General features: G+C 41.7%; 2 protein-coding genes and 1 pseudogene across 6 annotated transcripts; all 3 read right to left on the bottom strand.

The window, feature by feature from the left end:
- Positions 1–25224: 25224 nt before the first annotated feature.
- Positions 25225–33301, bottom strand: LOC120061059 (probable Bax inhibitor 1). Of its 3 annotated transcripts, none has more exons than XM_039010567.1 (10): positions 33072–33301; positions 29425–29498; positions 29226–29334; positions 28973–29093; positions 28781–28829; positions 28587–28684; positions 26756–26835; positions 26514–26614; positions 26313–26388; positions 25225–26200 (listed from the first exon to the last, which is right to left on the bottom strand). In XM_039010567.1, the coding sequence occupies exons 2-10, from the start codon at positions 29478–29480 to the stop codon at positions 26177–26179; spliced, it is 714 nt and encodes a 237-aa protein (XP_038866495.1). In that variant the 5' UTR covers positions 29481–29498; positions 33072–33301; the 3' UTR covers positions 25225–26176. The 3 variants fall into 3 exon arrangements, with proteins under 3 accessions (XP_038866495.1, XP_038866494.1, XP_038866497.1); XM_039010566.1 differs by lacking the exon at positions 33072–33301 and adding an exon at positions 31714–32798; XM_039010569.1 differs by lacking the exons at positions 29425–29498; positions 33072–33301 and adding an exon at positions 31714–32949.
- A 220-nt stretch (positions 33302–33521) lies between these two features.
- LOC120061058 lies at positions 33522–48570 on the bottom strand (annotated as a pseudogene).
- A 1817-nt stretch (positions 48571–50387) lies between these two features.
- LOC120061056 (natural resistance-associated macrophage protein 2-like) lies at positions 50388–60932 on the bottom strand. Of its 3 annotated transcripts, none has more exons than XM_039010564.1 (15): positions 60732–60932; positions 60103–60186; positions 57902–58047; positions 57550–57672; positions 56812–56931; positions 56506–56612; positions 56275–56413; positions 55924–56079; positions 55527–55685; positions 55304–55390; positions 54221–54340; positions 53784–53933; positions 53283–53356; positions 52991–53144; positions 50388–52272 (listed from the first exon to the last, which is right to left on the bottom strand). In XM_039010564.1, the coding sequence occupies exons 1-15, from the start codon at positions 60775–60777 to the stop codon at positions 52165–52167; spliced, it is 1773 nt and encodes a 590-aa protein (XP_038866492.1). In that variant the 5' UTR covers positions 60778–60932; the 3' UTR covers positions 50388–52164. The 3 variants fall into 3 exon arrangements, 2 of the variants coding, with proteins under 2 accessions (XP_038866492.1, XP_038866493.1); XM_039010565.1 differs by having other exon boundaries at positions 57902–58044; XR_005478297.1 differs by lacking the exon at positions 50388–52272 and having other exon boundaries at positions 53030–53144; positions 53752–53933.
- Between the last annotated feature and the right edge of the window lie 7134 nt (positions 60933–68066).

Below are 68066 nucleotides of genomic sequence, written 5' to 3'. Positions count from 1 at the left end.
AATCAAATGTATTTATAAAGCCCTTCTTACATCAGCTGATATCACAAAGTGCTGTACAGAAATCCAGCCTAAAACCCCAAACAGCAAGCAATGTAGCTGTAGAAGCACGGTGGCTAGGAACAGGTCAGCACCTCAGGAGTAAATGTCAGTTGGCTTTTCATAGCCGATCATTCAGAGTATCTCTACGGCTCCTGCTGTCTCTAAAGAGTTGAAAACAGCAGGTCTGGGACAGGTAGCACGTCCGCTGAACAGGTCAGGGTTCCATAGCCGCAGGCAGAACGGTTGAAACTGGGGCAGCAGCATGGCCAGGTGGACTGGGGACAGCCAGGAGTCAATCAAGCCAGGTTGTCCTGAGGCATGGTCCTAGGGCCATGTCTCAACGCAAGGGTATAGATGACTTACTGTATGTTGGTGGTTACATAGTACATTCATGTTTTGTGTGTAAAAGTGAGAAGATTGTAACATTATGAACCTCCTTGTGTTCCAGATGAGAACGATGTCTGATGAGACAGAACCGAGGATGTGTGATGAAGACCTGGAGTCAGACGAGGGGGACGTTGAGGACTACCTGGAGGAAGAAGAGAACAGCGGAGAACTAATGGACCGACTCAGAGAACTGGAGGTGAGTCAACCCCAATCATAATGAACTGATCATCTCAAATTATATAATTTTTTTAATATAGTTTCACCACATATTCATTGCTTTCATTTCAATTTTCACATTTATGAAAGTTATTTTCATACTAAACATTTACAGATGTGAATAATCTATTGGCTTCTTTTAACAGGCAGAGAATTCAGCTCTTGTGTTGGCTAATGAGAGTCAAAGAGAGGCATATGAGAGATGTCTGGACGAGGTGGCCAACCATGTGGTCCAAGCTCTACTCAACCAAAAGGCAAACTGACAAGTCATCCTCAACAATCCATCATTTCTTTTGAAAGCCCATTTTGAATCACAACCGGTAAGACATGGGTTGTGGTTTTAATGATACGTTTTTGTGTATACATATATGCAGGATCTGCGAGAGGAGTGCATCAAGCTGAAGATGCATGTGTTTGACCTGGAGAGACAGAACAGAGTGCTCTGTGAGCTCTTCCAACAGAAACTACCCAACCATTCAAGCCCTTACGACCAGGTATAAAGTAACATCACAATCTGCCCTGAGACATGGCTGTAAACTCCTATGGCAACATTACACCAATGGAGTCTACAGCCATGTTACACACTCTTAGGGGAAAAAGGTGCTCTCTAGAACCTTAAAGGGTTCTCTGGGCTAACCCCATAGGAGAACCCTTTAAAGAACCCTTTCTGGTTCCAGGTACAACCCTTTTGGGTTCCATGTAGAACCCTTTCTGGAACCCAAAAGGGTTCTATCTGGAACCAGAAATAGGTTTTCTTATGAGGACAGCACGAAGAACACTTTTGTGTGCACCATAGGAGAATACAGCCATGTATCAGGGCAACGTCATAATCTGTCATAATCTGCTGTGTAGTGATCTCCTGCTGCTGTGTGTTGTAATGTAGCCTATAGTATAGAGTCCTATAACAATGTTTTGCTTAAAGTGGTGTACATGATATCCTAATTGCATTGAATTTACTGTTACAGGTGCAGCCAGGACCCCTCCCAGTGTACAATACACAGCTGCTGCACAATGTCTCTGACAAACAGGTGGAGTCACAGTCACAGAGTCAAGCACAAGCCAAGGTGAGGACAAAGCACGGTCAACACTTAATCCTGAGACATGGCTGTAGACTCCTATGGGGATAAACACTGTCTGGGTTACGGCAGCACTCATGACATATACTGTTGGGTCTATGGTTTCTCATATGAAATGAATTTCCTTTCTATTTCATTATTGTATTCAAGAGACCTGGTCTTTCTCTGTTAAACTGATTTCCTTCACTTATGCCAACAGTGTTTTGTTCTATCGATATTTCATATACAGTATAAGGCTGCAGTTTGGTTGAAGTGTTATTGAAAGAAATGATTTGAATCTTGTTTATAACCTTTGTTTAACCAGTTAGTTATTGAGAACACGTTCACTTCTATAATAACAACCTGACAATATTTCTCTCAACAGGGAAATGGGTTCCACCGCACACTGCCACAGGCCCCAGCAACTCCCCCCCGAGGCCCAGCCGCATCCATGGAGGCCCTGTCCCCATTCTTCAAGAAGAAAGCACACATCCTGGAGGTCCTCCGCAAGATGGAGGAGACCGACCCCCTCAAGTTCCACCCCTCGGCAGGCAGCATTTCCTTCTGTGACTACAGCCAGGTCCTGATGTCCACAGAGGCTGTCCTGGCTGCTGGAGACCTGTGTAAGAAGCACCAGACACGCTGCCGCTGCTCCTGCTCAGACTCGGACAACACGCAACACCAGCAGCACGTCGATGGTGAAGAGCAGTTATGTCCTACTCACTGCAAGAGGAGCACAGACAGTCCGGTCAAATGTAACCATATTTGCACTCCAAAGCCTAATTCAACTCCGAACCACGTCAAAGGCACACCCACCACAGCTGCTATTAGTGAATTCCACATCAAGAGCACATCAGTGGAGAAACACCAGACAATGAATGACCACCAGCAACCAGCAGGTCCCAACTCTTACTTGTCAATCAAAAGTGTAGATCAGACTAGACCAGCCAATCAGTGCCCAGAGGCAGGGATAAAGACAGGGCAGGTCGAGGGCACAGATGAAGAGGACTATCTTAAAGGAAAATCTGAAGACAGCAGTAGTTTGTTTACCTCCCAGCTGCCTGTACCTGGAGTGAAGGACAACCCTCATATTGCATACTGTGAGCTGGAAACCAATGGGTTTCTCCTTTCCTCCAATGACAGTGATAATGTTTTGAGTGATGTAGTTATTCCAGAGAAAGACAGTGGCCCAGCAGAGGAGGGAGCTCTCTCAGGGAGAGCCAACGTGGCCATCAGCCCCATCCCCTCCTCCTGCCTCATTGACGTCAAAGCTGCTGCGATCAACTCCCCGTCCAGGATCCTAAAGTTTATAAAGATCCCCACGATGGCAGAGAGGACCCAGGCAGCGGCCAGTCCTGTCCGTCTGAGCCCACAGCTCACCCGCACCTCCAAGATCCCCTGTCGTACCAATAACTATGAGGTGTACCACTCCCCCGTCCCCTCACGCAGAGCCACCACCACAGAGAGGACCAGGCACCCTCCTCCACCCGCCAGGTCAGAGTCCTACCCAGCCACCACACACTCAGCCTCAGCCCCCACCTCCCCGCCACAGCCTGAGGATGCCTGCTCCCCTCCAGCCAAGGAACTTTGCTACAGCAGCCTCTCGGTCCCCAAGGCAAGCCGTGGTGTCCCCAAGCCACTGGCCCCTGGCACATCGCAGACACCCAGGGCCTCTTCTCAGAAGGTCCCGTATTATGAGAATGTTTTGGAACTCTCCACCTCGGCTCAGCTGGAAGAATCCAAGGTCCCAGAGAACGTAAACATATCATCTTCCTCTCATACCAACACAGATAGTGACAGGAAGCTAGTGAATCCACTACTACAGAAAGAGAATGTCCGGAGTCTCCAGCTGCAGCATTTCTCCCCTGCCTCGGACTCTTCCTCCTCCTCATCTTCCTCATCCTCTTCATCCTCGTCCGATCAGGATGTGAACACAGAGAGCCCAGTCTGGCACGGCCACCACAGTCTGCCCAACCCCTCTGCCCTCAGAGCAGCTCAGTTTCAGGGGAGCCCTGCTCACTACGCCAGCATGAAAGACAGAGGATCGCAGGACCAGGACACTAGAGAAACCACCATGCAGAACTCTGATCCCTCCCAGTCCCAGCCTCCAGCTCTCCCAGCCAAGAGACATGATCCCTCGTCCATTCCCAAGAGGCCTTCTCGGGTAGCAGGGCCAGGGAGGCAGCCAGCCGAGTCTAGTCACACATTCAAAGACAGGCTGGCTGCACTTGGCAAGCTGAGGAGCTCTGAGGATTTACAAGTCAATGTGCTGCTGCCAGTAGACAAGCCAGACCCTCATAGTGATGAGAGTATAGTCACTTTTAACGATGACAGGAGTAAGACAGCGGAGATTCCTGTGGATCATAATTTAGAGGAGCAGAGGCACTCAAAATATACAGACTCTTTGGATGGTAAGCCTAAAGGTATTCTTGGTGGTGTTGCTTTGATGTTCCCTGTTGCTTGTCAGTCCTATGATCCAGCAGCTAAGTCTCTTCTCTCTGGCTCTTCAGTCGCTAAGGCAGAGCTGGAGACGCTCTCATCCAGAGTGGGTGTGACTAATACAGACAGCTCCAAAGGTAAACTGGGCCTACCATCCCCAAACACTGACACTCCCATAGTTCTACACAACGTGAAATGCCCAGCTTCTCTGAACCTGTCTTACCATGGTAAACAACCTGCACCCAGCATCCCTCAGAGCAGCAACAGCCCCAACAAAGTCCTGCCTAAGTCCCCGTCTAAACCCTGCCAGGCCCTGGCTCCCTCACCCTCAGCTGTCAGTAGAGGTGGAACTGGGAAACCCACCCTGGATGCCCCGGCACTGACGCCACGCTACTCATCCAAGTCAGAGGACAGGAGCAAGCTCAACGCAAACAAGAAGAGAAACACCACAGCGCACGGAGACAGCTTTCCTCCCCCAAGGCCAACGTCAGGCACACAGCAGGAGGAGGAGAGGCACCTTGTCCCTATTGTTCCCAGCCCCACCCCCGGCCCTACGTCAGCCATGGAAGAGAAGGTGATGAAGGGTATTGAGGAGAACATGCTGAAACTGGCAGAGCAGGACCGAGACAGAGGACAGGTATTGATGGTTGTTTTCTCTAACTGTGGTATAGTGTTGTGTTTTAATGTGTTATTAACAAGTATTTCAGAGTGTTCGCTGTCAGCAATTTGATAAATAAAAGCGTTTAACAGGTCACCGAGGTGAAACAGAAAGGCTCCAATGGCATCGCTAGCTGGTTCGGCCTGAAGAAGAGCAAGCTCCCAGCTCTGAGCCGCAAACCAGACACGCCTCCTAAAGTCAAAGACGAGAAGAAGGGTGGAGAGTGGAGGCTGAACATCCCTTCCAAGATGGCGGGGTCTAAGTCTAAAGGAGAAGGGGTGGGGGTGGAGAGCCTGAATATCTCTATGCTGATGGAGAAGGCGGAGGGTCTGAGGAGAGCTCTGGAGGAGGAGAGAGCCTACATGAACGGGGTCGAGGGGGTTGGGATGGACCGCTCTGGGAGGGGTCACTCCTGTGAGGTGGTGATGGACCAATCACAGGGCCAACTGGCTGTTATGTACAGGGGAGCGCGCTCAGACAATTTCATGCAGCAGTTACTGAACAGGTGAGGAAATTATAGAAGCAAGCACTGTTGGATTCTATGTATAAGCCCGTTAAGATTGATCTGATTGTAAAAAGTGAATTTGTGCTTAGGTGAAAATATCAGTTGTTTTGTGTTGCATTTCCTTTTATAAACCAATTCCTTCAACTGTTGTGACTATAGGGTGGATGGGAAGGACTTCAGTGGCATCAGTGTGGCTCAGAGACGCCTCTCCTTTGACTGTAAGACCTCCAGACCGTTCAGCAGCCACCATACTGACAGCATCATCAGCCACACCACCATCAGAGAGGACATGCTGAAGGTAGGCTACAGCTGAGTTACAATGAGTATTCATTAGGGGTTCACAGCAAAGTTATTGTTATTGTCTGAATTCTTATTTTGTCCTTGACATGGTCAAATAACTCAAGTGTAAAAAAATATACACTGCTCAAAAAAATAAAGGCAACACTAAAATAACACATCCTAGATCTGAATGAATGAAATATTCTTATTAAATACTTTTTTCTTTACATAGTTGAATGTGCTGACAACAAAATGACACAAAAATGATCAATGGAAATCAAATTTATCAACCCATGGAGGTCTGGATTTGGAGTCACACTCAAAATTAAAGTGGAAAACCACACTACAGGCTGATCCAACTTTGATGTAATGTCCTTAAAACAAGTCAAAATGAGGCTCAGTAGTGTGTGTGGCCTCCACGTGCCTATATGACCTCCCTACAACGCCTGGGCATGCTCCTGATGAGGTGGCGGATGGTCTCCTGAGGGATCTCCTCCCAGACCTGGACAAAAGCATCCCCCAACTCCTGGACAGTCTGTGGTGCAACGTGGCGTTGGTGGATGGAGCGAGACATGATGTCCCAGATGTGCTCAATTGGATTCAGGTCTGGGGAACGGGCGGGCCAGTCCATAGCATCAATGCCTTCCTCTTGCAGGAACTGCTGACACACTCCAGCCACATGAGGTCTAGCATTGTCTTGCATTAGGAGGAACCCAGGGCCAACCACACCAGCATATGGTCTCACAAGGGGTCTGAGGATCTCATCTCGGTACCTAATGGCAGTCAGGCTACCTCTGGCGAGCACATGGAGGGCTGTGCGGCCCCCCAAAGAAATGCCACCCCACACCATGACTGACCCACCGCCAAACCGGTCATGCTGGAGGATGTTGCAGGCAGCAGAACGTTCTCCACGGCGTCTCCAGACTCTGTCACGTCTGTCACGTGCTCAGTGTGAACCTGCTTTCATCTGTGAAGAGCACAGGGCGCCAGTGTCGAATTTGCTAATCTTGGTGTTCTCTGGCAAATGCCAAACGTCCTGCACGGTGTTGGGCTGTAAGCACAACCCCCACCTGTGGACGTCGGGCCCTCATACCACCCTCATGGAGTCTGTTTCTGACCGTTTGAGCAGACACATGCACATTTGTGGCCTGCTGGAGGTCATTTTGCAGGGCTCTGGCAGTGCTCCTCCTTGCACAAAGGCAGAGGTAGCGGTCCTGCTGCTGGGTTGTTGCCCTCCTACGGCCTCCTCCACGTCTCCTGATGTACTGGCCTGTCTCCTGGTAGCGCCTCCATGCTCTGGACACTACGCTGACAGACACAGCAAACCTTCTTGCCACAGCTCGCATTGATGTGCCATCCTGGATGAGCTGCACTACCTGAGCCACTTGTGTGGGTTGTAGACTCCGTCTCATGCTACCACTAGAGTGAAAGCACTGCCAGCATTCAAAAGTGACCAAAACATCGGCCAGGAAGCATAGGAACTGAGAAGTGGTCTGTGGTCACCACCTGCAGAACCACTCCTTTATTGGGGGTGTCTTGCTAATTGCCTATAATTTCCACCTGTTGTCTATTCCATTTGCACAACAGCGTGTGAAATTTATTGTCAATCAGTGTTGCTTCCTAAGTGGACAGTTTGATTTCACAGAAGTGTGATTGACTTGGAGTTACATTGTGTTGTTTAAGTGTTCCCTTTATTTTTTTGAGCGGTGTATATAATTTGGTACACAGAAGCTAGAGCCCACTTTGTGTGTAGGCATCTTTCTTCATGCTGAACAACTTTGCTTCAAGGACCTGTAAGGTCCATCATTTTGGAAATTGGGAAAAACTTTGAAAAACATATTCCCATTCCCATGAACCATAATAACACGATGTGTAGGCCCATGGTACAGCTCTTAACTTAGTTTGAGAAAAGCGAAGGGATTGGTTAAGAGATGGCTGAGTTATTGATAATTCAATAGTTTTAAAAATAGCTTCTATTTGACCAAAATTCCATGACGTACATTAAGGCAGATGTGTGAATTCAGTTCAAGCATGAATAACTGATTAATTTAGTAACAAGCTGAATATGAACACCCGCTGAATACGAACACCTGCTGAATATGAACAAAAATATAAATGCAACATAACATGCAAACATTTCAAAGATTTTACTGAGTTACAGTTGATATAAAGGAAATCACTCCATTGAAATAAATCCATTAGATCCTAATCTATGGATTTCACATGACTGGGAATACAGATATGCATCTGGTGGGACCACCATTTGGCTCATGCAGCGCAACATATGTCTTTCGCATAGAGTTGATCAGGCTGTTGATTGTGGCCTGTGGAATATTGTCCCACTCCTGTTCAATGGCTGTACGAAGTTGCTGGATATTGGCGGGACCTGGAACATGCTGTCGTACACTTAGATCCAGAGCATCCCAAACATGCTCAATGTAGGGCTGGGCGATATGGCCTAAAAATGATATCTACATTTTTTTCAAACTTATGGCCGATTCACAATGTACAGTGCATTCGGAAAGTATTCAGACCCCTTGACTTTTTCCACATTTGGTTACTTTACAGCCTTATTCTAAAATTGATAAAATATTTTTTCCCCTCATCAATCTACACACAATACCCCATAATGACAAGTTTTTCGATTTTTTTTGCAAATTCAATTGATTGGACATGATTTGGAAAGGCACACACCTGTCTATATAAGGCCCACAGTTGACAGTGCATGTCAGAGCAGAAAGGAGGAATTGTCCGTAGACCTCCGAGACAGGATTGTGTCAAGGCACAGATCTGGGGAAGAGTACAAACAGATTCTGCAGCATTGAAGGACCCCAAGAAAACAGTGGCCTCCATCATTCTTAAATGGAAGAAGTTTGAAACCACCAATACTCTTCCTATAGCTGGCCACCCAGCCAAACTGTGCAATTGGGGGAGAAGGGCCTTAGTCAAGGAGGTGACCAAGAACCCGATGGTAACTCTGACAGAGCTCCAGGGTTCCTCTGTGGAGATGGGAGAACCTTCCAGAAGGACAACCAACTCTGCAGGACTCCACTCCACCAATCAGGCCTTAATGGTAGAGTGGCCAGACGGAAGCCACTCCTCAGTAAAAGGCACATGACAGCCCCTTTGGAGTTTGCCAAAAGGCACCTAAAGGACTCTCAGACCATGAGAAACAAGATTCTCTGTTCTGATAAAACCAAGATTGAACACTTTGGCCTTGAATGCCAAGTGTCAAGTCTGGAGGAAACCTGGCACCATCCCTACGGTGAAGCATGGTGGTGGCAGCATCATTCTGGGGGGATGTTTTTCAGAGGCAGGGACTGGGAAACTAGTCAGGATCGAGGGAAAGATGAACGGAGCAAAGTACAGAGGTCAAATACATTTTTATTTGTCACATGCGCCGAATACAGCAGTTATAGACCTTACAGTGACATGCTTACTTACAAGCCCTTAACCAACAATGCAGTGTTAAGAAAAATAAGTGTTTTGTAAAAATAGATAAGTTAAAAAAAATGCAAATAGTGCAAACAATGCAAATAGTCTGGGTAGCCATTTGATTAGCTGTTCAGGAGTCTTATGGCTTGGGGGTAGAAGCTGTTAAGAAGCCTTTTCGGCCTAGACTTGTCGCTCCGGTACCGATTGCTGTGCGGTAGCAGAGAGAACAGTCTATGACTAGGGTGGCTGGAGTCTTTGACAATTTTTAGGGCCTTCCTCTGACACCGCCTGGTATAGAAGTCCTGGATGGCAGGAAGCTTGGCCGCAGTGATGTACTGGCCAGTTCTTTCTCCTGCGAATGACGGGGATTTTACCGTTGTCGGGTGTCTGAAGTCAATCCTTCGCGTCCGACTCGTTAAAGAAAAAATCATCGTCCAGTACGAGATGAGTAAATGCTGTCCTGATATCCAGAAGCTTTTTCGGTCATAAGAGACGGTAGCAGAAACATTATGTACAAAATAAGTTAGAAATAACGTGAAAAAACACATGCAATAGCACAATTTTTTAAGAGCCCCTATACGGCAGCCGGCGCCATTCAGTATCCTTGATGAAAACCTGCTCCAGAGCGATCAGGACCTCAGACTAGGGCCAAGGTTCACCTTCCAACAGGACAACAACCCTAAGCACACAGCCAAGAAAACGCAGGAGTGCCTTCGGGACAAGTCTCTGAATGTCCTTGAGTAGCCCAGACAGAGCCCGGACTTGAACCCAATCGAACATTTCTGGAGAGACCTGAAAATAGCTGTGCAGTGATGCTCCCCATCCAACTTGACAGAGCTTGAGAGGATCTGCAGAGAAGAATGGGAGAAACTCCCTAAATACAGTTGGTCCAAGCTTGTAACGGCTTACCAAGAAGACTGGAGGCTGTAATCGCTGCCAAAGGTGCTTCAATAAAGTCCTGAGTAAAGGGTCTGAATACTTATGTAAATGTGATATTTAAGATGTTTTTACATTTGAAAACATTTCTTTAAAAAAACGTTTTTGTCATTATGGGGTATTGTGTGTAGATTGATGAGGGGAAAAAACTATTGAATCCATTTTAGAATAAGGCTGTAACGTAACAAAATGTGGAAAAAGTCAAGGGCTCTGAATACTTTCTGAATGTACCTTATATCGCTATTTAAAAAAAAAAAAAAAAACGTTTTTAATGAGTGTTGTTGTTCAAATAAAGATCAAATACACTGCATTTCAAACAGTCAGAAATAATCTAATGGATTCAGGACTTGTGAAGTTATACCTAGGCCATATATAAGACCCCCTAATAATTTAATTAATCTATCAAAATAATAATAATAAATGATCTGGCTTTCAAGTCTGTCTCTAAAAATGCCCTTTTTTGCAAGTGATTAGCTGGCTAATCGTTATATTTACAATTTAGCCAACTTGGATCGACAGTATTTGCTAGCTAACAAGGTTGAACCGTTCAATTGTTATGAACACATCCTTCTGTCTGTCTCCAACTGTTTGAAAAGCATATTAGCCTGTCCACTTTGTTCAGATGTTGAAATCAAGTGGGCTACCTTATTTCTCAGAATGAGTTGCCAGTTCCTTATATAATTGTGTTTTAAGCTTATTGCACATTTATCAAACACAGACTAGACAGCTAGTATAACAATGAATTAGGTGGTACCCCAATGCTGTGCACGACAAACTGAGCATTAATTTTCCAGAATCAATGTCCATTGACACTCTCAGTAGTTTCTACTCGGCGTGCAATTTGAGTAGTTGAGACATAAAAAGAGTATCGTTAGAAAAGTGAACTTATCCTCTAGTACAGTAAAATGATGTCTCAATGTGTTTGTGTCCATATGACCGATTCTGTTGGGCCAAATCTTAAATACAAATAGCGAGTTGACACTGAATTGTTGGAGAGGAAGATGTGATCTATCATCTTTGTTGGCGTGAGAGGCAGGATGGTCAGTAATACAGGGCAGCGTCAATCAGGGACAGAACGTCAAGAAACAGGAGATAAAGGGCTGTGAGACAGAGGTTTAATCCTAGACACATGAAAGTTGGGATGTATACGGAGGGTGCGGGGCAACAGAAGATAAACAGCAGAGAGGCTAAGAATTTTTGAGATGGGGAAAGGGCCAATAAAACGGGGGGAAGGTTTACGGGGCTCCACCCGAAGGGGTAGATCCCAAGTGGGCAGCCATACCCTCTGCCCAAGACGATAGCGGGTAGCAGGGGTCCGGTGGCGGTCCGCCTGTTGCCGATACTTGGAGGTGGTCTTGAGAAGAGTGGGCCGGGCTCTCTTCCAGGTACGGCGACAGCGGTGGACGAACATCTTGGCCAAGGGTATGCTGACCTCTTCCTCAGGGAAGAGCGGGGGCTGATATCCCAGGGAACACTCGGAAGGCGAGAGACCAGTGGCCGAGCAGGGAAAGGTGTTGCGGGCGTATTCCACCCACACTAGTTGCTGGATCCAGAGGGTGGGGTGGGCAGAGACGAGGCAACAAAGAGCCGTCTCCAGGTCCTCGCTCCGACTGGCCGTTAGACTGGGGGTGAAAACCGGAGGGCAGGCTGACCAACGACCCAATGAGGCTGCAGAACGCCTTCCAGAAACTGAGGACCACGATCGGAGACAATGTCCACCGGAAGTCCATGGATCCGGAAGACGTGCTGCACCATGAGCTGGGCCGTCTCCTTGGCTGAGGGTAACTTGGGAAGGGGAATGAAATGGGAAGCTTTGGAAAACCTATCCACCACTGTAAGAATCGTGGTGTTGCCATCTGATGGAAGGAGACCAGTGACGAAGTCCAGGAATATATTAGACGAGGTAGGGAGGATGGTCTCGGGGTCCGACGGTGTAGCAGCGGGGCTATAGAAGCGTGAGACTGCATCACATTCTTGGACCCCGGGCGGTAGGAAATGGTAAAGTTGAACTGAGTGAAAAGCAGAGCCCATCGAGCTTACCTAGAGTTGAGGCGGTGCGGAGATATTCCAGGTTCTTGTTTTCAGTTCACACCAAGAATGGATGTTCCGCACCCTCTAACCAGTGCCTCCACTCCTCCAACACCATCTTGACCGCGAGTAGTTCTCGATTTCCCACGTCGTAGTTCCTCTCAGCGGGGTTAAGACGATGGGAAAGGAAAGCGCAGGGATGCAACTTTTGGTCCTTGGCAAAACGCTGGGACAGAACAGCCCCCACTCCGACGTCTGAGGCAAACTGATGGGACGGGTCCGGATGGGTTAACATGGGAGCTGTAATAAACCAATGCTTGAGTTCCGAGAACGCCCGGTCAGCTGCTGGAGACCACGTGAACGGAACCTTGGGAGAGGTGAGTGCTGAGAGGGGGGAAGCCAGGGTGCTGTAACCCCGGATGAAGCAGCGGTAGAAATGAGCAAACCACAGGAAACGTTGCAGCTGTACTCTGGATGTGAGTTGAGGCCAATCCACCTTGTCACCTCACCTTGTCAGAGTCCAGCTGAATATTTCCAGCAGCAATGACGTACCCTAGGAAGGAGATGGTGGAGCGATGGAATTCACATTTTTCTGATTTAACAAAAAGCTCTCGTCGGCCCCAGAGTCAAGGAGCACCCGGAGAGATTTGGACTGGTCACCCCACAACAGGATAGCATGGAGAGGGGTGCGAGTAATGGAAGAAGGGAAACTTCCCGTGCGGCTCACCAGCGTACTCGTACCTGCTTGATGACCCTGGTCTTTTAATGGACAGGTAGATATGTAATGTTCTGCAGTTCCACAATACAGACAGCTCTCGGTGCTCAGTCTACGTAAGTGTTCAGCAGGAGACAATCTGGCCCTGCTGAGTTGCATGGGCTCCCTACATTCCCGTAGCCAACCATCAATCCGTATAGTCAAGGCTATGAGAGAGTCGAGGTCCATGGGAAGCTCCCGGGCTGCGAGCTCGTCTTTGACCACCTCTGATAATCCATTCAGGAACGTGTCGAAAAGAGCTTCCGGGTTCCAGGCGTTCTCAGCGGCCAAAGTGTGAAAATCTACTGCATAGTCTGCCACACTACGGGAGTCTTGGCGCAGTTGCAGATGCTTACGAGCAGCCTCTCTCCCGGACAACAGAGAATCAAACGCCTTTCTAACCTCCGACACAAACTCCTCCAGACTGAGGCAAATGGTGGATTGTTGCTCCCACACTGCCGTAGCCCAGGCGAGAGCCCTCCCAGACATCAACGTTATCAAGTACGCTATTCTCGAGCGATCCGAGGGAAACGAAAAGGGCTGCAGCTCAAATATGAGAGAAACGCCAGGGAGGATCCTGGATCTCCAGCGTAGCGCTCCGGAGGAGATAAGCGGGGTTCTCTGGAAGCCGGGGTAGATTGGGGAGTAGCGCCACTGATAGCGGGGGGTTACTGTAGTGGCTTGCTGCTTAGTAGATAACCCGCAGAATTGCTCCAGCACTGAGTTGAAACCCTGGTCATGGCATTCCGCCAAGGTATGGCGTCCTTCCATAAGGTTCTGAAGTAGCTCCTTGTGTCTTCCAATGGTTGCTACTTGCAGGCAGACAGCGTTGCGGAGCTGGTCCGATTCTGCTGGGTAAGTCATGGCCAGTTTGTACTTTCACGACTCAGGATATGACCCAGATGCAGTTCTCAGATAATTTATTATAACACGGGGAGCAGGCAAAGGGCAGGTCAAGGACAGGAAGAGGTTCGTAACCAGATCAGAGTCCGACAGGTACAGGATGGCAGGCTCAGGGTCAGGGCAGGCAGAATGGTCAGAACGGGGAGGACTAGAAAACAGAAACTACAGACACTGGATAACTGTAAAAAGCACTGGTAAAACTTGGCAAGACAAGATGAACTGGCAACAGACAAACAGAAAACGCAGGTATAAATACACAGGGGATAATGAGGAAAATTGGAGACACCTGGTGGAGGGTGGAGACAAGCACAAGACAGATGAAAAAGATCAGGGTGAGACAGCTTGTCGCAGCCTTCCCGCATTTGGGACAATGACTCCCATTGTTAGGGCGGAGACGTGCATCTCGTCATTATATCGAGATCTCTGGTGTAAATAGGAAGGTGCACACAGAGGAGCGAAGGAGACAAGACCAAAAATACAACATGAGAATAAGCGGACACAAAACCTAAATTCTTGCGATACAGGCATTTGGAATATTGCGCAAAAAAAAAACAGACATTTGAATTAATCTGATATATCGCTCAGCCCTAGCTCAATGGGTGGTGACATGTCTGTGACATTTTCAGCTTCCAGGAATTGTGTACAGATCCTTGCGACATTATTATCGTGCTGAAACATGAGGTGATGGTGGGGGATTAATGGCACGACAATGGGCCTCAGGATCTCGTCACAGTATTTCAGGGCATTCAAATTGCCATCGATAAAATGCAATTGTGTTTGTGGTCCGTAGCTTATGCCTGCCCATATAACCCCACCGTCACCATGGGGCACTCTGTTCACAACGTTGACATCAGCAAATAGCTCGCCCACACAACGCCATACACGCTCTGCCATCTGCCCGGTTGAAACCGGGATTTGTCTGTGAAGAGCGCACTCTGAATCAGGTGAACTAGTTCAGGGCTAAAACAAAATTGTGAAACATTTGGCGTTCCCCGAGGAGAGGTTTGAGGACCACTGGGCTAACCTAACCAGGTAAAACTCCGGGCCCAAGTTGGAGGGTATGACAAAGTAATAAATCAGCTGTAAAACGGTTTTATCTGGGAAAAGATCAATAATAATAATAATAATAGTTATAGATAACAACTGCGATTGAACAACAGAACTAAGAGGGCTGAGTTTGCTTTATTCAGGGTTGCATCGTGTAGGCCTTTGCGTCTGTAATTACAAAGTTACTCGCACAGTATGTGCGCAGCGGTCTAAGGCACTGCATCTCAGTGCTAGAGGCGTCACTACCAACCCTGGTTTGATTCCAGGCTGTATCACAACCGGCCGTGATTGGAAGTCCCATAGGGCGACGCACAGTTGGCCCAGCGTCATCTGGGTAGGGTTTGGCCGGGGTAGGCTGTCATTGTAAATAAGAATTTGTTCTTAACTGACTTGCCTAGTTAAATAAATAAATAAAAATGTCATCACTATTGTGTTGATTGGTTCATTCCAGGTAATAATTTTGAATTGATAAGGTCTAGGTAGCCTAGCCACCTGAAGTTTGAATACAAACCAAATTTGATCACATTCACATTTTCTCTTAACACAAATGTCTATAAATACATTACATAGCTTAGGCTAGAAGTACATGACGTTACCTCTTCTTTTCCCTTGGTCAGAGGGGATCAGCGCGCATAGGCGTCTCTAGGCTACCTGCAACTGTGGTTGTTATCAGTAAGCTACAGTTGATCAGACTGAAGCACAGATGAATTGTGCACAAGTTGACAAATCATGAGGAAAATCAGTCTAAACAATAGTACTTTTCCCTCTTTTCAACGCTTTTGTGTCAATATTTTTTTTTTTAACTGAATCAAAAGTGTTGGGGAAAATTCCAGCTCGCCACACATTTGCCGGTGGACATGCTGTACATCTATCCACTCTGCAATGTGGATAGATGGAAATTGCCACATAATGCTACAAATGAAGAAACATATCCTATGTATGTTCTACTATTTTCAAAATTCGAGTTAGTATGTCAAAATTTGGAGTTAGTATCTTGAAATTCTGACATAGCATGTCGAAATTTAGAGATAGTATTATGTTGAAAATTTGACTTAGTATTTTGGCATTTTTAGATAGTATTGGCATTAAAAAATGGTGGTGGGAATTGGCTTCCATAGGTGTCAGTAAACATCAGCAAAAAAGTTATTTAATTGTTGCCAGCAGCACAGTTAGTCACTAATCCTCCAGATAACATGTACAGCTTAACCAGCTCTGCTAGGGTGAGTGAAATGGTCAGTGAGGTGTTCTCTAATTTGTTTCTGGAAGTAACTAGCAAGCTAGCCAGCTTTAGTCAGTCAGCTTGGGTACTTGACTGCCGTTGTGAGGAAAGCTCGGATCAACCCTACTCCTTGGCCAGAGCGTCCAGTGTCCAGCAAGACTCTCTGAATTTATGAACAGACAATCTGACAACGCTCTGAGTTTACGAACAACCCAGAGCGCACTCTGACACACTGGAGGCAATTTACAAACGCACCCTTAATTGTCAATCAAATGTATTTGGCATCGATCAAATGAGCAGGCAGGCAGGCAAGTTCCCATTCAGTTGTCAAAATGTGGTTTGGGACCAATGATGTGTATAAACCCTGGATGACTGACAGGGGGTGCTGTATTGAAATCTTGGCACTCCTGAAATGTAAAAAATATTTTGGAAGCTATGGAAATGCATTTATTAATGTCGACATCTGTTCTTGACACATTCAGTCTATTACAGACACCGTAATGCATACTTTTAAATTATATTATGTGAGCTAAACATAAAAAATAAATAATATTTTAAAACATTTTCCTGAAAGAATTTGTTTAGAGAGTATGAATGTTACTGTCCCCCTACAACAAAATGGAATTGTGTAATTCCATTCATTCCTGTGGAGGACTGATCCTACTAGGGAGTGCCAATATGGCCGACCAGTGTCTTCAAAGACTCTAAGTGGCCAATAAATAGCATCCGCAATCCAAAGTTCATGTAAATTATTGGTTAGGATTTTTTATTCTTTAAAAAAAAATATTTAACCTTTATTTAACCAGGTAGGCCAGTTGAGAACCTACCTGGTACCTCTTATTTACAACTGCGACCTGGTCAAGATAAAGCAAAGCAGTACGACACAAACAACACAGAGTTACACATGGAATAAACAAACGTACAGTCAATAACACAATAGAAAAGTCTATATACAGTGTGTGCAAATGAAGTAAGATTAGGGAGGTAAGGCAATAAATAGGCCATAGTGGCGAAATAATCACAATTTAGCAATTAAACACTGGATCAATGAGTTAAATATACACTAGATGACCAGTAGGGGGTGTTGTGTTGAAGCCACTGTGCCTCCATCTTGGCACTCTCCCACTATTGTAAAAAGTATTTTGGAAGATATAGAAATGCATGTATTAATGTCTACATTTGTTTTTGCCACATGTATTCTATTGCAGACACCTTAATGCATACTTTATATTATTATGTGAGCTAAACATACAAACATATTTTTTTATATATTTTTTTAAAATACTTAAAGTAATAATTCATTGAGATGACTAATGTTACCGTCCCCATTACAACATCAAGAATACTTAAATACATGTAATTTTGTCCTTGAAACATTTATACTGAACAAAAATATAAACGCAACATGCAACAATTTCAAAGATTTTGCTGAGTTACAGTTCATATAAAGAAATCAGTCAATTGAAACGAATTCATTAAGCCCTAATCTATGGATTTCACATGACTGGGCAGGGGTTCAGCCATGGATGGCTGAAAGACATAAATTATCCTCTTTTATTTCAGCTAATGAAACATGGGACCAGCACCTTACATGTTGTGTTTATATTTTTGTTCAGTGTAATGTAAATACTGTTGAATTCCATTCATTCCTATGGATGACTGTGCCTACTGGAGAGTGCCAATATGGCCGACAGGTAGTTTCAAAGCCTCTCAATGGCCAATACATAGCATTCGCAATCCAGGGTTTATATACATCATTGGTTGGGACAAGCAAGCATTGGCAGGCAATCTGCAGAAGGACGAGTAGGCTACTATTCTCCATCGTTTATCAGTGCAATTTTGACGGCCAACTAGCTGAAAAAAGTTTGAGAGGGTTTATCTAATATTCCCTTGTTTAATTTAAGATCATCTCACTCTGGCTGGCATTAGTTGTGGATATTGTTGTTGTTGATGTGCATAACTGAGGGAGAGAGCCTATCTTTTCATGGTTGTTTGATCAATAGGACTGTAAAATTCCCAAATGTAAGAGGACTCCCTTGGTATTTACTGTACATATTTTCAGAAATCCATTCAGGTGTATTTTTTGGCTTTTGACGAATGTGTTCTAATGATCTAAAGCTGCGCTGTTGAAAATGGCTTATTTGCATGAAGGCTTACTGTAGCTCTGATTGGCTATAACGCACCGGTCTGCGTAGAGTCCTGTCCTGGACGACAGATGTAGGTTTACCATGTTGAGAAATAAGGTGATGAAAGAAATCAGACAGGCCAAAGCAAACTTTTTTATTAACATAATTGGTGAAGCAAAGGGAAATTCTAAATTGATCTGGGAGAATCTAAAGAAGTTTACAGGGAAAGACCATAGTAACACTGCAAAAAGACTAGAAATCATGGTGAATAACAATCTAACACAGGATGCAGTCGAAATAGCAATAACCTTCAATTCCTACTTTATTGACTCTGTCAGGGTACTGACACAGAACCCCTCCACTGGTTTCTTGGGCTCATTGCTAGTAAATGACACTCAACCTGTCTTCATCATAAGGTAGGTTTCTGAGTCAAAGGTGAACAAGGTGATTAGCTCACTAAAGAACTCTAAAGCCAAAGATGTGTTTGGGCTGGACTCTACCTTTCTTAAAAACTACAAAGAGTCGCTCATTGGCCCCATTACTAAGGTCACCAACACATCTATTGGTCTTGGGGTGTTTCCAAGGGTATGGAAGTCGGCCATAATAACGGCCATCTATAAATCGGGCAACCCTGCTGACGTGAGTAACTACAGGCCCATTAGTATACTACCTGTGGTGTCAAAGGTTGTTGAAAAGTGTGTAGCAGAACAACTGATTGCCCACCTCAACAACAGCCCCTTCACATTACACTCTATGCAGTTTGGCTTCAGAGCGAAACACTCCACAGAAACGGCCAACTGCTTTCTTCTGGAAAATGTGAAGTCCAAGATGGACAAAGGGGGCGTTGTTGGGGCTGTGTTTCTGGACCTAAGGAAGGCTTTTGATACTGTTAACCATGAGATTCTCATTTCAAAATTGTCCAAGTTCAACTTTTCCCCCGATGCCTTGAGATGGATGAAATCATACCTTGAAGGCAGAACTCAGTGTGTCAGAGTGAGCAATGAGCTGTCGCCCACTCTTAGCTATGATGTGGGCGTGCCCCAAGGGTCAATACTGGGGCCCCTCCTGTACAGCCTGTACATTAATGATCTGCCTTCTGTCTGTACTGGGTCTGAAGTTCAAATGTATGCAGATGATACAGTGATATATGTGCATGCAAAGAGCAAACAACAAGCTGCACAAGAACTCACTACTGTAATGGTCCAGGTTACAAAGTGACTCAGTGACTCGTGTTTGCATCTCAATGTGAAAAAACTGTTTGCATGTTCTTCATCTGGCTCAGTATGCTACTGAGCCAGATGTCTATGTGTCAGGGGAGAAGCTCCAGGTGGTATCTGATTTTAAGTACCTTGGCATCATACTTGATTCCAACCTCCCTTTTAAAAAGCATGTGAAAAAGGTAATTCAGATAACCAAATTCAACCTAGCTAATTTCCGATTTATACGAAATTGTTTGACTACAGAGGTAGCAAAACTGTACTTCAAATCTATGATACTCCCCCACTTAACATACTGCTTGACTAGTTGGGCCCAAGCTTGCTGTACAATATTAAAACCTATTCAGTCTGTCTACAAACAGGCTCTCAAAGTGCTTGATAGGAAGCCCAATAGCCATCATCACTGTTACATCCTCAGGAAGCATGAGCTCCTGAGTTGGGAAAATCTTGTGCAATACACCGACGTATGTCTTGTATTCAAGATCCTAAATGGCCTGGCTCCCCCTCCACTCAGTATTTTTCTAAACAGAAAACCCAAACATATGGCAGCAGATCCACAAGGCCTGCCATGAGAGGTGACTGTATAGTTCCCTTAAGGAAAAGCACCTTTAGTAAATCCGCTTTCTCTGTGAGAGCTTCCCATGTCGGGAATACACTGCCATCAGACACACATAACTGCACCACATATCACACTTTCACAAAATGCATGAAGACATGGCTAAAGGTCAATCAGATTTGTGAACATAATTCCTAGCTGTGTATTGCCGCTTTCCATGTTGCCTGTTGTCTGTAGCTTGTGATGTGTGGAAACATTTTGTTGCTTTTATGAATTTTGTCTTACTGCTTTTTGTTCTATGTTGCTCTGTCTGTATGCTACGTCTTGCTTGTCCTATGTTGCTTTGTCTGTATGCTATGTCTTGCTTGTCCTATGTTGCTCTGCGTGTGCTCACTGTTCAATGATTGTTTATATTGTAATTGTTTTTAATAACCTGCCCAGGGACTGCGATTGAAAATTAGCCGGCTGGCTAAAACCGGAACTTTACTGAAACGTTGATTAATGTGCACTGTCCCTGTAAAAATACAATAAACTCAAACTCAGATGTTTTTATTAGGTTTTATTTGCTGCAGTGTCTATTAATTGTCCAAGTGACACGGCCACTTTCCCACTCTATATTGCTACAGAATTTTCACAAATACCTTACTCTACCTCTTTCCCAAACATTCTATGAATTTATGAAAATGTGAAAATTACAATATCTAAGTGCTCACTTGTCAGAAAATGTTTTTTTTAAATAAATAATTAAAAGATGTCATTCTTCCTGGGGGTGTATATGAACAGGTTTTAATAAGATTTAATGTTGCTAAAATGCTGTCAGTTCCACTTTAACTTAGTTTGAGAAAAGCTAAGGGATTGGTCAAAAGTTGACAAATCCAAAATCTGATTTTACATGTCCATTTAAACCACTGTTAATCCACTCCACAGTTGCCTATCAACTTGGAACTTGGCATCACTATCATGGTCTTCCCTAAGATGAACCACACTGAATTTGGTATTGATATCTCAAACAACAAGGAAACTATTAACAACTCATTCTTGCTAATGCTCAAAAAACTGATCTTGATCCTGTGAACCCCATTCATTGCTGCTCAAGGCTGTATTTTTCACTTTATTATGTGTGACTATTATGTTATTATTGTTGTGTGTAATATGTATGTTTTTTGGCTGTTATTTCACTTAATTAATGTGCGTATTGAGAACTCTGTTTCTGTTTTTTCTTTACTCAGGGTTCAGAACATCTGATAAGCAACGTCCCCTCAGATGAGAATTTAGCTGACCCAGTTCACTACCCGCCCTTTGCAGGTAGGAAAATGGTCTGCTCACAGTCCTTGTTTATGGAGGCATCCAGTCTTGCTCGTATTTAGTTCATCCTTACACTTTACATAATCAAAACAGAGAATGTTTTACATTTCATAATTGCCTTTGGTACATACAGTTGAAGTCGGAAGTTTACATACACGTAGGTTGGAGTCATTAAAACTTGTCATTAAAACTTTTCAACCGCTCCACATATTTCTTGTTAATTAACAAACTATAGTTTTGGCAAGTCGGTTAGGACATCTACTTTGTGCATGACACAAGTCATTTTTCCAACAATTGTTTACAGACAGATTATTTCACTTATAATTCACTGTATCACAATTCCAGTGGGTCAGAAGTTTACATACACTAAGTTGACTGTGCCTTTAAACAGCTTGGAAAATTCCAGAAATTATGTCATGACTTTAGAAGCTTCTGATAGGCTAATTGACATTATTTGAGTAAATTGGAGGTGTACCTGTGGATGTATTTCAAGGCCTACCTTCAAACTCAGTGCCTCTTTGCTTGACATCATGGGAAAATCAAAAGAAATCAGCCAAGACCTCAGAAAAATAATTGTAGACCTCCACAAGTCTGGTTCATCGTTGAGATCAATTTCCAAACGCCTGAAGGTACCACATTCATCTGTACAAACAATAGTACGCATGTATAAACACCATCGGACCACGCAGCCGTCATACCGCTCAGGAAGGAGACGCGTTCTGTCTCCTAGAGATGAACGTACTTTAGTGCGAAAAGTGCAAATCAATCCCAGAATATCACCAAAGGACCTTGTGAAGATGCTGGAGGAAACAGGTACAAAAGTATCTATATCCACAGTAAAACGAGTCCTATATCGACATAACCTGAAAAGCCGCTCAGCAAGGAAGAAGCCACTGCTCCAAAACCGCTATAAAAAAGCCAGACTACGATTTGCAACTGCACATGGGGACAAAGATCGTACTTTTTGGAGAAATGTCCTCTGGTCTGATGAAACAAAAATAGATCTGTTTGGCCATTGTTATGTTTGGAGGAAAAAGGGGGAGGCTTGCAAGCCAAAGAACACCACCCCAACCGTGAAGCACGGGGGTGGCAGCATCATGTTGTGGGGGTGCTTTGCTGCAGGAGGGACTGGTGCACTTCACAAAATAGATGGCATCATGAGGGAGGGAAATTATGTGGATATATTGAAGAAACATCTCAAGATATCAGTCAGGAAGTTAAATCTTGGTTGCAAATGGGTCTTCCAAATGGACAATGACCCCAAGCATACTTCCAAAGTTGTGGCAAAATGGCTTAAGGACAACAAAGTCAAGGTATTGGAGTGGCCATCACAAAGCCCTGACCTCAATCCCATAGAAAATTTGTGGGCAGAACTGAAAAAACGTGTGCGAGCAAAGAGGCCTACAAACCTGACTGTTACCCCAGCTCTGTCAGGAGGAATGGGCCAAAATTCACCCAATTTATTTTGGGAAGCTTGTGGAAGGCTACCCGAAACGTTTGACCCAAGTTAAACTATTTAAAGGCAATGTTACCAAATACTAATTGAGTGTATGTAAACTTCTGACCCACTGGGAATGGGATGAAAGAAATAAAAGCTGAAATAAATCATTCTCTCTACTATTATTCTGACATTTCACATTCTTAAAATAAAGTGGTGATCCTAACTGACCTAAGACAGGGAATTTTTACTAGGATTAAATGTCAGGAATTGTTAAACATTTTGTTTAAATGTATTTGGCTAAGGTGCATGTAAACTACCGACTTCAACTGTAGGAGCTATTATCCGAAAATGACAACATGGACATTTATCAAAATGTAACAAGTACAATTCCTCTCCTCTCTCTCTCTCTCTCTCTACTTCTCCCCTCTCCTACTAGCTTCTGGAGCCTCCACTTACACACTAGACAGTGGCATTGGAACTTTCCCTCTGCCTGACTACAGTAGTGGGGCAGCAGGAAGAAGCCTATCTAAGATGAGGGGGGCTGGAGCTGAGCATGGCTCCTCTGGTTCCCCAGGGAGGGTAGGAAGGAGGGCTAGGACCCTGGACAGAGAACCCTCATCCCTGGAGCAGGGCTATCAACCTCACAGAGAGATGACCACACCGGTACTGTACGGGTCTGTACTGGAGGGGAAAAGCATGAACAGACAGACAGCTGGGGTCATTCATGAAGGTACAGTACTGAGAAATATACATCACAATTCATAATATCAAATACATTATGAAATACGAAATATATCACAATACACTATATCAAATATTCAATATTCAAAAACAAACATATAGGGTATAGCAATCTGATGATTTGGTATAGGAAAAATGTTAATGAGTTTTATACAATAACAATGTACTTTATGTATGGCCTGTTTCATTTAAGAATAAAATGTATTTTGTAACCTTTGCAGACAAAGAAGCCTATGGAGCTCACATGCTGTCCCCCCACTCAAAGACCTGGACGTTCCCCAACCCGAAGACCGTTGCAGGGCCCACTGAGGTGTACCTGGCCATGGAGGAAGAGGTGGAGACTGCCCCCTATGGATCCCCATTCAGAGGGGTGGGTTGAAAACATGACAATAATGTCAGACTAACTATTTTCCATTTGAAATATGTGAATTCTTTACAATAATGTGTTCATGAATCATTTAGAATTGGATTATTAAAATTAATTATGGATTTGTGACATTTGTGAACTTTTTACAAATGACTCTCTTCCCTCCCTCCTTCTCAACCCCCACCTCTCTCTCTCCTCTCTCCACTCCTCTTCCGCCTCCTCCTTATAGAAGGCCTGTGGTCCCTCTGTTTCTCGTAACATGGACCCCAGCAGTCTGCCGGTGCCGGCCCAGACAGGGTTGAGCCGACGTGGGAAGATCCGCAGTACGCCCAGTGCGCCAGAGATGGGCCTTGGCCGGGAGACGGGCCTAGAGCTGGTGAGGGAGAGGCCTGAGGAAGCCCTCTCCCCCAGCCGACCCCAGGTCCTAGAGACCCCTGAGTCTCTCAGTGACTCTCTCTACGACAGCCTCTCTTCCTGTGGTAGCCAGGGATGACAGGGGAGGGCAAAGACAGGTGCTTTGCAGATCTTACTGTGGTGCTGACTGAGGCACCTTAATAGAACATGGGATATGGACTGTGCTAAGATATACCCTTTTCACACTATCGTGTCAACCCGAATCATATTGGACTGGCTCGAATATTTTCTTTTCACATTGTCCTTTCCAGAATGGTTTCAGCTTCTATGGTGGATGCGTAACCAGGCCAGCCGGATACAGCTTGGTTCAACCCAGCTTGGTTTGGCTCAGTATTGTGAAAAGGGTACAAGTGGCACTGACCACCTTTAGAAGAATATGGATAAGGACTGTAATAAGATGGTACCCTTAGGACTTACATGTATGCTTTCTCACCAGCTATGTTGCAAGGTTAACTGGAAAGAAAAACCTCTCCTCAGGATAACTACAACCCAAAGGATATAGACTATTCAGAATAACACTGTTTTATGACGGGAGGTAATTGGAAACACACTCCGCTAACCAAAATAGTTATTTAAATCATTTTAGGATTATGAAATATCAAACATTCTCTTTGTTGGAATTGAATATGCCTTGTTCAATCTTACTCTGACCCTCACCAAAAGATCTTACTATATTTATTACAGACTACAGAGAGCTGAACACCCTGACCATGCAAGTACTTACTACCAATATGTTCTTCTCTTTTCTTTATCAGTTCACACAATGTACTGATTCCGTTATCTTGAGCTCTTAAAAAATGAATGTTAATGTTTGTGATTTTTCGCTATTGAATAAATACATTACAATTTTTAAGTATACAATTATTTGTTGATGGTGTTGTTCAGATTTTGTCTCTGTAACTGACAAGAAAGCTTGTCAGAATGTTTTTAGTTTAGCTCACCATTCTTTGAAGGTAATAGATGCCAGCAATAATATTGTGAAAAAGAGATGTGGCTACATTATTGTCCAATTAATATGTATTTGTATTATTTATGTTAAATCAACTCCACATAATTTGGGTAATTGTCAATTTTTTTGTAATATTGTGTAAATGCAGTCACCTGGCTAAAATAGATTATTGTTTAACGCTGGATGTCAATCTTGAACAGCCAAGATGTCAACATACTTTAAAAAATGTTTTTATGATTATTTCTTGTGTTCTCACTGAAGCACAAATAAATACAAGAAAATTACACCATATAACTTGCAATTGAAATGTGTATCAGCATGTTTGCATGCATGTCCTGCAATGAAAAAAAGGCATTTAGTTAAGCATTTTTAAATGTATCAAATTAGATTATCATTATTACACTTATAAAAAGGTGTTTTTCACAGAATACAGATGATCAAAACATAAAAGAAAATACAAATTGGCAAAAGTCTTGCGAGAGAATGCATCGGCAGTTGGTCCATCTATTCTACAGCCTTGACCAGTCCTTTTTGTGCCACAAAAGCTCACCAGTCTGACCATAAAGTGCACTAAATCTTCATGAAAGGTCATCTGAATTACCAAAACGGTACCAAGAGATTGTTTATAAGGTTATTCTTCAAGGTAACATACATAAGTGGAGCAGTAGACAATAATAGAAAAAGCTATCACAGGTCATGATGTCCTGTGACCGTTCATGATGTCAGTCACATACTTTCTAGAAACTAAACAAAACAAAAAAGATTGCGGGAATAGCACTGACAACGAACCAAAATATTACGACTTAAATAAAACAATGATTAATCTCCAAAAGCTCATAACAGCCTGCCGAAAAATCTTGTATTTGTTTTTTTAATGGCAAAAAAACCAACTGTTCAGACAGCTCTGCGAATGTAGGCCTTCATAGAACAACTACTCCGTCTACAGGACAAGCATCATCACTGCAGCAGTAGCTTAAAATACAGCCTTTAACCTCCTTTTGCAAGCTCAAAACAAAGCAAAAAAAAACAATATACCATAAGTTAACAAAGAAGGACGAATAGTAAAAGGACCAACAGCATTGCAGACAGAGGCTTTGTTGCTGGTTCTGTTCCTTGTCACAGATCATTTTTTATTTGAAACTTCAATTGGATTTCTTCATTTACTTCTTTTCTTTCTTCTTGTCCTGAAAATATAAAATATTATCACAATTTGCATATTGTGAAATGTGCTTATATGAGGAAAAAGTTAATTATATGATACATATTTTGTCTGTAAAAAATAAATACAAAAATTACCTTCTCATTCATGGCAAGAAGAATCATGAGTTTTCTGAAAATGGTCACAAAGTCGAGGAACAGGTCCACGCAATGCCTTTCAAAAGACAGAAAAACAATTACTTCATTGCAATTACTTGATATATTATTTTTCCATTCTACTACATCAGTAAGTAAAAAGCTTTACGACTGCTTATTTGGTGAAATGTTGAAAAGACTCACCAGACGTAGTCCTTGTCTCCGTTCTCAGCTTTCTCAATGATGAGCTGAGTGTCGAACAGAACAAAGCCACACATAATGACCAGTCCCATGTACATGTGAGCCTGTTAGTGAAGAGAAGAGCCATGTTACACCTGGGTCACCTTGCTGAGACCTCACAATTATACTACACACTTCCAATGTATGAGTGGAATCACTTCACATCCAAGTCCCGAGAGAGATAGATCTATAAATATTTAGGCTACCTTGAAGAGTATTGCTGATCCAAAGAACATGTTCAACACAGACACAAGGAACAAGATGGACAATCCAGACATCAGAGTCCCTGAGACGACAACAAAGAACACATCAAAGTAGTAAATCACATGGTCATTTTTTTTTATATACAGTGTATATATAGTGCATTCTGAAAGTATTCAGACCCCTTGAATTTTTACACATTTTGTTACGTTACAGCCTTATTCTAAAATTGATTAAATTGTTTTTTCCCCCTCATCAATCTACACAAAATACCCCATAATGACAAAACAAAAACAGGTTTAAACATTTTAGCTAATTTATTTTAAAAAACTGAAATATCACATTTACATAAGTATTAAGACCCTTTACTCAATACTTTGTTGAAGCACCTTTGGCACCAATTACAGCCTCAAGTCTTCTTGGGTATGATACTACAAGCTTAGGACACCTGTATTTGGAGAGTTTATCCCATTTCTCCTCGAGCTCTGTCACGTTGTATGGGGAGCCTCACAGCATAGCTATTTTCAGGTCTCTCCAGAGATTTTCGATCAGGGCTCTGGCTGGGCCACTCAAGCACATTCAGAGACTTGTCCCGAAGCCATTCCTGCCTTATCTTGGCTGTGTGCTTAGGGTCGTTGTCCTGTTGAAACCTTGGCCCCCAGTCTGACGTCCTGAGCGCTCTGGAGCAAGTTTTCATCAAGGACCTCTCTGCACTTTGCTCCGTTCATCTTTACCTCAATCCTGACTAGTCTCCCAGTCCGTGCCTCTGAAAAACATCCCCACAGCATGATGTTGCCACCACCATACTTATACCATAAGGATGGTGCCAGGTTTCCTTCAGACGTGACACTTGGCTTTCGGGCCAAAGAGTTCAATCTTGGTTTCATCAGACCAGAGAATCTTGTTTATCATGGTCTGAGAGTGCTTTAGGTGCCTTTTGGCAAACTCCAAGTGGGCTGTCATGTGCCTTTCACTGAGGAGTGGCTTCCGTCTGGCCACTCTACCATAAAGGCCTGATTGCTGGAGTGCTGCAGAGATGGTTGTCCTTCTGGAAGGTTCTCCCATCTCCACAGAGGAACTCTGAAGCTCTGTCAGAGTGACCATCAGGTTCTTGGTCACCTCCCTGACCAAGGCCCTTCTCCCCCAATTGCTCAGTTTGGCTGGGCGGCCAGCTCTAGGAAGAGTCTTGGTGGTTCCAATCTTCTTCCATTTAAGAATGATGGAGGCTACTGTGTTCTTGGGGACCTTCAATGCTGCAGACATTTTTTGGTACCCTTCCCCAGATCTGTGCCTTGACATTATCCTGTCTCGGAGCTCTACGGACAATTCCTTCGACCTCATGGCTTGGTTTTTTGCTCTGACATGCACTGTCAACTGGACCTTATATAGACAGGTGTGTGTGCGCCTTTCCAAATCATGTCCAATCATTTGAATTTACCACAGGTGGACTCCAATCAAGTTGTAGAAACATCAAGGATGATGAAAATAGGATGAATCAGAGCTCAATTTCGAGTCTCATAGCAAAGGGTCTTATTATGTAAATAAGGTATTTTTTTAATATTTTTTTTCAACATTTCTAAAAACCTGTTTTCTTTTGTCATTATGGGGTATTGTGTGTAGATTAATGAGGAAAAAAATCTATCAATTTTAGAATAAGACTAATGTAACAAAATGTGGAAAAAGGTGTCTGAATACTTTCCGAATGAACTGTATATATCTTGACTAAATTAACATGAATTCTGTGAAATAGGTGAATGACTTATGCTCCTGAAGAGCAAAAGGGTTTAAGTTAAGTGAGTTAACTAGGCTATTGAATAGTGTAGAACATCTTTGTACCTCCCAGGTAGAGGTAGCTCCTACGCTTGGCGTACAGAGCACTGAGAGTGAAGCAAATGAAGATGATGGAGGTTCCAAGGAAGGCTGTCACAATGACGCTAGAGAGACCAGATAGGCAAAGACACGTTCTCTTGACTCTTCAATTGAAAAACAAACAGACTTAATAAATGATTTCCAACTATATTCAATAGCACCTTGGGTTAATGGTAATGACAAAGTCCATTGCCGGTCCAAGACCAACACCTGGTGAGAAAGAAAAAGTAAATTTGACTGACTAGGCATATTGGCCATAGTGTTCTTCATCAATATTGAGTTTTTGTTCTAATGATACTGAGATATTACAGTCAAGAATAGTCAAAGATTGCTGTCTAGAGCCCTGAGTTTACCTGTGAAGAAAGCAAACCCTGCAAGGATAGCCAGTCTATTCTTCTCTGTCTCTGAGTTGTGTGGCATCATGGACAACCAAACCATCATGCCCAGGGAACACAGAAGTGACAGCAAACCACCCTAAAGGAATATGATAAAGCCAGTAGTATTTTGATTAGATATCGCTTCACCATTGACTAACATCTATCTGTTAGTTACTATCTGTTAGCCAATGTTTGTCTATTATTATGGGGTGGTGTGCTTACTGTTTACCTGAAAGAGCCGTGTGACAACATGGACATAGGAGCCTGCTGCAGCCACGAACATGCACACTGCCAAGCTGGAGTAGACATTCTTCAGGTGTAACTGGGTAGAGTGGGAACTGGGGAAAACAACATTGAGTTAACCATGTCAGTAACTTATAAACAGAGCATTATTATTTGCTTTGGAAACTTGATTTAGGTCTGCTTACATTTGGGAGAACTTGAAGAGAGCATGAAATTTGATGCTGTGGTCAAATATGTTCATATTGAGATCTTGACAGATCTAAAAACAAGTCAAAGTTATTGTGTTGATGGTGGAAATGACAAAGATTGATGTAGCTAACGTTACCAACGATTCTTGACTATAGCCATCTGTGCTGTAGCCGGGCAATTCCATAGTAACGGAATTACACTGAAACTCCGATTTTTTCACTTTCAAATGTATGCCAAACAAAAACAATTGATTTCAAAAAGTTTACCAAACCATATGCACAATGACTACTTTGAACAATTTACACAGTAAACAGAGCAGCCAACTCTCCCACATCACCCTCACACGCCACACCTCATATCAAACGCATTGAAAAGTACTGCATTTATTTTCTTAATTAGTCCATTGAATACGTTTCAACTGTGCTCCAAATCGTTTTGAAATCGTAGCATCTGCGCCTGCAATTTAACATCGTGAGCGGAACCTCTATCATTGTCCTGTTTTACCACAGCACTGTTAACCGTTGCACAATGAAGCATATGATTGGTCTAGTTATGTAAGGGATCAAGGGGATTGGGTGCGCGTTTTAAAGAAACGTCCCTCAACATTAGTAGAGTGGCGCTGAATGGAGAGAGAGAGAACGGTATCGGGTGACTTTATAAAACTGTAAATAAAATAGCGCTACTGTGCTGCTCTATGTTGACAACACAATTAGGTTGCTGTTACTCCCGTCCATATTGCAGAATGCAGCCTTTTGACAGCATGTACTAAAATCGATTTAATACACACATGCATTAATCCGGGCTGTGACAACAAAAAGGCAGCAGACAGTATGTTTTAGCAGGGAAGTTTGGTAGGGTGACCTGAACTATGAAAATAATTTAGTCAAACAGATTGTGAACCCAAAAGTGTAAATTTGATTCTAGAGGGGAGAAAATAAATAGAAAAATAATTTGGTTAGGTGTTTATGTAATCTTGTTTTCATGAGTTTTTATTATCTATTTACTTTATTTAGTCTGATCAGTGGAACAATTCTCCTGCTTAACAATGGGCTAAAATATAGGGTCAGCAAAACACTACTGTTATTCCCCACACTTGTTTTATTATTCCACTTCTTCATTATTTTTCCAGTGTAATCACATATTTGAAATCTGATATGCCTACTTGTCTTTAAAAATTAATTATATCAGGCTATGTATTTTTGCAGCCCTTCATGGACATTTTTTAATAAGTCATACAAATACTGAATGCTCCAGGCCTAAAATATTTTTTTCATTTTCAAACACTCAGCACTTGGGAAACATAGATCAAGAGTGGCCAACCCTCCTGAAGTGCATGCAGGGTTTACCCAAATTACAAAATGTTTGTGTCCTTACCTTGAAAACAATATATGGAGAAGGAAACTGCAATATATGATTTGGTTACCCACTGCCATCAAGTATTAACATGAGTATTTCCTGAGCAGAGCCTTTGGGTAGTGGTAACACTCCCCAGCATGTGCCCCATACAACTTTCCACAACAGGAATCAATCCCTGCTTCCAAGCTTCCCACTGTTTCTCCCATTTGCCAGTCTCTCCATCAAATGTTATTACTGTCTGAATAGTGTCAAACCACTTCAATTTTTTTTTTAATGAAATTATACTTTCAATTTCATCCCCCAAAAATGTCAAAGTAACAAAGTTGTCAAATGTTCAAAGCATCCTGAATACACCTGACCTGTGGTTTTTATTAGCCATCCTGGTCATAGGCCTAAATCATGTCAAAATAAATATAATTGCACGAAATTAGCTTTAAAACAATATCATTTTCCTGGGGGAGAACCCCCATTCTCCCCATCTAGGGGTTGTGCCAGGGGCAATTAAATTCATATAGCAAATCTCAAGACAAGCTTTCTTCAAAAGTTAGCAGCCCCGAATAAATAATAATAATAAAAACATTTACAGGAAAAAACTGTGCAGATGCTAAATTTACCGTAATTATGTTGCCAATCCCCGTCAGTTTAATTATGTAACCATACTTTGTATCTGTACAGTTATTCCTGTAAATGTGTTTTTGTAAAATTTTCGGAGGAATTTGATAAAAGTAGGCTTTTGTGTATAGAGTTGTATGGTTTGTTAAAAACTTTGAAATCAATGGTTTTTGTTTGTAATTTTTTAAGTGAAAAATCTGAGTCCGTTAACGTTACCATGGAATTGTCCAGCTACGTCGTTAATTTAATGTTAACTAGCTAGCTAGAACTTACACTCAAATACATAATGAAAACGTTATAACGAAGAAAATACATACCTAGCTAGCTTTATTTCTTGTATTTTATTTATCTCTACTTTTAATTTTCTTCCTTGTTCAGTAATTGTAGCTACGTGTCAATCGATTTGAGCGTCTCAACGTAGCGACATCATCACGTAGCAACAATTCTTCAATAGTGCACGCCGCCACCAACTGTACGGGTAATGAACCGAATAAAAAAACTAAAATAATAATAATCATGATCATCATACAAAAGACGAAAACGTCGCTAGTCCGTCGTTATTTGTCCCCTGATTGCCAAGCTCATGGTTCCTACTACTAACGCTACACTCATTTTAAAAAACACTACCCCATTCCACTACTTTGACCATGCCACAGGCCTGGGAGGACAGGACACCACAACTCAACACACCCTGTAACACTTCTGAAGTCAAATATCGTATACCCAATTACTTCTCTGCACCACAACATCTATTTTCTCTGATTTACATTCAATTTATGCGGTACAGTTGATAACCATAGCTATGAACGCTAAGAAGCCAACCTTACTGATGCATATATCACTCGTTGACCTATCCCTCTGTGCTGGCACAGATACACTAAACACAGGCATCCTCTCAGGACCCCTCACCCTTGAACCATCCTCCTCTACTTTCTTCACTGCCTCAGCATACGACACCTGCACTACTCTGACTCTGGCCACCTCCACCTGTCTCTCTCGCACCGGACAGACACTTCCTCAACCCTACAGTTGACACACAACTTTATCCACCGAAACTACACAATCCTCTGTCCCATGTACTTCTCACATCTTGAAAATGTCCTCCTACATACTGCTGTGACGATCATAAACGGTGCACCTGAAACAGCGCCGTGGATTTAACACAAAAGCCCTAACAGGATAACTGATAACCTAAGATTACTTTGTCGAGTAAAGACTCAAAACTCAAAAGGACTGACAGTGACTCCTGTTTCACCACCGGAACTGCGTCGCACCAAATACGGCGGGCGTCACAAACACCAGAAATCTTCGACTTCAATTGCTCCACCTCCACACTTAACGCTACCCCAGAAAACACTAATTGCAATGGTGCCATGTTCCTAAAATCAAAGCGAGATAACAGATATTGACCCAAGTTGCGTGACACGGAGAGCCCACTCCCTCTGGTCAGAAGAAACACAAACAAATATCACAAGTCTACTACAGGTTGCCTTCGCTGATTCAACTGCACCCAACTCATTTCCCACCACAAATGGATCCGCCAAAAGGCAAGGATCCACTATCTCAAAAAATGTCCTTCCTACTGGACCCGATACTTCTTTATCATACTCGGGCTCCGAGCTCTTCATCACACCTTCCACTTCACTTAACTCGCACTCATTCACTTCCATTTCACCTCCAGAACTCGGTCTGGCGCACGGCTCACTGTTTGCACTTGACACCAATCTTCTTCAACACTCCATCTCCATTTTTGACGCCATCTTCCTCAAATTCAACTCCGACCTCTTCTTCATCTTCTTCCCCCTTCCATTCCTCCTAAGAAATCGACTTTTCTGTGTCCGTCCCAATATTCCACTCATCCCAACATTGCTTGCGGCCCACACTCATCTCGACACCAGCCTTGAAGCTGTCCGCTCTCTCTCTCTCTCCCTCGGTGTCCAGAGCTATAGCAATAGCAAGCGTATATGCTTGTTTTCTCTCGCTGTCACCCAAAGGCTTTGCTTATTTCGTAGCAAAAAATAATGTACATTTCTGTATATTATATGCCTCAAATCCAATGGGATGGACATATGTTTTAAATTTGTAATACAAAACATTTCACAATCTCTACAAAAAAACACAAATAGACAAGGAAACATAATCCAACTTTATTTTGGCAATTTTTGCCCAGTTTGCGTCCAATATACACTTATTTCTTGCCAAAAGCTATCCTGTAGGCCTAACATTTGTTTTTATCCAGAGTGATTTACAGGAGCAATTCCGGGTTAAGTGCCTTGCTCAAGGGCACATCGACAGATTTTTCACCTAGTCGGCTCAGTGATTCAAACCAGCAACCTTTCGGTTACTAACCCAACGTTCTTCGCCGCTAGACTACCTGGCGCCCTATTGGAAGTGTGACCCATCTTACACTAAACAACAATGTACAGGCCTAAATGTGTGTTCATGATTTACAATTTACATGTTGCTTTATTTTGTTTAATTATAACAATGTCAATGTGAACAACTAAATCTACACAATATCAACAACCAGATATCTTTGGTTATTCATTAGGATTGGTAAACATTCATTCAAATGTCTTAAGTGATCAATGTACACAATAAAAAAACAAAAAACATTATAAAAACAACTTGATTGTACCCACATAAAATAATCCTGGTTTCCATCATTGTTTGTGGAATGGCAATATACTACAGTAATGGTATAACAAACATCTACCCCCTGGATTTGGTTATTGTTTTTTGATAACACAATGTCGTTGGTATCATCTACAATGATTCGAGGAGCAATGTTTGAAAGGCACAGTTTGGAGGAAAATATGTGATTAACTTTACACAATCCAAAAATACTAGCCACAAATTATAATTTGGCAGAGGTTTTGAATATTGTTGTTTTGATAACCTCATTTGCAGTGGGCAAATAATGACACAAATGAACACAAACTGTAAAAAATAAAATAATTCAGCATTAGGAGTACCACAATTACATATAGTTTTGTTAATACAGTATTTGACCACATTCAGCATGGCATAAGGGTGCATATATCTCTGACTGAATTAGAAATGCAGTTGTCACTTCTTTTAGCAGTCTTACTTATCAAAACAAATAGTGCACCTTCTGTCATTTAGTATTACAAGAAAAACAGAAAAATAAATGTGTTAAGACTGGACCAAATATTCCAAGAGCGACACTATACTGTACTTCTGCTGAGCAGCCTACAACCATGCCATCCGTTGTGTTGGCATTCAAGTGACCAGATTAAAGAAGTTCGTTCCAAATGATAAACTCAAAGAGCTTTATAAAACTTTATACCACCATTGTATTTTAATCATAAAAAAATATATAATGTTGCTAATATTTTAAGCTCTTCAAAATGATTTACTTACAATGTATTCAGTACTTATTGGAGAGGCATTTTGCTTTGTTGGCCATTTTACAGTAAATAATACAAATATTTACATACTTAAACACCCGTTAACCGTATAGTACATGAGCATATGCTGACTGGTCATATATCCAGGAAAATGTAAAGAATACATTCCGTTGGCATTCTGGATATGATTGTGACCCACCCGTATAACAAGTAGCACTGTAGTCCACCATGATTACAGAAGAGGATTGCATAGTGAGATTGGAAGAAAAAAAATCATTAAAGCAGTTTAAGCTGCTTGGTTTTTGTGTTTGTTAAGAGAGAAAAAAAGGCACAATGATACAAGTGTCCTGAGTTAGATCAGGCCATTCAGGCCTCTGGTCTGGCAGAAAATAACCACTTTATTCATATTCATTTGGAGTGATTGCAGTACTCTACGGTATTTTGAGTTGTCAGACAGTGATTGACAGACAGACAGATGCTCAGAGTCTCAGAGAAAAGGCCTTAGAATGTCATGAAGTGCTCGTCTGAACCAAATACACTGCATGTGTCTCTGGCTGTTGAGCATACAAATACAATGTTATATGAATAGAAAGTTATTTTTCTATTTCTATGGTGGTGCGTATGTTCTGGGCCAGGTGCTGGCTAGTCTGGCAGTGAGAGCAGGGTCCTCTCCCGCCTCCATCATGGCACTCTTAGCTCCCCCAGTCTGACGTAGACGTCTTCAGCCTGACTCAGGTCTTCAAACACCGGCAGCAGGTGGAGCAGCTCAGAATCCTCCACATCATCAAACCAGGACACCACAGGAACCTGAGGGAGCAACAGAGAAACCATTCACTCATTTACTAATGCTTTGTTTGCAGTGTTAGGATATTAACAAACTGTATATTCTTGTTGTATATATCAAAATGTATATATCTGTGCTAAATCTTAAGTTCATATTCTGTTAACTCAAACCAAAATAATAATGTTGTTGACTCATCCTATACTCATACAGCGCATTCGGAAAGTATTCAGACCCCTTGACTTTCTCCACATTTTGTTACGTTACAGCCTTATTCAAAAATTGATTAAATAGTTTTTTCCCCCCTCATTAATCTACACACAATACCCCATAATGACAAAGCAAAAACTGTTTATTTTTATTTTTGCAAATGTATTTAAAAAAAACATGCGCTAAATTCAATTCAGACCCTTTACTCAGTACTTTGTTGAAGCACCTTATTCAAGGTGCTTTTACAGCCTCAAGTCTTCTTGGGTATGACCCTACAAGCTTGGCACACCTGTATTTGGGGAGTTTCTCTCATTCTTCTCTGTAGCTCCTCTCAAGCTCTGTCAGGTTGGATGGGGAGTGTCGCTGCACAGCTATTGTCAGGTCTCTTCAGAGATGTTCGATCTCGTTCAAGTCCGGGCTCTGGCTGGGCCACTCAAGGACATTCAGAGACTTGTCCTGAAGCCACTCCTGTGTTGTCTTGGCTGTGTGCTTAGGGTCGTTGTCCTGTTGGAAGGTTAACCTTCGCCTCAGCCTGAGCGCTTTAGAGCAGGGTTTCATCAAGGATCTTTCTGTACTTTGCACAATTCATCTTTACCTCGAATCTGACTAGTCTCCCAGTCCCTGGCATTGAAAAACATCCCCACAGCATGATGTTGCCACCACCATGCTTCACTATAGGGATGGTGCCAGGTTTCCTCCAGACATGGAGCTTAGCATTCAGGCCAAAGAGTTCAGTCTTGGTTTCATCAGACCAGACAAACTTGTTTCTCATGGTCTGAGAGTCTTTAGGTGCCTTTTGGCAAACTCTATGTGGGCTGTCATGTGCCTTTTACTGAGGAGTGGCTGCCGTCTGGCCACTCTACCATAAAGGCCTGATTGGTAGAGTGCTGCAGAGATGGTTGTCCTTTTGGAAGGTTCTCCCATCTCCACAGAGGACTTCTGAAGCTCTGTCAGAGCGACCATCAGGTTCTTCTCCCCTCGATTGCCTAGTTTGGCTGGGCGGCCAGCCCTAGGAAGAGTCTTCGTGGTTCCAAACTTTTTCCACTTAAGAATGACGGAGGTCACTGTGTTTTTGGGGACCTCCAATGCTGCAGAAATGTTTTGGTACCCTTCCCCAGATCTGTGCCTCGACACAATCCTGTCTCGAAGCTCTACGGAAAATTCCTTAGATCTCATGGCTTGGTTTTTGCTCTGACAACTGTGGGACCTTATATAGACAGGTGTGTGCCTTTCCAAATCATGTCCAATCAATTGAATTTACCACCGGTGCATTCCAATCAAGTTGTAGAAACATCTCAAGGACGATAAATGGAAACAGGATGTACCTGAGCTCAATTTCGAGTCTCATAGCAAAGGTTCTGAATACTTATGTAAATAAGGCATTTCTGTTTTTTTTGTGTTTTTTTTTGTAATAAATTTGCAAACATTTCTAAAAACCTGTTTTCGCTTTGTCATTATGGGTATTGTGTGTAGATTGATGAGCAAAAAAAATAATGTAATCCATTTGAGAATAAGGCTGTAACGTAACAAAATGTGGAAAAGGGAAGGGGTCTGAATTCTTTCCGAATGCTCTGTATGTGGCCAAAGCATAAATGGAAGTGAAAACACTAACATCTCAAAACAGACCGTTTAAAAAAATGCTTGCTATTTCCTCATAGAGGATGATGTCATCCTACTAGCCTGAATATTTTTTATGACGGGTATACGCCCACACCAATCTGTTGTTGAGGTAGGCCCACACCATTCCACAGAAAAGCTGCTTTTTAACATACTTAATTACAATTATTTTTAAGAAAAACTATTTCACTCATATTGTAATTAATTATAGGTCATATTACATGGAAATCTGGGAACACTGGACAGTTATTTTAAGTGTAATATAAGGTTAAACCTTTAAAAAGTGAATAGAATAGAATGCAGTAAAATGTGAATAATATCATGTTAATTATCAGTTTGAATCCTGAAAGAGGTCACAGTTGAGTTGAAAGAAGTTGAATGAAACCCAAACTCACAGCATTCTCAGGGTGGAAGATGTATGAAGCAGGAGAGTTGTCCAAGATGAGGGTCTTATGGAGCTCTCTGCCCAGTAGGCTGAGGTCTTTGACATAGAAACCCTGATGGAACACACAGGACTCCCGGAACAGCCGCGCCCGGAACACCCCACACTGATCCAACAGGTCAGTCACTGGGTCTGCATACTAGGGGAGGGTAAGGAAAAGGGGGAGAGGGGGGTCAGGGAATGCAGGAAAGGGCAAGACCAGAAGCGGGGAATGGAGAGTAGGGGGTAAGGTGTCACCAAGGTTGACCCAAGCTACTAATAATGTACAGTTGCGGTCAAATATTCTGGCACCCTTGCACTTTAAAATGGGGCTGAATGTTCCATTTTTTCTTTTCAAAACTGGTTGAATGGCTATTTTTACCCTGTATGCACCCTTAACTTTTGGGCTCCCGAGTGGCGCAGCGGTCTAAGGCACTGCATCTCAGTGCAGAGTCGTCACTACAGACCGTGGTTCGATTCCAGGCTGTATCACAACCGGCGTGATTGGGAGTCCCATAGGGCGGCGCACAATTGGCCCAGTGTCATCTGGGTAAGAGTTTGGCCGGGGTAGGCCGTCATTGTAAATAAGAATTTGTTCTTAACTGACTTGCCTAGTAAGATAAAGGTTAAATAAATAAAAAAATGTGTAACTTCCCACAGGTGAGATAAATAACACAATAAATGAGAATAACTTGCCTCCGACCAAATACATTTTTTATATTTAAGTCCGGGCCATTTTGTTTTTACTTTGAAGTGTGAACACCAATTTTTTTTTCTATTTCAACTTATTTAAAAAATATATATATAATTGTGCAAGGGTGCCAATATAGTTGACCACAACTGTAACTACACGTTACATTGAAAATGTATGCTAGCTCCTTATATGCAAATTCACAAAGCAGGTTTTGGCACTACAAATGTCATCTAACGCATGGGGAAAAGGCTCCAGATGGTTGGGAAAGAGAAAAACATTTAAGACTTCCTAAACTAGTATTCAAAATGAAGAGTAATCTTCTCAAGAAGAAGAATAGGGAAATGTCATAACAACAATGTTTTACTATTATTTTTCAGCTTACCTTGGCAAGACTGGCAGTAAACAGAATACACTCAAACAGCTCTCCCATTCGCTGTAGGAACTCATCCACATACGGCCTCTTCAGCACGTATACCTGAAACAAACACCTGGAATTAATGTTTTGTAACACTTTGCATTATGTTGCCCTTATACCTAGCTATGTAATAACACTATCATTACTACAGTAACAACATTCGTATTACTTTACTAATTGCTTTGGAATTACATAGTAATGGAGTATTATATTATTATTATAATATTCACTCTTCCTCTGTAGTCATACTTATATTTGTTCCACATTACATGAAATTGTTGTTGTCATTGCGTCCATTCCAGTTGCTGGTGGACAGTTCCTGAAACAAGTAATCAAGAACAGGCCGTGCATGTGTTAACCAGCCTATCCTGGATTACTTGAACCAGGCAGAGGCCCATGGTGAAGAATCCCAAACCAAACGACAGTACTCACATGCGCAGTTGTGCATATGCATTTTTTGCATGAAGTTCTGCATGCAAAGGACACAACACAGTGTTGAATTATTATCCCCGGTGCAGTGCATTGATGAGTAAATTCTGTTCCACATTTTCTCTAAAAGTGTGCTCTAAAATTATAGCATTACTTATTTATGAAAGGTGAACTAACTATGCTGAAATGACCTCACATCTGTCCACTAGAGGGCTCATAGCGCCCATAACAAACCTCATCTGTCCTAAAACCCATCCTATTTTAAGCTCAGCAAACACTGAACTCTGAACACATCAACATACAGTACATGAACGCCAAGCTACCCGACTCGACAAGCGCACACATACTGCATTTAGTTCATATATTTTACCTGGTGTGTGGTCCCCTCAATCTCCACAGGCACTATGAAGTCTGCATTACTAATAGGCTAAGGAAAGAACACAGAGGGAGCCGTTGAACATTTTAATGCAATTACATGAGATAAAATCACTAAGACCTGGATTATAATAACCACATAAATACACTACTGTTCAAAAATTTGGAGTCACTTAGAAATGTCCTTGTTTGTGAAAGAAAAGCACATTTTTTGTCCATTCAAATAACATCAAATTGATCAGAAATACAGTGTTGACATTGTTAATGTTTTAAATGACTATTGTAGCTGGAAACGGCTGATGTTTTTATGGAATATCTACATAGGCGTACAGAGGCCCATTATCAGCAACCATCACTCCTGTGTTCCAATGGCATGTTGTGTTAGCTAATCCAAGTTTATCATTGTAAAAGGCTAATTGATCATTAGAAAACCCTTTAGCAATTATGTTAGCACAGCTGAAAACTGTTGTTCTGATTAAAGAAGCAACATAACTGGCCTTCTTTAGACTAGTTGAGTATCTAGAGCATCAGTATTTGTGGGTTCGACTACAGGCTCAAAATGGCTAGAAACAAAGAACTTTCATATAAAACTCGTCAGTCTATTCTTGTTCTGAGAAATGAAGGCTATTCCATGAGAGAAATTGCCAAGAAACTGAAGATCAGTGAAGAGGCGACTCCAGGATGCTGGCCTTCTAGGCACAGTTCCTCTGTCCAGTGTCTGTGTTCTCTTGCCCATCTTAATCTTTTCTTTTTATTGGCCAGTCTGAGATATGGCTTTTTCTTTGCAACTCTGCCTAGAAGGCCAGCATCCCGGAGTCGCCTCTTCACGGTTGACGTTGAGACTGGTGTTTTGCGGCTACTATTTAATGAAGCTGCCAGTTGAGGACTTGTGAGGCGTCTGTTTCTCAAACTAGACACTCTAATGTACTTGTCCTCTTGCTCAGTTGTGCACAGGGGCCTCACACTCCTCTTTCTATTCTGGTTAGAGCCAGTTTGCGCTGTTCTGTGAAGGGAGTAGTACACAGCGTTGTACCAGAACTTCAGTTTCTTGGAAATTTCTCGCATGGAATAACCTTAATTTCTCCGAACAAGAATAGACTGACGAGTTTCATAAGAAAGTTCTTTGTTTCTAGCCATTTTGAGCCTGTAATCGAACCCACAAATGCTGATGCTCTAGATACTCAACTAGTCTAAAGAAGGCCAGTTTTGTTGCTTCTTTAATTAGAACAACAGTTTTCAGCTGTGCTAACATAATTGCAAAAGGGTTTTCTAATGATCAATTAGCCTTTCAAAATGATAAACTTGGATTAGCTAACATAATGTGCCATTGGAATTCAGGAGTGATGGTTGCTGATAATGGGCCTCTGTACGCCTATGTAGATATTCCATAAAAAAAATCAGCCGTTTCCAGCTACAATAGTCATTTCAACATTAACAATACCTACACTGTATTTCTGATCAATTTGATGTTATTTTAATGGACAACATTTTTTGCTTTTCTTTCAAAAACAAGGATATTTCTAAACGACCCCAAACTTTTGAACGGTAGTGTACATATAACAAAGAAAAGCATTATTGACTTTATGATATTTCCTCTTAACTACTGTTGAAACAAATACCCATACAAAACCCTATAACAGTGAGTTGACAACAGCAGTAGTTGAAGTGAGAGTTAAATAAAGGTCAGTAGCTACCTTGAATGAGCTATGCACCAGTGTTTCATCCAGGTCTATGACCACACATATCTTCCCCTGGTCCTGAGGTATCATCTACGGCAGCAGGCTGGGTCCAGATGAGAGCTGTGGTGGAGGAGACAAGAGTACAGACCAAGGTCACTACTGTATCTGTAAAGAGCACTCATTGGGGACAACAACACATCTTGCCCGTTTTATTAGGCTGGCTTTATGCTTCATCAACACTTCCTCACTCTACTAGCCTTAAAAATCAAATGACATTTATAGATTTCCACCAACCAATGCAACTACAGTAAAATAACAGTGTCGTAGTGTAACACCTATGGGCTGTTGACAGCAGATGGACTTGATAGGCTATAGGGTCTATACTGTACATATATATACATGTTACATCAGATTCAAATCAGAGACGCAAACAATACCCAGGCCTCACAACAGATACTGCTTCCTCACTGCTCCAGTGCTGCCTGGAGGACACTAGGTAATATGAACAAACATGAAGCTCATTAGCCCCTGTTACATGGTGCTAACGCCCATCTACACCTGACAGCCTCACAAGTGGCCAGTGGGCAACAACACCTTTCCATGCTTCTGTACACATCGGTTATGACGCACCGTGTACTAAATACTGTACATCTCTAACATATCTTATGTCTCCCACATGAACTGACATGCACATCACATTATCCACTCTTTGTAGGCCCTCTGCACCGCTGTTTTGCCTTAGTGGATTGCAATTCACTCAGCTTTCTTATCGTAGGAGATCTATGTGAACAGACCTAAAACTACTCTGTAGCCGCCAACCGTCATGGTGGTGTTCAAGATGTTCACAACAGGTGCAGCAGCTACTTCATATTGCAACATGCTGTTATAACATCCACAGGCAATAATCCCACACATTCTCACGGGACAATAGGTATTGCTCAACAGAGGAAAGCTATCCATTTCCGATGTAGTTATTTTATGCTTTTCCTGCAATTACGCTAGAGTAGTTAAACACGTGATGAGGCACTTGACCGTGGTAAAATAAAATGCCTGATAGTTGTTTGACAAAAAACACTTAGCTGTACACACAAGAGTATCATATCAAATTATAATGTGTGAAACTTTGTGGGGAAAAAAACGTTTTATTTAGAATCTGCTTAAAGTGTCCAAACAAGCTTTGCAAACACAACAAAATGCAAAATGACACTTTTTAGGCTACATAAAAGTCCCATACTTGGTTGAAATACAGCAAACAACAGTCCATACACTATTTCTGATATGGATAATTACAACAACAATGCTGCCGAGATACTGAGAGGAATAAATTATGTTACCTTGACAACGTCCCCATTGTCCTGTGGCTCCAGCAATGCATCCTGGGAAGGTGGCAGTGGTTTGGGGGCAGCCTGTGCTCCTCTGAGGCAACAGAAAAGTGCTTTGAAGAGGTTACAGCTCCTAGGCTTCTTCGGAGAAGACCTGCTCACCTGGCCTGTCATGAGGGCAAAAATAAGAATGCTTTTAATGTGTGTGACAATTAGCTGTGACATAACCAAGCTTTTGATTCAAACTGGGTGATATGAAAATGATATTCACCAACACATTATGCTCATTCTTACACGGCAATGAAGGTTCTTATAAGCCAAGTAGACGGATGGGGTGAGGGAAATGTATGATGTTGTACATTTCTTTTCCCATGAAGAAGTAAGGAGGATTTCCCCCATTTTGAGAGACATCGTTGCTGTACATAATGTAGAATGAACTCCTTGCTCCCTTTACGAAAGGGAGCAAGGACACACACGCATACACACACATATACATGCACACACACACTCTGGGTTTAATGAGGTTGCTGCTGCTGGAAGGGGCTGGTACATGTTATATAATCACAGAGAGGGCGGGAAAACCCACACTCTTCACTAGGCAGTGACTGTATCTCAAATGGCAGCCTATTCCCTATTGAGTGCATTACTTGTGACCAGGGCCCTGTGGCACTGGTCAGAAGTTGTGCATAGGGAGTAGGGTGCCATTTGGGACACAGACAGTACTTTCTGCTGTAGAAAACACAGACAGAAAACATTCCAACCATTTCACTGACTCTCCTGGAACAAGACCTCTGGCTGGAGCGGAGCAAGCTGAAGCCAGTCACACCTCAATGCTCCAAACCCCCTTTGATCAGTCACTGTAAAAATGTGTCCTAGTTCACAGAGGTTCCACTACTGGGGGAAATTAGCATCTATTATTTGGTTGGATTGGATATGCATAGCACCTATGTTAATATACAGTACCAGTCAAAAGTTTGGAAACACTGACTCGTTCAAGGGGTTTTTCTTAATTCTTTACTATTTTCTACATTGTAGAATAATAGTGAAGACATCAAAACTATGAAACAACACATATGGAATCATGTAGTAACCAAAAAAAAGTGTTAAACAAATCAAAATATATTTTAGATTTTAGATTCTTCAAAAGTAGCCACCCTTTGCCTTGATGACAGCTTTGCACACTCTTGGCATTCTCTCAACCAGATTCATGAGGTAGTCACCTGGAATGCTTTTCCAACAGTCTTGAAGGAGTTCCTACATATGCTGGGCACTTGTTGGCTGCTTTTCCAGCACTCTGCGGTCCAACTCATCCCAAACCATCTCAATTGGGTTGAGGTCGGGTGATTGTGGAGGCCAGGTCATCGATGCAACACTCCATCACTCTCCTTCTTGGTCAAATAGCCCTTACACAGCCTGGAGGTGTGTTGGGTCATTGTCCTGTTGAAAAACAAATGCTAGTCCCACTAAGCACAGACCAGATGGGATGGCGTATTGCTGCAGAATGCTGTGGTAGCCATGCTGGTTAATGCCTTGAATTCTAAATAAATCACAGACAGTGTCACCAGCAAAGCACCCCCACACCATCACACCTCCTCCTCCATGCTTCACGGTGTGAACCACACATGCAGAGACCATCCGTTCACCTACTCTGCGTCTCACAAAGACATGGCTGTTGGAAATAAAAATCTCAAATTTGGACTCATCAGACCAAAGGAAATAATTCCACCGGTCTAATGTCCATTGCTCTTGTTTCTTGGCCCAAGCAGGTCTCTTCTTATTATTGGTGTCCTTTAGTAGTGGTTTCTTTGCAGCAATTCGACCATGAAGGCCTGATTCACGCAGTCTCCTCTGAACAGTTGATGTTGAGATGTGTCTGTTACTTGAACTCTGTGAAGCATTTATTTGGGCTGCAATTTCGGAGGCTGGTAACTCCAATGAACTTAACCTCTGCAGCAGAGGTAACTCTGGGTCTTCCGGATTGACTGACCTTCATGTGATGATGGACTAATGATGGACTGTCGTTTCTCTTTGCTTATTTGAGCTGTTCTTGCCATAATATGGACTTGGTCTTTTACCAAATAGGGCTATCATCTGTATACCACCCCTACCTTGTCACAACACAACAGATTGGCTCAAACACATTAAGGAAAGAAATTCCATAAATGTACTTTTAACAAGGCACACCTGTTAATTGAAATGCATTCCAGGTGCCTCATGAAGCTGGTTGAGAGAATGCCAAGAGTGTGCAAAGCTGTCATCAAGGCAAAGGGTGGCTACTTTGAAGAATCTCAAATATATATTTTGATTTGTTTAACACTTTTTTGGTTACTACATGATCCATGTGTTATTTCATAGTTTTGAAGTCTTCACTATTATTCTACAACGTAGAAAATAGTTTTAAAACATAAGAAAAACCCTTGAATGAGTAGGTGTGTTCTAACTTTTGACTGGTACTGTATGTATGAGAGTTTATATGCTAATTAAATGCATGGATGGCTCTGATATACAAAACATTGATGCCTGCACTGACTACAGCTATCGAAGAGATTCATAAAAAAATATATTTTAAAATAAAAAGTTGTTTCAATGCAAATCTTCAGGAGCCTTGTTCACACATCTGAACATTGTCATCGTGCTCATCATATTTTGTATAGTGCTAGGTGCAAAAGATAATCAGTTATTATGAGTCGCTTGCTTGATTCATAACCTTCATCCTTGATCCTAACATTTAATCTCCTTCCATCTTCCTTCATTCTCTTCCTTTCATCTTTGGGGGGGCTTCTGCAGCCATTGGAATGATAGGCAGGGGTGATGTTGTGGATGTTTGCGTGCATCTGCATGTTGTCATTTGTATGTGTATGTTTTGTATTGTTTCAAAAAAAATCATTAAGGTGAAGGATATTAGATTTTAAATTGTGAGTTCACAATGTGACTTTTTTCAAACGCTACTCTATCTATATAAAGACATACAGGACACAGGACCCTGGCCTGGGTGTGATCATTCAACACATATAGAATAGAATATATAGAATAGACCTCCCGTCCTTGGGCCATAGGAAAAATATATGCCATGGGGAGGTTTGGGGGGGTTGGGGGCCCCCAGAGCACTAGGGCCCAGTGCCATTTTCAACATTTTCTCTGTAAAATAAAATATTTGTTGTAACAATATTTGAAGGGCACCTACATAAGGACAGATTCATAATAGAAGTGCTTTAGCATTTCTAAAATGTAATTGTCAAACAACTACAAGGGGAAATTTTGCAGTATTCATGTAGTTGTTAGCATAGCTAAGCATTTATGAAATGCTCATGTACTGCTTATGAATGTGTTATGTATGGAGTTATGAATGTGTTATGAAGTCCTTATAAGGATTTTAGGTACCATTCAAATAAAGTGTTACCGAAATTGTTTAGAACTGACCTGTATAGGCATAGTGCCAATCAGTGTACATGTAATAGTAAAAATGATTGATGTTGTGGATATCCTTCATCAACACAAACATAACATGCTAGCGCCAAAAGGGGGGAAAGAACCTCTGAGCATAGGGGTCCAAAGCCATTTTAAAGGGTAGAAAAGCCTATTCCTGAATATATGAAAACAATATTCTAATAAAAGACAAAAAAAACAATATATAATAATCTATAATATTTTTCTCTGCTGAGCAAACATAGGAGCAGAAGGGCTATCCTATCACACAATCTGGTATTGTACCATAATCAAAGAGCAATACACAGTGGCGTGCCGCAGTTTCACAGGCCCGCAAAGTCTGAGCACATTTTTATTTGCAGTTTTATAGCTAATCTCCTACTATTCTACACATTTTGCAATGAGGCTGAGGGAATTTAGCATTTTCAAAACGAATTTCCTGGAATTCTACACATATTGCCAAAGGTCTCGAGAGAAAAATGTGCAGTTTTATAGCTAATCTCACGCTATTCTACACATTTAGCCAGTTTTACAGCTAATTTCCTATAATTCGATTTTTTTACATGGTTTATGACGTGTTTACATGCTATCTGCATTTTTGGGGGGTTGGGGGCCCCCAGAGCTATAGGGCTCAGTGCCAGTAGAGTACCAGGCCTACCCTTTAATTCAAACCAAAGTTCCAGAAGCATAAAAACAACGAATCTTTGAAACCGCGCTTTACAATGGGCGGAGGAGGGAGAAGGGCATGTGTTTGTGCATACCACTGTCAACACCGACTGCGGCACCTGGCATTTCTACGGTTATATTTGTCATCTTTCATCAGCAACCGTTTTAGGTTTAATTTCCAACAGCCAAAGAAAAAAACTCATACACTTGTCAATCTTTGTATCGTATATTTGTGGTATTTTTCGAATGAGATTCGGATAGTGTACCACACTGGCGCGCATTGATCTGCCTTGATGTATTTGTCTCCAGGCTGAGCCTGCGAACAAAAACAAGACATGGCTGTGCTGTGTGTATGGCTCTAGACAGATGTGACAGTAATATGGAACGGTGCCATACAACAACTAGAAAATAAGATAAAGCATAAATCATAAACACAGGGCAGGCTAAATGCTGGGGTGGTTTGGTTTACCATTTTACGCGCGAAAAGATCAGTCTGTCAATTTATTAAATTATTATTATTAGCTATAATCATATCCCTAAATATCTAGTAAGATGGCATTAGATAACCTTGTTTTGATCCATATAAATACTGTAACATCAACAAAACGGAATCATTTGATTGTCTTGAAAGTCCAATAATGTGCGTAAATAGGTAAGAAATATTGATTTGGCTAATGTAATTACAATAGCCAACAAACACTGTTTTAATATTCTTTGCAGGTTTGAATTCGTGATTACATACCAAATGTAATGCAGTTTTTCAAACTGCCTTTACTCTCGCATTGTCAAAAATGTGTTTGAACCAGAGGGGAAACACTTTCCAATTATGCAGGTGTTCCATAATAACTGAAAATCAATCCATGTTCAGCATCAGTTGCATGTGTGGGTTTGAAACATCATGAAATATAATATAGACATTTAATATAGCCTATTTGTATGCAAGATTAATCAAATGTGTAGTAGGCTGCATAGCCGACCGTCAAGAGTAGTGCGCTCTAGAATGTCGCGCGCAATGTCCGCGACGTTGGAACTGTCAAATGGACGTGCTGGAAACATGTTTACATCAACCTTACATTTCATAACTTAACGAACCTTATCCATATCAAATCAACCCATGTTTAATCAGAACAAACAATAAAAACGGGAGCATATCCTACCTGTTTTCGGTGACAATTGAATGTCTTCTTTCTGCACTTGAGTGATGATAGAACTTTCCATCTGACAAGCACAGAGCCCTCAAAATCCAATCCGTTCCCCAAACAGAGATAAGCAGCCTTCATTAGGTTATGTTGACAAGTTACTAAAGGATTGCCTTGATAACTGTCATCCGTGGCTGTGTTGGATTTGTAAGAGGCTACATTTCATCAGCAACAATGTTTCTTTATTCCTCGCTTCTTCTGTTGTCCACACATGGGAGGGGCAGGGCGCTCGGATATGTTTTCGTCGTTGCGATTCCCTCTGCTGCGCCTCTCGGTTTACTTTATCACTAGTATATTTCCCGAACAGCCCCTTCCTGTCTCTGCGAAGTCCTCAATTTTCACTCCAACAACATGGAGAATACAGGCGAAAGAAGAAAAACAACCGAGGAAATGGGGCAAGGGGGCGGTTTCAAGTTCCCCTTACAATAGATAAACAACACCGTCAAATTGATTGACTACTGAGAGGAGGAGAATAAAACAGATTACATCGGCGGTAATATTTCTGAAAATGAAAAATGGTTATGAATAGAATTCGATTTTAAATGTGAGACTTGTTTTTTCCCCCAATGCTTTGTTTTTCTTAGACGGGACTTCAAGGGTGCCTTGAAACCGTTGCTAGTTTCGGATTGGATCTTTGAAAAGTGGGAGTTGCAAAGGCATTCTTCGCTATTCTGCACGCCCCACACCTTAAAAATTCCAGCGCTGGTTTTGTTACAAGTCGAGTGATTATGAACATGATTGAAATCAATTGCATTATTCAATTAGGCAAAAAAGATCAACATATAATTATAATATGAATAATAACAACAATAATAATAATAAAATTGTTTTATTTGATATTGTCATTGATATTATCAATCTTTAATTCATTGAAATACACAATACTTCAGTAATTGCAGTAATGACAAAAAAAAACATTACTTCTAACTGGTCATAAGAATCATTCAAGTTTATGCACAGTATATGATTGTTTCCTTTTTTTGCTAAATATATTTATGTGCATCATAACTATGATAATCTGTTTTGTTGATTTGTTGTAATTTGCCAGCACTACAATCTGACAACACTTCCTAATATGCAGATCATTGAAGAGGTAGCCAATCATTTTTTATTGTGAATTGCAGTGCTGCACCCATCACATACTTTGTGAGTTTCACTGTTGTTTCTATTTTTGATTGTTGACAAAAAAAAAAATACATTACACCAGCACTACACAACCCACTGAAATTGATGAATGTGTTTCTTGATGCATTTTTAGTTGATTTTTACACTATGAGATGCTGAGCATCCACAGGTGTGTGTTGTAGCTCAGTGTGGTCCTCTGTAGATCAGCTGGTAGAGTATGGTGCTTGCAACACCAGGATTTGGGTTTGATTCCCGGGACCACGCATACGTAAAATATATACATGGATGACTGTATGACTGCTTTGGATGAAAGCATCTAATAATGGCAATATACTATACAATAACATCTTCGACAGCACCAGTGAGTGAATTTCATTACATTCTCCTTTAGAGCAGTAAGTGCTGAGCGCATTGAGCTGTGAATGTCTCTATGGGATGTGAGGTAGGTGTATACTGTGCCTGTGAATGAATGGAAAGAAGATCACACAAGATTCAATGTTTATGGACATGCACACAGAGGGAAATAAATCAGGGAATTCTGCATCTCTTGTGGTTGTGGAATGTTTTGGAAGCAAACCTGTGTGTCCTAACAGGAGCACTGAGCTAAGGAGGCAAAAGTGACGACAGGAAGCAAAAGACAAAATATGCTAGGTTAGTCAAAAAGAAACAACAGTAAAGCAAAGAAATAAAAAATCTGTGGCTCTACTGCCAGAATCGTGAATCCGGATCAGAACCCGAACCACAAAACCAAGTCCAAGTCGTAAACAAGAATGGCACAGCTGTTTACATTCCTGCTTTCAGACTGTTTTTAGACAGCAACAGTTGCAATGTGAATTAATGTAACATTTGCATAAACTGGATGACCTGGAAAATGTCATGAGGTTCGAAGTTGAACTTGATGCCCGATTACACGAATGAAACTTTAAAACTCCTGGTCATGTTGTCTTTGCATTCCTCCAAGCTAAGAGAGACAGACAGCGAGAGCGAGACGGGAAAGAAAGAGACTCAAGAGAGAGGGACTGAGAAAGAGAGAAATATAAAGACAGAGAAAGAGAGAGGAGTAGGGCAGCTGGTGCTGAGGCCCTGTATTGATTATGACTTTCAAAGTGGCACACAAGTGCACAACAAAAACTAAAATTCACAAACAAAAAGCAAAAGAACAGAAGTGTAGGATTAAGGAATGGGTCATAAATCATCCTGCAACATTGCTTTAAATTATGTAAAGTTTTTATTAGTAGTATTAACTCAAATGAAGTAGATTACAAATTAAATTATGGTGTTGCAATTGCACTGCAACTAATGTACACACAGCCTACATGATGGTTCATAACAGCAAAGATATTCGGAATAATCACTGAACGATAATTGAGGAAAATTGTTTGCTATAATTATGTTATAAATATAAATACATTTCAAGCAAAGTGTTTTAAAATGTTTAATTAGACTTAATAAATGACAGAGTCATTTTCAAATATTTCATTTAGTTCCAATCTTAGTCAACTGCAGAGAGCGGGGTCAAAGCATCCTGGTGCAAATATAGCTTCTACCTGTCCATCCTTCACCTGTTTCACATGACATCAAACATCAATCTTTGTACAAAACAACAAAAATTAGCAGATAATTATCTATTCACCATCGAACTTCATCTTAATAAATTCTGTTAAAAAATAATTAAATTATATAACACAATATTGATATGAGAATACATTGTTCAGAATAAACATTTTTTTTAAACACTGTGGTTGTAGTTTCTATTCCTACAAAAATGCAATTAACCATATTACATATCTCCAATCACTCAGGAAATATAGCATTACATGTCCCATGTGTGCCTCAATACTTACTTAGAGAAATGTGCAACATTGTCAAAAGCATCCAGATACCATGGAGATTGGTCACGTCTTAGGTTTTATGTAGGACTGGGACTTTAGGTCCAGGATCATGTGATTTCCTGGAAGAAGCCGCCCTGGCCTCCCTCCTCTGCCCCTTAGTGGCCTCTGCTGGGCTATGTTTCCAGGAAAGGGGCCTGCTGGACAGGCTGTGAGAGAGCCCTACACAGGGAGAGATCGGCTCATTGAGAAAAACAAAAACACAGAGGGGAGGTGGGAAGACTCTCCCTCCTTACAGAAGGCTGCTGGCGCCATGACAGGAAAAAGTTCCCGCCGCCACAATGCAAAGAGAACCTGTCTGTCTGCTCTGGCCCTCTTTCTTAAAAGGTCACAGACCTTCCAGTCTGGAATATGCTTAACTCTTATACCAGTGATTGCTACAGGAAATGTAATGACACAATTGTTCATACCAGCATAAGAATTCCAAAACTCAACAACATTAGCTGTGAATGGGAACTTGATGCATACAGAAAGGTAGCAATTGCATATGGAAGCAATAAAGAAGACATGAGATTAAATAAACTCATCATGGTGGATCTACAGATAAAAACACTATAGTGATACATTTTCACAATATGTTAAAGTTCATGGCATTCCATGTTTGTTGTTGTAGACTACAGTACTGGTACTTTTCAAACATTACCCTCAGTTTGAATCCACAGTGTCTCCCTGTGGCGGAGTTGAGGAATGCTAGACACATACATTATGAAACCATTTTTCCATGGTAGATCTCATTGACCACAACATAAAAAATGGGAGCATTTATTTGCGTTTTTTAACAATTTCAGGATGTAATTAATTCACTGAGTAAATAGATAATATTGACATTTACAGTGTAAAGTACCATTTCACAATCCTTTTCTAAATTCCTCACAAATCAAAGTTCTAATATGATCATTAATATGGCAATTATCTTAAAATTCAATACATACAAAAGTGAAATAATTAATGAAATGTACCATAATAAATGTTATTTACTTAATGCATATTCCTTAAATAACAATTGTCATAAAGGCAAATATCATTACAAAACATTAGTCCTTTCAAAATTGTAAACAAATTTTACAATCTGTACAGTAGCACATTCAAATATCCCAAGGCTCCTCCCATAGCCTCACACACAAACACACATGCAGGAAGGAACCATGCTCAGGAGTCAAACTCTGGCTGCTGCTCTATCAGAACCGTGGTGTCGTCCCTGGCCCTGCAGGTGACATCCAGACAGGACACACCTAGCGCTATCAGACATAACCACGTCTAGAGGGAGAGAGAGAGAGATGGGGAGAGTGGTGTGAGAGAGCCAGTACAACGTATAATCATTCTACTGCCAGGACCGCATTCCTACACATACAACTGTCCTCACACAAAGTTTGTTAAAAGTTTAAAGGCCCAGTGGAGTCAAAAATGTGATTTGCCTATGTTTTATATATATTTTCACACTATAAGGTTGGAATAATACTATGAAAATTATGATAATTCCCTTTAAGTGTAAGAGCTGTATGAAAAGACTGCCTGAAATTTCAGCCTGTTGTAGTTGGTTGGAGTTTTGGCCTGCCTGGTGATATCACGAGGCGGTAAATTAGTTAATAGATCAATAAGAAAGAGAAATCCAAACCTCTCTCCCAATAACAGCTAGTTTTCCATTTCCCCCTCCCCACTCAGACCACTCCCAGACAGTCATAGCAATATTCTTGCTCGAGAAATTGCTCTCTGCTAAGAAGCTATTTTTGCTTAGTTTTGACAATTTCAATTGAAAACAATCACGGTAAGGTACTTACTTGGCACCCAGAAATGATTTGATGTTGAGATAAAAACAGCTGCATTGGACCTTTAATAACTAACTCAGTGGTTGAAGATAAAAGTGGTCCTCTAAATAACACTTTTGGTTTGGTATGCTTCGCAAAGACATGGAAACATGACCACACAAAAAACTATATAAAGAAAACAGCATTAATTAAAAAATAATAATACTTACCAGGTAACCCACAAATCCCAAATATGCTATGCAGAGAAAAGCAGCCAACACGTACAGCCACACACTGTTCAGAGAGGTCACATAGATGACTACAAAGTACATGTTGATACAACACACCAACAAGATCACAACTCCTCCCCCAATCTTCCAAAATCTGAAAGGAGAATGGCAACAGTAACAGAAGTCAGTTGCATAAAAAATAAACTTGTCATCTTCTCATATTATCGTATGTTACGTAAAATGTAATGTAGCTCAAATGTTATAGTTCTCACTATAATTGTGGTATACTTACAATCCATTGGCAAATTCACTCATGAGGGAGGATAAACTGGTGAAAGTGAGGATGGGAATCAAAGCAAACGGCAGCTGTGAGTGGGAGAGAAAGAAAGCAGCCATGAGAAGGGGTCCCACTTGAAGTTGACAATCCCCAATAGATCAACCAACTACTCTGTTGAAATGCAATAGCATGCCTGTGGTTAGGGTTAGGGTCGACCTGGGGTGTGGACATGAAGTTAGGTTAGATTTAGGGTTAGGATTGTGGTTGAGGCTAGGTTTACGGTTGAACCAGGATGTGGACATGAAGCTAGGGTTGGGGTTAGGGTTGTGATTAAGGATAGGTTTAGGGTTGAACCGGGATGTCAATGTGAAGCTAGGGTTAGGGTTATGGTTAGGGTTGTGTGTTAGGGTTGAACCGGGATGTGGACATTAAACATGTGTTAAGGTTAGCGGATTTGCATGCACTGTCGTCTGACCTGACTCACCCGGTTAAATAAAGGTGAAACAAATAAATAACCTGCATGCTCTGCAGCACGTTCAAGAAGTCGTTCATGCCCGTCAGGTGGGTGACGTCCTGGAAGATGGCCACCAGCAGGGTGGGCGTGATGGCGATGGAACGGGTCAGCAACACCCGGGAGAAACGGGACCAGCGCAGGTTCAAAAATCCCTGTAGGGACGGAATGGGTTCAAGATCTGTGACTTTCATTGAGCTAATGTAGGGTTTTATATGATGTCTGTGGTGTGTTTGTGATGACAGAGCTGAGCCACTGTTGTTTTAACTTTTTACCATCACAAACACACCACAGCCTATCTGACTGATATCCTTTAGTCAGAGAGACAGCTAAAGCAATTAGCAGATCAAAAAAAATCTAATTGATCCAGGGGTTGACTCAAAGTCGATCTCATCTCTCAATTCAATTGACCTTGAATGAATGAATGAGTTCTTGCACACACCTCCATGACAAACTGTCCTGAGTAGGTCCCGGTCATGGTTGAACTCTGACCTGCTGCCAGGATTCCCACAGCCCAGATATATAGTGCTGCAGGGCCGAAAATACAGCCCAGAACCACTCCCTGTAATGATAGAGGTAACATTCGGTGTTGTGTCAGGAAAACACCTAGCCCAACAGCAGAGTCATAAACAAGACCTGGGAGTATGGTAATGCAAGACTAGGTATACTGAACAAAAATATAAACGCAACATGCAACAACTTCAAAGATTTTACAGAGTTACAGTTAATATAAGGAAATCATTCAATTCAAATAAATGTATTAGACCCTAATATAAGGATTTCACATGACTGGGCATAGGCCCACCCACTTGGGAGTCAGGTCCACCCACTGGGGAGCCAGGCCTAACCAATCAGAATGAGTTTTCCCCACAAAAGGGCTTTATTACAGACATAAATACTCCTCAGCAGCACCCCACCTCCTCAAACAATTCCGCAGGTGAAGAAGCCGGATGTGGAGGTCCTGGGCTGGCGTGGTTACACTTGGTCTGCGGTTGTGAAACCGGTTGGACATACTGCCAAATTCTCTAAAACGACGTTGGACATTCCTGCAGTCAGCATGCCAATTGCAAACTCCCTCAAAACTTGATACATCTGTGGCATTGTGTTGTGTGACAAAACTGCACATTTTAGAGTGGCCTTTTATTGTCCCCAGCACAAGGTGCACCTGTGTAATGATCATGCTCTTTAATCAGTTTCATGATATGCCACACCGGTCAGGTGGATGGATTATCTTGGCAAAGGAGAAATGCTCACTACCAGGGATGTAAACAAATTTGTGCACAAAATGTGAGAGAAATAAGCTTTTTGTGCATATGGAACATTTCTAGGATCTTTTATTTCAGCTGATAAAACATGGGACCAACACTTTACAAGCTGCGTTTATATTTTTGTTCGGTATAATTTCCTATGATCATTGTTTTGCCAAATACTGTCACCCAGCACAACAGATCTGGGACCAAGCTAGAATAACAGGGGAAAAAACAAAATGGTGGCATTCAGCCTGAGGATGAAAGTGCAGCCTTACGCCTTTGTAGATGTCCACCTGCAGTGTCTCATTGTTCATGGGGAACAGATCTAGGTGAAGAATACCAGTTGCATTACAGATGTCATGCTGAAATGAAGAGCAATAAGACATGTTGTTAAGAACAACAAGAACAACACAGTGGCTTAGCAGCAACTCATTGTTCATGTATTGTACAATCCAATGATTAGTTCCTTAGTTCCATACAGAGTAGCTACATACGCACCACTTCAATGTTTGTGCGTCCATAGACAGCCTCAGCGAAGACAGCCACCACAAATACGTTGATGAGGAAAGAGAGGAAGAGTGCAATGGTCGACTCAATGAAGAAGTATTTGTTGGCCTCCTTGAGCTCCTTCTTACTGGAACGATCAATCTGTCGAGACTGAGCATTGTCCAACAGAATCAAACTTATAGACAGAAAGGAATTCCACAATCACTACCATTCTACGGTCATCAATGGACACACTACAACAGTTTCTTGATTGTCAATATCTCCACTAAATCATTATTACAGTATAAAACATTGCAAGACTATACAACAGTGATAGTGTAATTGTGATTGAGCGGAAAAATATTGAATATGATTCTAAAATAGAGCCACTGTGGTCTTCCATGGCTACCTTGACGAGGGCAGAGTGCAGGTAGATGTTGTGGGGCATTATGACAGCCCCTACAATGCCCACAGCCTGCTCCAGCTGCACAGGACCACAGCCTTCACAGTACGGCATAAACATCCCCTGGAGCAGCTCCCCCTGGTCCGGACGCACCGTCACATACTGGGAGGAAAAGAGGTCAGAGGTCACCACAACCTTCATCTACATTAGACCATCACATACTGAGAGGGACAATGCTAGTCCACTCAGAGAGTACAGGTATCACTGCTACAAGGCAGGCAGCGTACGTGTACAGGGTACATCCACGATCCCTATTCCTCCACAAAAGAATTGAAAGGACAGTCAAGCCTTGTGTACCTCATATCCAAAGGTGATGGCCATGATTGTAATAAGGACCCCAAAAAAGGCCTCAAGTTTCCTCAGACCATACTTGTCCAGGAAGAGGAACACAAATGTGTCGATGATGGTGATGAGAACACCCCCCCACAAAGGTATCCTGTAGACACAGGACGTAACGAATCATTTAGGGTACCAATAGCACTATACTCCCTATTCTGTAATAGCCTACAGTCCAGTACTGTCGTCTACCTGCCAGAGGAGAGGAGGTTGAATGCAATGGCACAACCTATGACCTCCTGCATGTCTGAACCTATGATGGCCAGCTCCACCATCAACCACAGGATAATGCGTGGCACCTAGGCAGAAGAGAAATACATGAATTGAACAACATTCTGAATCATTTGACGTCCAATACAAAGCAACAGTTGTAGACTAGTACAAAAAAAGTAATTTATGATGAGCAACTGTATTAAAGGCTGTGGAAGAATTTGATTTAGTTCATTCAATATTGGTCGGGTTTCTCAGAGAGTGTGAGCGACAAAAAGGGAGACTCACGGTGGGGTACTGGCGGTTGCAGACTTCTGCCAGGTGCATCCCAGTGACCACACCCAGTCTGGCTGCCAGCCTCTGCAACAGCAGACCAATGACGGTGGCTCCCAGAAGAACCCACAACAACTGGATACATGGGAGGAGAACAGAGATGTCATCCATCTATGATACAAACGTTTCTAATCATAATGCAACATTTTTCAGAATTTGTTCTTTAAAGGCAGATTTCCCTGACCCAGATTAAGTCTACTCCTCTGTCCAAAAATGATGCAGAACAGCTAGTCAAATACGTCAGCTATAATCTTGACCTGAACCCCCCCCCCCAAAAAAAATGTGATCATATTACTCCAGTGCTAGCTCTCTCTCTCTGTGTAGTCATGTGTTGCTGCCTTGCTATGTAGTTGTCTTAGGTCTCTCTTGTTGTGATGTGTGTTTCCTCCTATATTTATATTGTATTTTATTTTTTTATTTTTATCCCAGGCCCCGGTCCCCACAGTAGGCCTTTTGATAGGCCGTCATTTTAAATAAGAATTTGTTCTTAACTGACTTGCCTCGTTAAATAAAAGGTTAAATAAAATTTTAAAAGGCTTTATTAAATTAATTAGATTTAAATTTGCCTAGTGTAAATTTCACTTTTTGAAGAGGGATTTTCCATTGAGCTTGCTTTTTAGTCCAGGAATATGCTTAATCTGGTCTGTGAAACTAGCCTTTTGGGTTTGAATAGAACGTTGAACCTTCATGTACCTTGAATCCTGCTTTAGCACCTGACTGCAGGTCTGACTCTATATTTCCTGGGTCTAGGTAGGCGATGCTCATCAGGAACCCTGGTCCTGTGAAGGCCCATAGCTTACGGAAACTGAACCACATCTAAACCAGGAGGGAGGAATAAGGCTTTAAACATTTATTGCTCCAAAACAACATTTTCAAAATGTAAAGTATATATTCTGATGCACTTTTGAGGCCCTTTGCTCCACTTTGAGGTAAAAGTAATACATCAACGTCAAGTAAGCCTAGTCTATTCACTGTGAACAGACCAGCAAATCATAGTACGATTGAGATTCTAAGAGAGACAGTCTGAGACCTTTCTCTATCATACCTGACTGTCATCATCTGGAATGGGGACCTTATGGTGAAAATAGGTACTAGATACATCAGTTCCCCCATTCTGGCCCTCTGGAAAGACAGAGGGGGCTCCTCGCTGTGTCTGTGTGGTCTCAACTGCTTCCCCCTGTGCCATGTCTTCTGAAATAAGAGACACGGTGAGATACACTCATTAACATAGCTGAACAACTCAGTCAAACCAGTTCAGGCTATTGCATCAGGTCACAGAACGTGCACAATTTTATTTTACAACTGCACAACTTTTACAGCGCAGTAATGTCATCAAGGAAGTATTACATTTGGTTCCTTCCTGCCAGTACAGCTGAGTAGGCAAGTATGAACTCAGTGGCGCCTATAGTAAACTGTATCATGGCTGAAATCCAACCATGCTGTTTGCAATAAATATAATCCCGTCATATAGATTTGATTGCAAGAACAAACACAGTACAACATTGACAAGCACAAGCCGATCTGAAAGTTATTTGAGCCAGCAGGAAAGTACTTTTATAACAACACTCAACTTTGTCAGGCTGTTTCAGTGGCAGTCCAAAGGACACAACTCAAAAGTTTGCTTGCTGTGTGATATACAGTACCAGTCAAAAGTTTGGACACACCTACTCATTCATGGGTTTTTCTTTATTTTTTACATTGTAGAATAATAGTGAAGACATCAAAACTATGAAATAACACATATGGAATCATGTAGTAACCAAAAAAAAGTGTTAAACAAACCAAAATATATTTTAGATTCTTCAAAAGTAGCCACCCTTTGCCTTGATGACAGCTTTGCACACTCTTGGCATTCTCTCAACCAGCTTCATGAGGAATGCTTTTCCAACAGTCTTGAAGGAGTTCCCACATATGCTGAAAACTTTTTGGCTGCTTTTCCTTCACTCCGCAGTCAAACTTATCCCAAACCATCTCAATTATGTTGAGGTTGGGGGACTGTGAAGGCCAGGTCATCTGATGCAGCACTCCATCACTCTCTCAAATAGCCCTTACACAGCCTGGAGGTGTGTTTTGGGTCATTGTCCTGTTGAAAAACAAAATGGTAGTCCCACTAAGCGCAAACCAGATGGGATGCGTATCGCTGCAGAATGCTGTGGTAGCCATACTGGTTAAGTGTGCCTTGAATTCAAAATAAATCACAGACAGTGTCACCAGCAAAGCACCCCCACACCTCCTCCTTCTTGGCCCCAGCAAGTCTCTTCTTATTGGTGTCCTTTAGTAGTGGTCTCTTTGCAGCAATTCAACCATGAAGGCCTGACTCATGTGTCTGTTACTTGAACTCTGTGAAGCATTTATTTGGGCTGCAATCTGAGGTGCAATTAACTCTAATGAACTTATCCTCTGCAGCAGAGGTAACTCTGGGTCTTCCTTTCCTGTGGTGGTCCTCATGAGAGCCAGTTTCATCACAGCGCTTAATGGTTTTTGCAACTGCACTTGAAGAAACTTTCAAAGTTCTTGAAATTTTACAGACCTTCATGTCTTAAAGTAATGATGGACTGTCGTTTCTCTTTGCTTATTTGAGCTGTTCTTGCCATAATATGGACTTGGTCTTTTACCAAATAGGGCTATCTTCTGTATACCCCCCTACCTTGTCACAACACAACTGATTGGCTCAAACGCATTAAGAAGGAAAGAAATTCCACAAATTAACATTTAACAAGGCAGACCTGTTAATTGAAATGTATTCCAGATAACTACCTCATGATGCTGGTTGAGAGAATGCCAAAAATGTGCAAAGCTGTCATCAAGGCAAAGGGTGGCTACTTTGAAGAATCTCAAATTTAAAATATATTTTGATTTGTTTGACACTTTTTTGGTTACGACATGATTCCATGTGTTATTTCATAGTTTTGATGTCTTCACTATTATTCTACAATGTAGAAAATAATAAAAATAAAGAAAAATCCTTGAATGAGTAGGTGTGTCCAAACTTTTGACTGGTACTGTATATCTCAAAAACTGGACTGTAAGCAAGCAAAGTAAGTTTATTTTCTGTAACATGTAGCCTACTTACACTGTACGGTTTCTGAGATGTGTGTGCATGACAAACCGACCTCTGTGCAACCCGACTTCTTTTGGACTGCCATTGACACAACCAGTCAATGTAACAGAAATGAAGCGGTTTCTTCTCTGCTGCTCCTACCATAGAATACACTTTATACTGTTCTAATTCTATGGCTCCCTTACCTTCTCCATGCGTTGGCTCCTGGTCTGTAGGAATACTGGGAGGTAGTGAGGAGATGTGGATGTTCTCAGGATGGGGGGTTCTGTCTGAAAAAAGTAACACACAGAGTTATAATTTAGGGTAGATTATGGTGTGGTAGGCTACACTCAAACCATTTTCACAAAAAGTATACTAGCCTAATGTACACAAAACTAATCCAACCCATGCAAAGAGAACTGGGACTTCCCACATAGGCCTACTGTAAATTACAGGGTTTAGCTGAAAAATGCCACCCACAAAACAATTGGACTGACTGAGTCAAATAAAAACCATTAACCTTTTTTTACTTGATCAACAATTCATCAAATTATGATAACAATGAGTAAATATTGCCCTCAAACATGGTCACAATGGATTTATTTTTAATTTTTTTATACGTCATGCACTGAATAAGGAAAGATCAAAAGAAGCATGCATTGAACATAACCATATGCACATTTTCTGTACAGTACTCTTCACATATTTTTAAAAAGTCCATCTATGTAACATATCAAATAGTGCCGCTAAGGTCTGACACATGTCACCCTCGCAGCTGAAATAATTGATTTCTTCCCCCTAGCGCTGAGATATTTAAGCTCTACTGTCACTTTACCTGTCGTCAGGAAAGATAACATTTTTGATGAACTGAAGCGCTTCATCCTTGTCTTCTTCAAAGCCAAAAGGTAGGCTACCTGCCCATTAATTAATAGGTCCTCAAAGACGACATTGGTTTGAGCATGCAGGTGCAGTAAGGTATTCAGGTAAATAATATGACTTCCTGTTTTGGAATAGCCTACTGTGTGTGGCAGTTGATGCTGCGTTCATATCATGTCGGACCCGGAGTGATCGGAGGGAACAACTTATCTACCTCGGAGGAACGACATGGGGAGAATCTCAATGGTATATTCCTCGCGTCCTCTCTCTCTTCTCGCCTAGTTCTCAAACCTTCTCCTCAAATGGGTTTTGAGAACGAGGCGAGAGGACCCAAAGAGTATGCAATTGAGATTCTCCCATGTCACGACAAGTGCTAAGAGCTCGGTAGGAACACAATAACCATTTTACTTTATTTTATAATATACATTTTATTTTATTTATATATTTTTTTTACCCATTTTTCTCCCCAATTTCCTGGTATCCAATTGGTACAGTCATGGCCAAAAGTTTTGAGAATGACACAAATATTAATTTTCACAAAGTCCGCTGCCTCAGTTTGTATGATGGCAATTTGCATTTATTCCAGAATGTTATGAAAAGTGATCGGCTGAATTGCAATTAATTGCAAAGTCCCTCTTTGCCATGCAAATGAACTGATCCCCAGAAAACATTTCCACTGCATTTCAACCCTGCCACATAAGGACCAGCTGACATCATGTCAGTGATTCTCTCGTTAACACAGGTCATTGCTTTGCACAAAAAGTGCTTCACAGGCAAGGATATTGCTGCCAGTAAGATTGCACCTAAATCAACCATTTATCGGATCATCAAGAACTTCAAAGAGAGCGGTTCAATTGTTGTGAAGAAGGCTTCAGAAAGAAAGAAAAAGTCCAGCAAGCGCCAGGACCGTCTCCTAAAGTTGATTCAGCTGCAGGATCGGGGCACCACAGTACAGAGCTTGCTCAGGAATAGCAGCAGGCAGGTGTGATTGCATCTGCACGCACAGTGAGGCGAGGACTTTTGGAGGATGGCCTGGTGTCAAGAAGGACAGCAAAGAAGCCACTTCTCTCCAGGAAAAACATCAGGGACAGACTGATATTCTGCAAAAGGTACAAAAGGATTGGACTGCTGAGGACTGGGGTAAAGTCATTTTCTCTGATGAATCCCCTTTCCGATTGTTTGGGGCATCTGGAAAAAAACTTGTCCGGAGAAGACAAGGTGAGCGCTACCATCAGTCCTGTGTCATGCCAACAGTAAAGCATCCTGAGACCATTCATATGTGGAGTTGCTTCTCAGCCAAGGGAGTGGGCTTACTCACAATTTTGCCTAAGAACACAGCCATGAATAAAGAATGGTACCAACACATCCTCCGAGAGCAACTTCTCCCAACCATCCAGGAACAGTTTGGTGACGAACAATGCCTTTTCCAGCATTATGGAGCACCTTGCCATAAGGCAAAAGTGAACTCTAAGTGGCTCGGGGAACAAAACATCAATTTTTGGTTCCATGGCCAGACTCCCCAGACCTTAATTCCATTGAGAACTTGTGGTCAATCCTCAAGAGGCGGATGGACAAACAAAAACCCACAAATTCGGACAAACTCCAAGCATTGATTATGCAAGAATGGGCTGTCATCGGTTAGGATGTGGCCCCAGAAGTTAATTGACAGCATGCCAGGGCGGATTGCAGAGGTCTTCAAAAAGAAGGGTCAACACTGCAAATATTGACTCTTCGCATCAACTTCATGTAATTGTCAATAAAAGCCTTTGACACTTATGAAATGCTTGTAATTATACTTCCGTATTCCATAGTAACAAAAATATCTAATGACACTGAAGCAGCAAACTTTGTGGAAATTAATATTTGTGTCATTCTCAAAACTTTTGGCCACGACTGTAGTTACAATCTTGTCCCATCGCTACCGAAACACAACCCAGCCAAGCCGCACTGCTTCTTGACACAACGCCCGCTTAACCCGGAAGCCAGCTGCACCAGGAGGAAACCCCGTACACCTGGCGACCATGTCGTGCATTGCGCAGCCGCAGCCGGCCGCGACCGGCCCACCACAGGAGTCGCTAGTGCGCGATGGGACAGGAACATCCCTGCCGGCCAAGCCAGTCGCGGCCGGCTGTGACAGAGCCTGGACTCAAACCAGGATCTCTAGTGGCACAGTTGGCACTGTGATGCAGTGCCTTAGACCACTGCGCCACTCGGGAGGCCCCCCCAAAAACCATTCTAACCATTGACAGTCAAAATGGCCCTTCAAATATGGGATCCTTGGGACGTCCCCACCCCCCATTGAAGTTGGGTTACGGTTAGGGTTAGGTAAGGGTTATGGTTAAAGGGGCTACATCCATTTTTGGACTTCTTAATTTATGAAATTGTACCCATTAAAGAATATAACTTATAAATGCCTCATGCCCACCTGCCACAGCAGGCACTGCCAGTACTCAATTACAGTTGCTACTGTGGGTCTCTCTACTCTGGAACTCTCTACTCTCTACTCTGGGACTCTCTACTCTGGAACTCTCTACTCTGGAACTCTCTACTCTGGAACTCTCTACTCTCTATTCTGGAACTCTCTACTCTCTACTATGGAACCATACTCTCTACTCTGGAGCAAATATATATACAGTTTATTGCCAAAAAACACTCAACAACTTCAAAAATAGACTCTGAACTGTCCAATGAACCAAACTAATTAAAGAATTCCACAGTACCCAAACACACTCTCTCTGTTCTAAGCTGACATATGGAATTGTTTTAAGATGGTCATACCATGGATCATTTAGCTATTTGATTTACAATTTTAGGACCACTTTAGGTAAATAAATGATCTGGCCTTTACTACTATAGCCCATAGAAATGCATGAATAACACATAAATGGCAAAAAAGACAGTCAGGAAATATATCATAAGAAATAAAGTTTTGAAGTATCTGTCCTATATCTTTAAGATATAAGACAACACAGAAGAAGAAAAAAAATACGTAAATTATATATACAGTACCAGGCAAAAGTTTGGACACCCCTACTCATTCCAGGGTTTTTACTATTTTCTACATTGTAGAATAATAGTGAAGACATCAAAACTATGAAATAACACATATGGAATCATGTAGTAATCAAACAAAAGTGTTAAACAAACAAAAATATGTTTTATATTTTAGATTCTTAAAAAATAGCCACCCTTTGCCTTGATGACAGCTTTGCACACTTGGCATTTTCTCAACCAGTTTCATGAGGAATGCTTTTCCAACAGTCTTGAAGGAGTTCCCACATATGCTGAGCACTTGTTGGTTGCTTTTCCTTCACTCTGCGGTCCAACTCATCCCAAACCATCTCAATTGGGTTGAAGTCAGGTGACTGTGGAGGCCAGGTCATCTGATGCAGCACTCCATCACTCTCCTTTGTCAAATAGCCCTTAAACAAACCAAAATATATTTTATATTTGAGATTCTTCAAAGTAATCACCCTTTGCCTTGATGACAGCTTTGCACACTCTTGGCATGCTCTCAACCAGCTTCATGGGGTAGTCACCTGGAATGCATTTCAATTAACAGGTGTGCCTTGTTAAAAGTTAATTTGTGGAATTTCTTTCCTTAATACGTTTGAACCAATCCGTTGTGTTGTGACAAGGTAGGGGTGGTATACAGAAGATAGCCCCATTTGTTAAAAGACCAAGTCCATATTATGGCAAGAACAGCTCAAATAAGCAAACAGTCCATCATTACTTTAAGACATGAAGGTCAGTCAAGAACTTTGAAAGTTTATTCAGGTGCAGTCGCAAAAACCATCAAGCGCTGTGATGAAACTGGCTCTCATGAGGACCGCCACAGGAAAGGAAGACCCAGAATTACCTCTGCTGCAGAGGATAAGTTCATTAGAGTTACCAGCCTAAGAAATTGCAGCACAAATAAATGCTTCACAGAGTTCAAGTAACAGACACATCTCAACATCAACTGTTCAGAGGAGACTGTGTGAATCAGGCCTTCATGGTATAATTACTGCAAAGAAACCACTACTAAAGGACACCAATAAGAAGAGACTTGCTTGGGCCAAGAAACACGAGCAATGGACATTAGACCGGTGGAAATCTGTCCTTTGGTCTGATAAGTGCTTAGTGGGACTATAATTTGTTTTTCAACAGGACAATGACCCAAAACACACCTCAAGACTGTTGGAAAAGCATTCCAGGTGAAGCTGGTTGAGAGAATGCCAAGAGTGTGCAAAACTGTCATCAAGGCAAAAGGTGGCTACTTTAAAAAATCTAAAATCAAAAATATATTTAGGTTTGTTTAACACTTTTTTTTGGTTACTACATGATTCCATATGTGTTATTTCATAGTTTTGATGTCTTCACAATTATTCTACAATGTAGAAAATAGTAAAAATAAAGAAAAATAAGTAGGTGTGTCCAAACCTTTGACTGGTACTGTATATATAATTTATGTATTTAATTTTTTAAGCATAAAACTACCTCCATATTTTAATTTTTTTTTTAACGGTCCCGGTTACCTTCAGACGAGTCCTGTGACACTTGTGGGGGTTGTAGAGCACATTAGTTTGTCGCCCAAACGGTTTGGACGCAAACAAACAGAAGTTGGCACATCGACGGTACCGACTTCAGATGCGTTCAGTAGGGTGGATTGAGATGCAGCCCACACAAAAAAAAAACATATCTCTAGCTTAAGCTGGTGGATTTTGATGGGGATTTTCTTATTATGTTACTTAGATTACCGCACCGGTGTGTCAAACGACTCTAGGGGGTTTTAAGGAACGTTTTTCAACAGAATCGGCAGAATGAATACACCCCTGATAACCTGCACACACAGTTGGCTTTCATAGCAGCCACATACAAACAGCATCATCACTTTGCTCATTGTATAATACCTTTTCGCATCTAATAGGTATTGGAATTTTAACATATTGTCCCATGTGCATTGTGTAATTTATCCATGGTCCCTAACTAGCCCCTAACTACCACAGGCATTACAATCGGGTCACGTGCACCTGCACTCCATATTGATGATTACTTGTGTGTTGCCAGCTGTGGGCAGGATTGAAACAAACCCAACCTTCATTTATGTTGTAATGCAGCCATGACAATAAGTCTCACAAACCTCAGTTTTGGACGAGACTGACTTTATAACCAAAATTATCCTATTTAAACTTTGTAGTCAATTTTGACAGTAGAATAAATGTTTCTGACTCATATTGATCCCACATAGGCTGTTTTCTCAATGAGAAGTTGTTTTTTAAGGGCAGTTGCTCTTTAAAGTTACTGCATACTGACACGACCATGGCAACTCAACTGTAAAGAAAAATGCAAGTGTCCTCATAACAGCGCAACACAATTCCAAAGATGACAGATAAAAATCTACATAGCTACAAATAAATTGTTTCTCCAATTTCATAATGGGCAGTTTTTTACAAATAGTTAGATAGAATATTAGTCAGTTCTACCACCTCAACATTGCTAATTTAAACAGGGTTAAATATAATGTAGTAAAGTTCAGCTTCAGTCCAGAGGTGGGCTATGTGTCACTGTCAGAAGATATGTGCTTCAGTCAGAAAAACATTCTCTCATCTTTTCAGTCTCAGCTAGCTAGCCAGCCATCTATTTACAGAAATGAAACCCATCAAATACACTCGCTGGAAATAAACACTTTTCCTAATATCATGATTTATATCAACATCCTTAGCTTGCCCATTTACTAAAAGTACTGTTAAATAACTCTGACTGACACCCAATAGCTTAAGGATGCTGAGCGCTAACGCTAGCCTATTTTGTATTTATTATGAATCCTCATTACTCTTCCTTGGGTCTAGAAAAATTAAGTGAGTTATATACAATTTTTTTTAAACAGATTTTACAACACATTAAGTGTGTACCCTCAGGTCACTATTCTACTACCACATATCTACAACAAAAAATCTATGTGTATGTGTGTGTATAGTGCGTATGTTATCGTGTGTGTGTGTCTGTGCCTGTGTCTCTTCACAGTCCCTGCTGTTCCATAATGTGTATTTGTATCTGTTTTTTAAATCTGATTTCCCTGCTTGCATGAGTTACTTGATATGGAATAGAGTTCCATGTAGTCATAGCTCTATGTAGTACTGTGCACCTCCCATAATCTGTTCTGGACTTCGGGACTATGAAGAGATCTCTGGTGGCATGTATTGTGGGGTATGCATGGGTATCATGGGTACGCCTTTCCTTACAGTTCTCTGCTGCCAATGACTGGAACGAATTGCAAAAATCTCTGAAGCTGGAGTCTTATATCTTCCTCTCTAACTTTAAGCATCAGCTGTCAGAACAGCTTACAGATCACTGTACCTGTACACAGCCAATCTGTAAATAGCACATACAACTACCTCATCCCCATATTATTTCTTACCCTCTTGCTCTTTTGCAGCCCAGTATCTCTACTTGCACATCATCATCTGCACAACTATCACTCCAGTGTTAATGCTAAATTGTAATTATTTCGCCTCTATGGCCTATTTATTGCTTACCTCCCTACTCTTCTACATTTTCACACACTGTACATAGATTTTTCTATTTTTTTTCTATTGTGTTATTGACTGTACGTTTGTTTATGTGTAACTCTGTGTTGTTTTTGTCCCACTACTTTGCTTTATCTTGGCCAGGTCACAGTTGTAAATTAGAACTTGTTCTCAACTGGCCTACCTGGTTAAATAAAGGTGAAATAAAAAAATAAAATCTGAGCTGTGTCTTAGTAGTTTAAACAGACAGCTCGGTGCATTCAACATGTCAATACTTCTCACAAATACAAGTAGTGATGAAATAAATCTCTCCTCTACTTTGAGCCAGGAGAGATTGACATGCATATGATTAATGTTAGCTATCTGTTTACATTTACGGGCCATCTATGCTGCCCTGTTCTGGGCCAATTGTAATTTTCCTAAGTCACTCTGTGTGGCACTTGACCACACGACTGGACAGTAGTCCAGGAGTGACAAAACTAGGACCTGTAGGACCTGCCTCGTTGATAGCACTGTTAAGGCAGAGCAGCGCTTTATAATGGACACACCTCTCCCCATTTTAGCCACTTTACAATTCAGAGTTACTCCAAGCAGTTTAGTCTCCTCAATTTGTTCAATTTCTACATTATTCATTTCAAGATTAGTTCAGGGTTTAGTGAATGATTTGTCAAAAATGCAATGCTTTTAGTTTTGGAAAAATGTAGGACTAACTTATTTCTTGCCACCCATTATGAAACTGTATGCAGCTCTTTGTTAAGTGTTGGGTGATTTCACTTGCTGTGGTA

This window comes from Salvelinus namaycush, chromosome 16 (genome assembly GCF_016432855.1).
Source record: "Salvelinus namaycush isolate Seneca chromosome 16, SaNama_1.0, whole genome shotgun sequence".
Classification (NCBI taxonomy): Eukaryota; Metazoa; Chordata; class Actinopteri; order Salmoniformes; family Salmonidae; genus Salvelinus; species Salvelinus namaycush.
This window is presented reverse-complemented; position numbering and strand designations above follow the sequence as displayed.

Bases quoted from the DNA above. Each gene is read 5' to 3' on its own strand.
- LOC120061059 (XM_039010567.1), bottom strand. From the start codon at position 29,480: ATGAACATATTTGACCACAGCATCAAATTTCATGCTCTCTTCAAGTTC. The intron at 26,389-26,513 runs GTGAGTCTTTTC...GTCTTTTGAAAG, and splicing joins GGAGACAAGGACTACGTCTG to GCATTGCGTGGACCTGTTCC. The intron at 26,201-26,312 runs GTAATTTTTGTA...TTATATTTTCAG, and splicing joins TTCTTGCCATGAATGAGAAG to GACAAGAAGAAAGAAAAGAA.
- LOC120061056 (XM_039010564.1), bottom strand. From the start codon at position 60,777: ATGAAGCGCTTCAGTTCATCAAAAATGTTATCTTTCCTGACGACAG. The intron at 56,080-56,274 runs GTACACAAGGCT...TTTTCCTCCCAG, and splicing joins CCATCACCTTTGGATATGAG to TATGTGACGGTGCGTCCGGA. The intron at 53,145-53,282 runs GTAAGTATACCA...TTCTCCTTTCAG, and splicing joins AGTGAATTTGCCAATGGATT to ATTTTGGAAGATTGGGGGAG.